We start from the raw sequence: 69,423 nt of genomic DNA on the forward strand, positions 1-69,423 counted from the left end.
AGCAGTCTAGAACAGCCCTATCAGAACAACACTGCTGGTTTTGTGGCTTATCTGAAGGATAGTCACAACACACGGTGGTTCTGAATGTATATGGAGGCTAGAGACACAGGCCAAATATTCCACCAAAACTCTGTAGATGACAAGTAACAAGGGGTTTGTCTCCTCCCTCTGTAGCAGCTTGGTGGGACAAGTCATGTGGGCAGAATGGACACCATCAGAGTTGACAAGCTGGAAGGAGGTGGCCTAAAATTTGTTAAACCCAGCTTCTCCAGGAATGAAATAGATAACTCAGAATCTGAGCAAAAGGCAGGTTGGATCTGAGGGTTGGAATAAAGAAAAGGATCTGCTCTGTTTTTCTGGGATTGAGTGGTCCCTGCAGCCTGATCACCCCTTGCAGAACAAGTTATTCCTGGAAACCACCAAGGGAAGGATCTGGACCTAGCAAAGAGTGACTGGGGAGGGGGGTCCTTCCTGGGCTTCTGTTAATTTTCTTCCCTTCTTCAGCTGTTGGCAAAGACAAAACCAAGACAGACAATACGTGGTTTATTTTCTTTTCAAGGCACAAAAACACTTGAAAAACTCGCTAAAATAAACAAAACACACCAGCTTTCTCAGATGCAAGGGCTGGAGGGAGCTCCCTCCCCGCCTGGAGGGATTTTAGACATCTCTAACTTGTAAGACTACAGGTGAGATTTGACATCTGTGGATGTGGCAATATTTGTGATTTCATGAAAGATTCTGAATATGTACTTATGCAATCTATAAAACTTTTTAAATGCAAATGCTTTTACAAATGTCTTCAGGAAGCAAAGATATAGCAACTCTGCCTCTTTCCTGAGCTATGGGCAAAACTGACAGTAGAGATGACACTTTGGAAAGGCAACTCTAAGTGGTCTTTCCAGAGCTCAAGAGAACATGTTAACAGACTCAAATTTCCATAATGAAAAATGTTATTACATTCCTCATGAAAATAAAAGTTTTTTAGCAAAGAAAAATTCATTAGAACTGACAGAGGCAAGGGCAGTTTCAGGGAACTTCAAAAATTCAAATGGACACATGAAGGCTCTGTGGAAGGAACAATATGATTCTCAATCCCTGTAATGCCTGTCAGGCCCACCATCATTGCTAGATCCTTCCTACTTTCTGTAAATTTGTACATTGCCATGCACATACCAAAACTTACAGATTAATGCAAATACATGTTTTAACTATATCTGGAGTTTAACTTGTAACTACCATTACATTAAGACTGTTTTTTATTACACTTAAATGTTATTTGAAATCTCTAGTGTTTTTAAAATGTCTTTGATCAATGCTTTGGCATTCATACCTGTTTCAAAGTGAGCTGCATTATTCAGGATGAGTTTTGATGAGACAGAAGCACGGTCTTGAGGAACAGACTAGTTCTGAAGAGTCAGAAGACTCATGGCTGCACATGAGAGGGTGCTGCACAGATACTCTCTGTCAAAGCCAGTGCACAGGTCAGCTTTCTGGGTTTTTAACAACAAACAGGTTGCAAGGAATTAATGTGGTGGGGAAAGGTAGATGCTGAATGAGCAGTTACTATTCGGTTAAAAAAAAAAGTGCAGGAATGACCCTGCAGCAGCACCAAGCCAGGACATGTGCTGAGAAGAGATATTTTTTGTGGCACGGGCAGTAGGACAGTTGTAGGGCTGCAAGACAATCAGTGGCCATCATAACTGAGTTATGAGTACTCCCCACAAATGATGGCCTTGACTGGTGGACACATAAGAGTGCTGCTGTGTTTTGTTTGGTTTTGGGGCACTTTCTGCAACCATTTTAGTACTCATAAAAAAGTTATTTATCAGTATGCCAGCAAAATCCACCAGGAGATCAAGTCTGGAGACTGGCACGTGACGGTGCCATCTATGTGATCATGGGAGCACTTTCCAGTTCATGCTCAGATAAGATGGTCTGAGGAACTGGGAGCTGTTGCCACTTGCTCGTAACCATAACTTGCTCAACACGCTGAAGGAAAACACAAATGTTAGAGCACTGCAAGGCAAAGGAAACTCTGTATGTCCTGAGAGGAGTAATAATATGCAAGACAGATCTCAATTCTGTGGTTATTTTAATATTTCAATGTTTGCAGACGAGGATTAAAAACCTTAGTAAAAAGAAATTTTCTCTAAAAAGACAAATTACTGTTTTTTTGCAAGAGAAGGCCTATCCCATGCATGATCTGCACTGGTGTTCATGGAAAAGCAGGCAGAGTGTTTGTTGTGTTTGTGAGGGTGTTTCCATCCACTCGTGCCCGTGCACAGTGCAGGTGCAGCCCATGGTGGGATGGGCACATGTCGGTTCTGCATCCCGAAGGGCAGCTCCTGCAGAGGGGGCCAAGTGCAGAGCACGACCCATGTGGGAGCAAGAGCCCGCAGGAGCCTCGAGCTGCAGTAGTTGTCTGAGGAAGCAGAGGCCATGCAACCAGGAAGGACTGATAAGCCCAGAAACTCAGCAGCTCTGGGGGCAACCGAGGGGTTGCTCTATGCCCTTTGGGCAATGCCAAACCCCAGCAGTGTGTGCTGGGCTTGCTTGGCCACCCAAGGCACGGCTGCTGGAGACTCCAGAGTTCCCCTGCAAGGTCACACGCCCAGGCCACAGGATCAGTTGCTGATGTTGCCTTCCAGCTTTCCTCCTACTTAAGCAGCCACGGGGCCACAACATGGTCTGTGTGTCCTGGCCGGGGCTGTGCCCAAGCACAGCTTGGGTGATGGCTCTCTGCCCCATGGGGGCTTGGAGGAAAAGGACTGTGACAGAGGCCATCCCTAGGATGCTGAAGTGTACTCCAAACAAATACTGCTCAACTGCTTGCATTTTGGCAGTAAATAGATCTCATGGACTCAAAATCATTGCCAGGTCTGTATACTCATGATCATCATTACTGATGAAAGCAATTTCCTTCTCGCTCACTTCACCCTCCACTGCTTCTCACCCTGCTGCACTGTGTCTGTCTGCACAGGACCCTGCAAACTGAAGGAAATCTGAGTAAAAACTCAAACTGTGATTTGGGCTGGTGTCAGATTAAATATCTGCTGACTCTGTTCATACTGAGATAGTTTTATGGTATATTAAGTGATAGAAAATAAACTTCTACCTTGTTTCAGTTTATAAATTAGGAAAAAACAGCTGTGAAAGGGCAACAATTTTCTCTTGAAAGTCACTGTCCTCATTTAGAATTTTATTTGTACTGAATAAAGCTAATAATTTGATTTAGTCACACTGTACAGAGAAACTAAAATGAGTTATAAAACATATTTTCAACAGGTCAAAAGTTTTAGGAGAAAATTTAACCTTGAAATAGTGAGTGAGACAGTGAAACAGGAAACCTTAAAGAAGACAGAAACAAGAATCGTGCTGAATGTTTCATCTGTTTTGTAGTAAACTGCTGCAGTGAAGAAGTAAAACATCATAGATTCTTCCTTCCACTATTGTTTCTAGCAGGAACCCAGATGGAAATAAAGTGATAAAATACCCATCACTCCCTCATCACCCCATCCCCCCCCCGAATTAAAATCAGATATTTATACAGTTTGTATCACAGACTTGTGATATATTTTACCACATGGCAAATCCACTCCTGCTAAGCTGGGTGAAATCCTCACCTTCCCTGCTCTTAATTTGAGGTTTTTCCTCCAGTACCCTCTGGAACTGCAGTCTTGCAGAAATCCTGCTAACAGGCAAGCCACAGTAGTCCTTTTTGCAGGAATGGAACCAAGATTTGTCCAAAGCCCACAGTTTGGTTTCTGAAATCAGTTAAGCACTCTCACCGCCTATAATTTGGGCAAGCATTCAGGACCATCTATCCCCCCTTCAGCTCTGTCTCCTCTGAGAATCTTTTTCAGATTTCCAACTTGTTTGAAATTTTGAACCCATTCCTTCCTATTATCTCCTCCTAAATTTATAGCTTTATAGCTTAATAGATGAAATTTTCAATTGTCACAAGACAGGTTCACATAATCTCCTTGCACTTCAAACAGTGACAGACAGATAAAAATGCAACTATGAAGAGAGGTTATTTGTAAAGAAGAAGTTGCTAAGAATTACAGAAATCAGATAAGACTTGGGAAGAACAAGAAAACCAGAGTAACAAGCCATTGTTATGTTATGGCTGGGACTTACTCTTTCCAGCCCTTGTGTTTTTAGAAAAGTTGTCTCTTCTAAAACTTGCACTTCTGTTTTATGCAGATCTCTAGCCTGGGTTAACAGAGAAGCACAACTGCTTGACTTCATCAGGTTATAAAAATCTACAATGAATGCTCCTCACCCACCCCACCAGCAAGTAGGGCACAAGGAGCTGGGGGGACACAGCTGGGACAGCTGATCCTGACTGCCCCAAGGGATGTCCCAGCCCCTGGGACATTGTGCTCAGCATATAAAGCTGGGGAAGAAGTGGAAGAGACATTTGAAGTGATGGTGTTTGTCTTCCCAAGTCAGTGTCATGTGTGGTGGAAGCTGGCTGTCTCAGGGATGGCTGAGCACCTGCCTGGTATGGGAAGTGGGGAATTAATTCCTTGGTTTGCTCTGCTGGGAAGTGATTTTTTTGCTTGACATCTTAAACAGTCTTTATTTCAACCCTTGGGTTTTCTCCCAGTTCTCATGCTGAAGGCTCACCTGCCATTTTGCTAAGCTCCCCTATTGGCTGGGGAAAGCAGAATTGTAAAGCAAGTACCATGGCCTATATACTCATTCTTATGCAGGCACAAGGTTTTTCTTTCTAACTTCATCAGAAGAGAAGAATTAGCAGAAAAAAAAGTCTCTTACTGGCTCATTAAAATGCAATTTATTTTGATGCCAATTAAGTTTTGAATTCACTTTTACTTATGTAATCTGTAGATGAATTAGTATCTATTAACAACAAAATGGCACAAATATCTGAACATCAGATTAAAGTTCAAGGCAGCTACCAGACTAGTGTGAAGGTGACTGACGTTTTTGCCCGTACAAAAAAGACTTTACAGCCAGTTTTTCAGAGCATAGAGTCTGGAGCTTATTTTTATGACACACATTGCTTCTCTCGAGGTTTTAAACTACTGACTTCAGACAACATGTAGTAGCACATTTCCTCTTCTCCAGATGCTGATCATTGCTTTGAGGGAGCTTATGGCAAGGCAGTGAAGTTTTCTGTTTCTCTTTAGTCACTTAGGTGATGCCCTGTGTGTCTGAACATCCTCAGACAGTTGAAGTCAGGGCCCAGTTTCATGAGAAAACACGGAAAAGGAAACGATTCCCTACTCTGCCCTTCCTGGTAACGATAATGAAAGTGGTTTTGGTTCTGGTCCCACCTCGTGGAGCCAGAATGGTGCCTGCTTCCCCAGTACCACATGTCTCACCATGGTTGCTCCTGGGGACTTCTTCAGAGGAGGTGTCAGCCTTTATGCACTGCCTGGTCTGATGGTCACAGGGGTGCATTCTGGTCTTGGCCCCTGTGCTGTGTCTGAGCCCCTTTTTCAACAGCGCCTGGGTCTTTTGGAGCACAGAAGCACTTAATGGGCATGAGCATAAGAGTTTCAGCTCTACACTGAGGCAATAGCTGTTTTATGGCAAATTTGTCACTTCAGCTGGACAACTGCAATGCTGAGGTGCCCATGTTTCTTTGATGTACAGTTAACCAAGTAATTAAGGTAGGAAGAGAGAAGAAAGACCTAATTCCTTCTGCAGCCCTGGGATTTTCAGTACTTGGCTGCAGGGGGTGTTAATGATGAGGTGTTAATGACATGAGTATTTGTCCTGCATGGTGTGAAGATCCCTCTTTTTCTTTCTCTGTGCTGTGCACCTGGAGCTGTTAAGGAAGGGAGCCCCTGCAAAAACTCATCCCTAACCCTAGTCTGTTTGACAGGCATCTTTGGGATTATCATTTGCTCATTTATACAGTTCAGCAGCAAGGGATACTCAAGCCTTCACTTCATTTACTCCACAGCGTTTCAGGAGGCTTTAGACATGGCTGCAATTGAAACCTTCCCTGATTTCAGTGGCTTTCCCATCTAGTGTCCTGAAGTCTGAAATGCTTCATCCCAGTAAAGATTTCTGAGATACTAGGCATTAACTTTAGAATTTCATGTGCCATGATTTATGATGACAATATAATTCAATTTTGTCATCTGCCCTTCATTTATGAACTCTGTTAAACACTTTAACTCCTCTTAATCTCCCATAAAGGTTATGTCTGGCATTAAAAAAAATATATATACCTTCCAACATTTTTACAAATTTTGATCATATTTTTAAGTATTCTTTATAGTAGTCAATTATCGGTGATGGAGAGAGGGAGACATCTGAGTTTGGATCAGAAGCCGATTTTATTGAGTATACAAGGCATTTATATAGGATTTTACTTGCATGGCACTTATATAGGGTTCTACCTTTGGTAACGATTTCCCATTGGTTACATTCTTCATGACATCTCGTCACCTGGTAACCTTATCACAAAGTTTCACCACATGTTTCCTGGTCACTTCTTGCCCAGGCAGCATTTTTCTGTACCTGTGTCTCCCATGGTTTCTGCTCCATAAGGCCTAAGATATCAGGCCCCTTTATCAGTTTCATTGTACTCTCTGTTTTATTCCCTATAGTCAATCACATTTTGGATGCTGTTAGTTGCTTGACCTCTAGAACTTCCTACAGCAGCAATTTCCTCAGTCAATCATATGTTGTATAATGAAGTCTCTCACGCTTATTTCAAACTCTTGCCTTTATTCACTAAGTGTCCTTCATCTTTCTGATAGGAGATGCAGAGAATATATATTTCCTCATTATTATCCCCAAGTGACTGCTCTAACTGCTACTTCTTCTTAATTCTCTTCTTCTAGTGACTGTCCTGTAATCAAAGTCGGCATAGGCTATGTGGCCCAACAGATTTATGGCACAGACAGATGGCACCAGTGTGAGTTTGCCCTACTTTTACTGTATTTTCTTCCTGTATACAGAGATCATATGTTCTTCCTTTCTCTTGCAACAGAGACAGGTCTGAAATCCAAGACAGCTGAAGATGTTAGAATTAGAGAATGTGTTAAGGAATTAAAACCATCGGTTTTATCTGTGTACTAAAGTGAAAAGCACTATTCCTAGGGTAGCAGTTTCAGTCTCCCTGAGCTTTAGTCATCTCAACTTTCACAGCTAGTTTCAAGTGAACTGTTGGCTAAAATGCTGTGAGCGTACTACTTCTTCAGGAAGTATAATTTCTTTGAAAGAAGAGGTTCTGGTCAGAGAAATGCTTCCCTTGCCATCAGTTCTCCTATTAGGATAAAAACCCCTAAAGATCCATATTTATTTTGGGGCCCAAAGTACTCCAAGGGACTCATTGCTATGGGTTTTTTTGATGTGTATTTCTCATTATTCTTTAAATGCCTTTCAGTAGTGCCCAGTATAATTTTCTCCATGATTTTTCTGGAACTGAGGTTAGATTACCATGTCTGCAGTTTCCTGGGACCTCCTTCAAGCCCTTCTTGTAAACTGAACTGGCTAGCTTTCAGCAGGAATCTCCCTATGCTCCCAAGACCCGTGGTAGATGAATTTATCAATTTTTATTTGTAAATTGTTCATTTTTATTTATTTTTTCTTAATCCAGGAGATATTTCAGAGAAAAAAAGAGTTCTTTTGATGTGATTTATTTCAGAATCCTTGTACATTCAAGATGCTTCTGCTTTTATTCACCCTCGTGGTTGCTTTTGGAAGTAGTATTTTCAATTGACTCATGTCACCACATACAAATGCACTTGAAATGTTAGGACCATGTTTGAAGATTCTTTCTGAAACTTGGAATTAGATATTGGTCAGAAAAATGTGGGGTTTTTTTGTTTGTTTTAATTAATTTGAAGGAAAGAAACTAATGCTTTCTTTCATTTTGTAATATCATATTTTATCAGAAGATTAATGTATTTGCCAGTACATGGAGTCAGGGCTCAAGCTCTTTGTGGCTGCTTGTTCTCTAGTACTGAGATGGCAGAGGAACACACAATATTACTTCACTATTTTCTCCTCCTCATAAGTGTAAGCAAAGGGCTTATTGTAGAGTGGTTTAATCTCTTTTGTCAGATAGACACATTAGAGGGCTTAGCCCCCATCCTGACATTCTTGTAACAATTCTTCCCCTAACCTCTTGGTGACTCAAGCCTCGAAATTGTTGAAAATCCTATTTCCAGTCAGATTTCATTTATGGTCTAAACAGGGTCTCTTCCCAAGACCAGGTGTATTCAGGGGGTGAAGGAAAGAATCATCTAGGATGCATTTATCTTTGAATGCTTAATCTGAAAACTTCTTCTCAAGGCTGAATAGAGCACTTGTGCAAATCTGGTCCAGAAGATAATTTGCTGTCTCTGTAAACTGGTATGAAAGAAAGAAATCATTGTGTCAATTGACATGGAAAAAGAAATCACTGCACAAGTTCGCATTAGCCAGGACGTGGCTTACACATCACAGCTCATTCTTGCATATTTTTCCCTCTCAGATAGCTGCAGTTAATGAGCTGTATACAAGAGACAGCAGTTCATAGCTTGTCTCTAGGTAACATGAAAATTCCCATCTTTTCTATTCTTTTTCCCATCTTTGTAGTTATTTATACATAGTCACCTATACTGCGTGCAGAACAGTCTATTATTGTTGCTGTCAGCTCTAATTGTGTGATATCCAGGACATTCAGGCATGAACTACAGCCCTGCTCTTGTACTTGCTGCACAAATACAAGATCAGAAAGGATTCTGCTCGGGAACATCAGCACAGATCTTCACCATGAGAATAAGACAAATGGAGGAGACAGAAAAACAAGGGGAAGCAAGGAAACAATGGGTCAAGAAAAGGGGGAGTTTCTGTCTTTTCTATATTGTGCTGACTGGCTATCTAGGTCACAGAATCTTACCTCACTTTCAGATTCAGGTTCAGATTGTCCATTAGCAGCCTTGTCACCCAAGTAATCACACCCAGCTCTCTCCACTGCTCTTCACACTCCATATGTTCAGCCCCACCTTGGAACCCGTACATTACACTCTCCCCAGTTCCTTGATAAGCTTTTCATACTGGGAGCCACACATCTGTGGATGAACATGAGATGCAGTGCTGGATAGAAGGTAGTGCTACCTGCCTTGGATCTGCTGACAGTACCCTTCTAAAGCAGCCTGGGAGAGGGAGGCTCTCCATCCAGAGTTCCAGGTTTATGAAAAATGATGGTTGTACGGACACATGGTGACTTAGGAAGATTGCTGTCACAGCTCAACTGGATAAGAAGGAGCTGCAAGCACGTCACACCAAGTTTGGGCAGAGCAGGTGTGACGAGGCCTGGCAAACAGTACAGAGCTCAGGGCATGTTATTAGCAAAAGCAATACCACATTATAGGGCTACATGGTTATAATATGACACACATATTGGTATGAAATTTCCTTCCTTCCCACCCATCTCCACCTTTCTCTGTCCCATGACTCTCCCCGAGTAGGATATTTTTTGAGGGAAAGATGCTAGAAAATGTTTAGACAAGTATTTCAGAGAGAGAGCTGTGTGTCTTTTCGTGACTGATTTTCTTGCTCTTTGCTACGTGAACCAAAGGGAAAGCATGGGTGTAATGGTCACCAGGCAAAGCCTTTAGTCAGCAGGTGAAAGGTGACCTGGTCACTGCTGAGATGTGTGCTTTGTCATGTATTCAACACACCTTTGAAATTAATAACCCTGCAACACAGTAAATCTGCACATTTGTTTTACAAAAGTAAATAACACCTATGAATCTTCTCTGGAGCATGTTTTACTGAAGCCATAAAATGCTGCGGCACAGTCTGCCTCAGAGCAAAGGCAAGGTAACACCTTATACCCCTTTACATTGTGGAGCCCGAGCCCTGAGCAGCACTATGCCAGGCAGCCACAGCGCAGGATTGCCATCTGCAGGGCAGCCCTGGACACTGGCAGGCTCCTGACCCCCATGGATATCTTTCAGAAATATTTCTTTTGCTCTTGCAGTGTCTAGGTGTTCAGACGCCTGGAGCCATTCCCAGGTTTTGTGCCTGTACTGTCCCTGTGAAAATGCTTGTTGTCTTTTACTGTCCTGGAACTTCAAGTGACATAAAATCACAGAACTGTTTGTGTGGGAAGGGACACTCAGACCACCTAGTTCCAATTCCTCTGCCATGGGCAGGAAGACTTCCCACTATCCCAGGTTGCTCCAAGCCCCATCCAACCTGGACTTGAACACTTCCAGGGATGGGGTAGTCACAGCTTCTCCGGACAGCCTGTGCCAGAGCCTCACCACCTTCACAGGGAAGAATTTCTCCCCAGTATCTCATAGGTCACATGCAGAAACACACCTAGAGTTTGCAGACATAGATTTGCATGACACTATTAGCATATCTTGCATGAAAACCAGACTTCTTATTTTTTAAGTTTTCAGTGTCTCTTATTTGAGTGCACAGCCTTGTTTCAGCTGAAAAGGCATGCAAGAGAAGCATTAGTAAAAAGCAATCTGCGAAATCATGAATGATTTGAAGAGCTGAGGTTCTTATTGTTAAAAAATAGATTGATATAATGAGGAATTATTATGCAATTATTACGGGCCATTTTCCCCACTTTCCATTAAATGCACTTACATGAGCACACTCAGCATCACAGATCCACACTGGTGAGAGACTAGCTGTTAGGCAACACAAAACCTCACAGGAGTGTTCCAGTTCCTCTCTGATGAAGTCAACAAGAAAAAGAACATGACGTCAGTGGGTTATGAAGTTTCTTTTCCATTTACTTTTTATTAGCACCTGCAAGATGAAAAAAATGGGGACATAATTTTTCACTGCTAGAAGGAGAAGATGGAAGTAAAAATCATTCCATGAAGAAATAAAGAGAAGAGCAGAAAGTGCTGGATTGGAAGACAAAAACTAAACAAGCAATAGTTGCACTTGAGAGGTGGCAAGAAATGACCACGCATATGGTATGCTGTCTTCACATGGAGGTCAGCATTCCACAAAAAAAAAAAAAAAAAAAAAAACACAAAAAAACCCCCACAAAAAACAAACAAACAAACAAACAAAGTATATTAATTCAGAAACCAAATTCAGGAGCATGGTACTAAGGAGCAATTGCGTATCCTGACAGAAAACCACACCTATGAAAACTGGTGAGTAACACTAGCAGGGACTGGCAGTGATTTTACTTCGCACCTCTCAATCCATGAACTTCCCTGTTTTGTTCTAGATTTTTCAATGTGAAGGCGCTTGTCATGTTGCTCTATACAGCACATACACCTATCACATGCAGACAGCCCAGGTTTTACACAGCATGATGGTGAAAAGTCACTGTGATTGTCCAGCACCAACTACCACAGGCTGTTCCTTTTGCCATGATGAGTAAATTACTCTTCTCTTAGATTGACCTCACTCCCTGCTGCAGCCTGATAATTTTCACTCAACGTTGTTCCTCCATTTTTTTCCATGTGAAGAAGCCAGTTGTGACCCGTTCCCCGGGGCAGATCCCTGTGTGGTTAGAGTCAGAGCTGGCAGGTTGATGTCTGAGGAATCCGGTGACAGGGACAGTGGGAACTGCCTTCTGTCAGTATGGGTGCCCAGCAGCCCTGCATAATTTTGCTCATGTACTGAGAACCCAGGGCATACCACAAAACAGGAGATATTCCTCAAGAGACAATTGAAGTAAGCTAAGAGCAGAGCAAGGAACCTGAGTGTAGTTCATCGAGTCAGTGATAAACACACCAAAGATCAGGCGAACTGGATAGGCAGAGTCCCCCAAACTGGAAAGCCCAAGGTGCTGTAGTGCATTGTCTTGCCAGACACATTCATTTGCTGTCAGATCATGTCAGAGCAGAGGCAAACCCCCCCTAACGACTATGAAGATGCTTCACTTCTGTTCCCATTCTGTTCCCACGTATTTCTTGAAAGGATAAATCTGCATAATCTGAGCCTGCTTAATCTTGCAGCACACCATTGTACTGCATGCCTGAGGCACCTGTCTCAGCAAAACTCTGACAGTTCTTTGCATCCTCGGGAAGTTGGACCATGCTGAAGACAGGTTACAGGTGGCACCAGGCTATGTTGTGTCACCTCACACTCTCTTCCCCACTTGGACTGCTTTCCTAATGTTTTGCCTTTCAGAGTTGCACAGATTTATTAAATCATACAGAACTGAAAATATTTATAAACTGACCTTCTGAATGGCGAATACTGGCCATACATTATTCTGCACCCCCTCAGCTAAACTTCATGCAAAACCTCACAAAGATTTTTAAAAAGTTGGCAGTGTTGGAAAATATCCACGTCTTTCTTGTGCAGGAGTCCCAAAGCTGGATGCAGGACTTCAGGTGGGACCTCACCTGAACAGAGGACAGGGGCAGAATCTCCCCTCATCTGTCCACACGGGGGGGATGCAGCCCAGGTCACAGCTGGTTTCTGGGCTGCCAACACTCGCAGCTGAGACATGTCCAGCCTCAAATCCACTATCACCTTCAAGTTCTTCTCCTCCTTTGCAAACTTCTGTGGCAGCAATCTGCACTACTCAGGACCCTGCTCCCTCCAGCACTACACAAGCTGGCTGAGCACCAAGCCGCATCCTGAGGGCAAAGCAGCACATCCTGCTGCAGCTGAGCCTCTTGCTATTCCCCACAGGCTCCCAGAGGCTGCGGCAGGGTCTCTCCGTGGACACACGTGGGATTTGGGGGACCTGCAGGAAAGACAGTGGGGCTACGTAATGTCCATGAGGCAGTGGGAAACCCGGCTCTGGTCATCTCCTGCTGACCGTGTCAGTCCTTGCCTTCGAGTTGCAGGGAGGAGTTGAAACATCAAGGGCTGGGATTCTGTGAACTGCTCTGGGTTCTTTATTGCCTTCATCTTAATGAATACTGTTTCTTTTTTTCCTGTTTTGGACAGAGGGTAAAAAAACTTAATACTAGTAATGATATATATACCATTATATTTATATATATATGAATTATGAAAAATAACTCATTTTTTCAGCCAATGTTAATTGAACAAGTATCATAAATATAGATAATATATGTAGCTGAATAATTTAGAAATTAAAAACTAGATTAGAAATTTATAAATTAGAAATTTAGAAAGGCTTACCATTGTCGTTGGTGGCAATCAAGGTGTATGCCTATGAATATTCATACAGTATCGAGATAAAATGATGAATAATGATGAATAAATGTTACACTTCAAATGTTAATGACAGGGTTTAATTCTTAGTTTCTAAGGCCTTTACAAATGTGTTGTTAGCCTGGAAATGTCATCATATCCGTAGTGCTTAATCTAATTTTTATTTTTACCATGTAATATTGGTCATAAGGTAGAACTTTCCAGTGTATTTTATAGTCTTTACTAAAGAATTAAAGTACAGAAATTATTGTTTAAATGCTGATTTTAGAATGTATAAATTATGAACAATATGTCTGTAAGATAAAGTTACTGTAGCACGTTAAAAAATAAATATTTTGTAATTTATTTTGAATTCTATTCAATCTAGATAAATTTAATATGCCTTTCTTTCATCTCTGTGTCGCAATGGATAATGAAGTATTAAATTCGTACATATTTTGCTCCTTTTAATGAGCTAAGGTGCTTGCCTACTCTGGTAAAAAGGAGGCTGAGAGGCAACCTCATGGCTCCCTCCAGCTTCCTGAAAGGAACACATGGAGAGGGAGGGGCTGAGCTCTGCTCTCTGCAATCCAGGGACAGAATGCCTGGGAATGGCTGGAAGCTGCACCAAGGGAGGTCAAGAACAGGCATTAGAAAGCATTTCTTTACTGGGAGGGAGGGTCAAACACTGGACAGGCTTCCTAGAGAGGCAGTTGATGTCCCAAGCCTGGCCCTGTTGAAGAAGCATTTGGACAATGCCCTTAATAGCATGCTTTAGCTTTTGGTCAGCCCTAAAGTGATCAGGCAGTTGGACCAGATGATCATGGTAGGTTCCTTTCAACAGACCTATCCTCTCCTATCCTATCCTATCCTATCCTATCCTATCCTATCCTATCCTATCCTATCCTATCCTATCCTCTCCTCTCCTCTCCTCTCCTCTCCTCTCCTCTCCTCTCCTCTCCTCTCCTCTCCTCTCCTCTCCTATCCTATCCTATCCTATCCTATCCTATCCTATCCTATCCTATCCTATCCTATCCTATCCTATCCTATCCTACCCTATCCTCTCCTCTCCTCTCCTCTCCTATCCTATCCTATCCTACCCTACCCTATCCTATCCTAGTCTGTTCCAACAAGGTACAGGGGAACTTTCTGCCTACACAGGGGAACAGTGGTGTTTGTTTACCAGGACTTCAGCAAAACATTCAGCACCATTTCCCACAGATATCTCCTGGACAAATGGGCAAGACATAGATTGCATGGTTGGTCTATGAGATGAGATTTCTCTAAGAAATTGTCGAATAACCTGCATCCAGAGCACTGACCAATGTATTTCACTCAGGCTTGCAGCTTCTCAGAGGTGAGATCCTCCAGGGGTTGATACTGGGTCCCACATAGCTCAACATCTTCATAAATTATTTGGGATGGAAAACACTCTCACCAAGTGTGCTGACACTAAACTGCTTGGTGAGAAGGACACATGAGAAGGCAGAGATATCTCACACAGAAACTTGGACAGGCTGGAGCACTGGGTTAGAAAGAACTATGTGAGGTCTAACAAATTCAGGTGCAAAATTCTGCACCTGGGATGGAATAACATTGGAGCACAGAACAGATGAAGGTGTGGGAGGACTCTTGCTGAAAGGGATGGTGAGAACAATCATTTACTGGAATAATTTCCCCAGGGACGGGCTGAGTCCCTATTTTTGGAAGGTTCAACATGCAGCTGGACAGGGTATGGGAAAATGTTTCCAGGCTCCCTTTCCCACAAAAGGCTGGAGCAGATTATCTTTCAAGGTCCTTTCCAACCCATGTTGCTCTGTGATTCTACAATGCTAAAGTCTTGAATCCTTTCCCTGTTTTTCCAGGAAAATGATGCTAAAGATTAAAGAGCTCTAAAGCTGAAAAGACGGCTACAGAGAGCTCAATGGCCATGGTTCTTTACATTGTGGTTCTTTTCCATAATCCAATATTTCCTAATCTTTTTAACAGCCCTTGCTAGTAGAAATTAAACCATTAAAGATATCTGGTCTTTCTTGCATGCCTTCTTTTATCAGTGATACGTTGTAATTAATGTATTTTTACTATAAGGTCATTTGGGGGTTGATTCTTCAATGTACTGAATGATGGTTTTCTGTCTAGAGTAAAGTGGATAGTAGTGGCACCACTTCCTTTTTAGTAAGACTTTTAGACTACAACTTTTGGAATATCTAGTGTTCTTGGACTTTGGCTTCTACTTACGATAAACATATATAACAAAGCACATGAATCACAGTAAATCTGCTCTTTGATTTTATGTATTTGAGAGCAGAAAAATGGTTTCACATGAGTAGGTTAAGCCAAAACACAAATCAGTGAGGGCAGCAAGCCAGAAGCTGATGAATCTGGCACAATAGTCCAGAGCTTAAGCACTCCTTCATTTAGAGGGAAAAACCCATTTGTCTCCCTGAAGCTCAGTGGTTTCAAACTGAGGATTGTCCTCTTAGTGAGTGAGAATATCAAATTATTTGCTTCAGTAATGGAAGGTTGCCCAGAAATTCAGAGATCTTTTCAGCAGAAGATCCTGAATTAATTCAAAAGAAAACATCTCATCTTGTCCTCCTGCTGCATTTTTCAATCCCTATTTGAATTTGAAGGACTTTGCAGCTGATCCTGAAACCACTAGAGTTTATTTTCAAACAGTTTTCACATGTCGGGAAGCAGTTTTTGCACTTTTTGCAGCTTCGTATTAAGTTCACCCAAATTAAGCAAGATTTAATCCAAAAATGCTCTGAAATTTGTGATAGTTTATTAGTTCAGAGTGTTCTGTGTTTGCCTTTAATAAATAGTTTTATGCATTTAAGAGTTTTTAAAATAAGACAGTTTTTTAATGACATGAGAGCTGCCCTACAGTGAGTCCAGTGAAATACCACTTCACAGGACCTCTTTAATACGGTTTTCAGGTGGTCTGTGCATGCATATGCGTACACCTGAGAATTTCCTAGACAATTTTTCTAGTGCACTCTGTACTTACCTGTTTCCATATTACCAACACAAAATCTAACAGTGCAGTAGAGTATCAAAAATTCAAGAAAACAAGGGTCAGCTGTAGAAAATTCCACATTTTCACAACTGCTTGTATACAGTGCAGCCCCCAGCCCTGGGCAACTCTGAGACATGCTCTGTTGGTCCTCCTCAAGAGCAGGCTGCAAGTTTTTCTGCGGAGACCAAACACCCTTTTCCCTGCAGCCACAGCAGTTAGTGGAGGTTTGGTCCTTCATTTTCTTTGTCAATCTTGTCCAACTTGGCAAGAAAAGGAGGTTCTTTGTAAGCAGATGTTATTGTTTGCCACTTTAAAATAAGTAATCATATCTAATTTGTATTTTCTGTTCGAGGGAGAGAGTGTAGACATGTTCTTGCCCTGAAGGATGCTCAAGAACACAAAGACATGAAGTATTTCCAGTGTGGTTACAAGACCAATATTTTGTATCAACTTGAGCAATGTAATTTCCAAATAAGATAGTATTTATGCCTTGAAATTTTTAAATCCTGGTGTAACTGACCATAAAAACCACTGTTTTTTAAAATAAAAACAGCAATATATTATGAGAGAGCAAGTCCTGGTGGAAGAACGCCAACCAACCCCAGTTGTAATTCATGCCCTGGGGTTGTTGGACAAAGCACTTCTCACAAAACCAGGCAGTCACTGAGGAAGGTGAGGCTGCATTCTGCTGTTACTGGCGTCACAGTGGGAGGGAAAACTCACACGGAGGAAGGTCCCACGTTTGGTAAATTTAAGAATATAGTGGAGTGGGAAGAACATTCTTTTGGTGGTGCAGGGTTAAGGTTAATGCAATGTTGGTAATCATGAAAATCTACCATCCTTCCCTGAGCAATGACTGACACATACTAGGTCGAGGTCTTCATATACTCAGACGTGATATGCCCTTAATAGTTGTTTCTGTGAACAAAGTACATAAAAAAGGAAACTATGTTCTTTAAGTACTTTTACTGGTGTTTAATACTATTACACAAAGCCACATTTATTTAAAGGTTTTATATATGTGTGTTTACTCTTTATTTAAGTATTTACTAAGTATTTAATATTTGGCGTTCTTAATCAGTTTTGATGTTGATTTGTAAAGAATCAACAACTGCTAGAAAAATAAAGAAAATAATGGAAGTATTGTAAAAGGGCAAATCTCCACTCATTGCACATTCTCAAAGGGTGTAGCACACAAGACAGTCTCCAGGAGCTCCCATCACAATTACTGTGTTCAGCAATTAGGACAAATGAGAACTAGAATCATTTCCAGCAGCCTTTCAGATTGTTAAAACTGAATAAAGGATGATGAACAAGTATATACACAAGATACAATTTAAACAGTCACATTCAATCTGTCAAGGACACAGTGAAAAAGAATTGCGTAACAGTATAGAACAATCAAAATATGTATGGAAGCAAATCAAAATATTTAGGACTCATATGGCAAAAGAAAACAGCTGCTTCTTTATTGAAGAGAATTAGAATTAGAATATTAAGGCTTGAGTTTATTTTAAGGAAAAGTTACTTGACTGAAGCACAAATTCCCTGCAATGTACGGAGTGGGAATGTACGTATAACCAGGGAAGCAGGCAGTGATCTTCACTTAGGAAGACCAGAGAAGGCACCACTAAGAGCCCAAAATCAGATCTGCAGCAGTCTATCTCCAGAGAAACTTCAAAATTAAAGGGTCAGGATGAAGATAAACTGTCCTCGTGTCAAGTTCTGACCTGCTGCAGCTTAGATGGGATTTCCAGTTAGAGATCTTGCAACTTCTAAAGTGGGCATGGCACAAAACATTGCAGATGTGTGGAGCTGAGTTCTGCACAAATCACACAGCAAGGAGCTGGCTGCCAACCCAAACTTTCTCCCAACGTCTTCCTGCCCAAGAAGACAGGAATTGAAAGGAGGCACTGGCACTGGGCATCACAGTCTTTGTGCAGGCATGGCAGCAGAAACTCTTGCAGAGACTGCATGGCTTGAGGGCAGCAAAACCCAGCCAGATGGCTGCAGCTTCCTCATCATGCAGGGAGAATCTACCTGGTTGGGAAAGATTAAAGGCCAGAATATGGAATATCTTGGCATGGGTTCTCATATAAAAAAATGTGCCTGCGCGGTTATTTCAAATGAAATACTTGAAAGAGTATTTCAATGAGTGAATGACTCATGAAAACATGAACAACACCATCACAGAACCTGAGAAAGCAATTAAGTACAAATTCTGAAGCAGCCACTACAGTATTTCTTGCTTAGACTTTAGCATTATGTAGGGTCTTTAAAATCTAATAATCATGGAAAAGAAAATGTTTTCCCTCAACTTAAAATTATTTTCTCCTAATAATGCAGGAAATCTCCCAGACCCAACCTGCCACCACTTAGAAACCCAGGTGCTGTTTGAGTGTCAGCTGCCTGCTCCAAACTGCCATCAGGAAACTGGGAGGGTGGTTTTTCTTTCGCAGGGAAATAGGTCACTGTGTCACGGTCCATGTTCCAGGGACTGTGCCTCTGCCTGCTAAAATTCCGAACGGATCAAGATTTCTGTCAGACCCAAGCTGCCACCACTTAGAACCCTGGCTGCCTTTGGAGTGACAAACGCCTCCTCCAAACTGGTATCAGCAAAGTGGGACGGTGAGTTTTGCTTCACAGGGAAAAGGGTCACCCTTCATGTCAGGGTTAGGGGTGGTGCCGGGATATTGGGTTAGGGTTAGGGGTGGTTCCCGGGGAGTGTGAGGGTTAGGGGTGGTGCCGGGGGCTGGCTTTTGTCAGTATTAAGTACAATGCTGTGTAGATGTGTCTTGTAGCCCTTTGCCTTTCATCTGGCAGGCAAGTCACCATGCAAGCTCACTTTCAGTCATAGAGTGTAAGTGGAAATCATCGTGGTGCGGCGTCCGGACTTGAGAGCGGTATTCCGCAGCAAATCTGACCTATCCGCTTGGCCGTCTTGGAACTGACTAGTTTCTGCTACTCGCAGGCATATCGAATAGGTGTACTTTCCATGGGAAACTCTCAGCAGATGTCTGAAACGACGTTTTACCTTGACGTTTACAAAGCCGGCATTCGGGAGGGGCGATGCTGGGAAAGGTCCCGCCCCTCACAGGGGCGAAGGACCCGTTCGCTCTCCTCGCGGGACTGCAGCTCCCCGTGGCTCGCAGCCCGGGACTACAACTCCCGGCGGGCCGGGGCGGACGCGCGGGGCTGTGCGCCGGGGTAGCGGGATGTGCGCGGGCAGCTGCCGGCGCCTCTCCCGCTCGGGACGGAGCCCCGGGAGCGACGCTGGAGGGGAGAAGCCTCCGTCCGGCCGCCTTCATGGAGCTGAGCAGCGCGGAAGGGGCGTCCACCCGGTTCCTCGGCCTCACTCAGCGGTACCGGAGGCGGGGGCTAATCTCGGGTGGGGCGGGGCACGGCGCGCTGCCGACCGGCGATGGCGGAGAGGGATCAGGGCCCTGATCTGGGGCACCCGGCCAGCGCTGGCACGGACACGGCTCAAGGGCTGCTCGCAGCTCCTGGGTCAGGAGCTGCTCTGAACAGGCACCCGGAGATGCTTCAGCCCGGACAGAGGCCACCGACAGCCCAAGAGTCCCCCAGTGAACAGCTGGCATTTCCTGGTGGTGGCAGCACGGGCCGCCTGCAGAGGAGCTCAGCCAGCGATTCCCGGTTCTCACCTCCCAGGGCTCCCACGCAGCTGCCAGGTATGTCCCGGCCTCCCCGAATCCCGTCCCTTCCAGCCTGAGGCCATCATCCAGCAGCAGCCTTAAAGCCAAGGAACTCTTTCTCACAGACATTAAATCCCAACCAACAGCCCGCAGAGATGCCTTAAAATCAAAGGTTTGGGTGGGATGAAGTTCTGTTTAGATGAAGGTGGGAGTTTTTCAGGGAGCCAGCTGGAAGTGCAGAAGGGATGGAAAGGTTTTGTAGGTGGGTCCCACTGGAGATGCGCTGAAGGCAGGGATGTGCATCCCCTTCCTGAGGGAAAAGAACTTGCATAAGTCACTGCTGAGGCTCTGGAAAGAACTGAAATTCTGCAGGGAGAGATGTCCTCTCGTGGCCCCAGGGACTGCCTCGGCACGGGCCAGGAGCGCCTCTGGCCCCTGCCTTCTCCTGCTTGAAAAGATCACCTGGAGCCCGAGCTCGGGGGGGTGAAATCAGCTGAAATCCAGGTAACTCTGTCAAGTGCCCCCCAGGGACATCGGCGGGGCTGGGGGATGAGGGTTTGAAACAGCAAATTCTTTGGAATATACACCTGTCCCTGTGCCGATGCTGCTGAGCTTCCTGCCACAGTATATCCCCACTCCATGAGGCGCTGTGAGGTTATGGCAGTGGGAATTGAGCAGGGAATTCGGGGCTATGGGCATAATTCACGGGAGCTAGCAAAGCTGACAGCCAACCCCAAATCGGGGCACAGCACAGAGAACAATCTGTGTGCTGCCCTGTCAGCTCAAGCTCCTGGGCTGGGAAGTATTGGGAGTTAAATGTATGGAATTACACAAATCACAGCAACTGGCATCACCCAGAGGGACAATCCAAGTCCCAAACAATTCCTCCACAGTCCACTCTGGGAAAAACACCCTGTGCCTGCCAGGAGCTCTGACCCTGCTTTTCCTACCAGCTCCTGAGCAGTGTCAGGGCCACCACGACGCCTTTAAAATCCAGATAAACCCCAAATCCTACACAGTGATTAATCCAAAGAAAGTACTGAATTGTTGTCATTAAAAGCTCAAAACTCATTAAGAATTCTATGACAACAGTGTAATGGACTCCCAGGAACCTCATGAATGCTCTCGGTTTCATTTTTGTGTATTTTTACTCCCTCATTTGGCAGCTTGTAAAACTTATCCTGGAATTCAGAGGTCAAGCAGGATCGACTTTGGATTGACCTTCACCTCTGTTCCCACTTTGTGCAAACACAACTCGTGCCCAGGTGGGTGAACTCATCACCTCAGCTTTTCACTCCAGAGTATCCCCTCCTTATTTCCCTGTAGATGAACTCAGATCCACTCCTCACCTCCACTGGTCATCCAAGCGTCCATTCTGTTCCCCACAGGCCCTGGTGGCCCCAGGGAGCTCCCTTGGCCTTTCTCCTGCCCCTCTGCAGCCCGAGGTCGCTACACAAACAGTTCTTGTGTCCCCTCTAAATGACCCCGGGTTTTCTGCTCAATGAATGGCATGACCCGTGCCCACTGCTCATGATTCACCCAACCAAAATCGAGAGCAACTGTTGCTTGGGCTTTAAGAACTTGAAATAACTCTGAAGCAAAAGAAATCACCTTTTTCTTCTAGTTTTTATTTTTATTTTTTTCATTTAAGATGCTGGACTTGCCTCTGTGGATGTGTGCTGAGCTCTCACTGCAGGGGACTGTCAGGCCTGAATGGCTGTGAGTTCGTGTTCTTCTCAGTAGGGAATCAGAAATTATTCTTAGACCATAGAATTGTTTTCTGAAACCTTTCCCCTTTCCTCTTTGTGCCTTTGAATTTTTCAGCTGTTCCCTGTTGTCACTTCCCCTGCCTGACTTCTGTGCAGCTCCTAGCTGGGAAAAACTGGGAAAACTTAGGGGGTACAGAGGTGGAATTTTTGGCTGGATTTTTCTAACATTTCTAATTTAGCTGAACTTATTTCCCCAGTGAGAAGAGCACGAACTCACAGCCATGCAGGCCTGACAGTCACTGCGGGAAATCTGACACAGTATTAATAAGTAACCTTTCCTGAGAGCAGTCACCACCCCAGTCCTCCAGCCTTGTCAAATGTTTGCAATGAATGGACCCAAGTTCTAATCCTTAATCTAAATTTATGTCAGCTTTTGTTAGAAAGATACCGGACAGTAAATCATACAAGAGAATTTAAAAATTGCACAAAGAATAACCGGCCCAGACCAAACCCAACCACCCCCATCACCGCTCCACCCCAATTTTGGGAGAAACAGTGATACAGTTTATAAATACTCTCCTTCCACACTATTCAGTCCTTCACCGCACATCCCCAGAGAGGAGTCCCTCAGACCTTGCTCCCCTGAACACCAGGAGAGCTGGAGTTTCACCCAGATCCCACATTCCCATGGCAGTTAATCCCAGCAGGGAGGCAAAGAGGAACCCTGCATCCTCTGACATAGCCCACAGCACGGGCAGCACCAGGAGCCCTCCAGGCTCAGACCTCTGGTGCTGAAGCCTCTGGGCTTTGGCTGATCAAACACCACAGCTCTTGGCAAAGATGCCAGGAGAGTCGTGATTCTTCCTGTCCTGAAAGAGAGGAGGAAAAGAAAATTAAGTCGACTGCAGAAGGATTCCAGCTCTCAACTTCTGCTCTGATTCCTCACTCTGGGGTTTTATCCATGACAAGTGACACCAATTCAGAGTGCCCTTTTCCAGCATTTTTATTCCTAACTATTTCAGACATTAAAAGGATGCTCATTTCTCTTATTGTATTCTTTGCTTAATTTTATTAGAGGCATTTTCATCCCAGACCCCACTTGTCAGTTCTTCAATCCTTTAGCACTGGACTTGGCACAAAGGGATACCCGTGGTGCTGCATCACAAGAAATCCCAAAGAGAAACCCCTTCCAAACCTGACGGAGAAAGCTTTCAAGGCACTCCAGAACACAGACAGCTTTTCCTGCCTTGTCAGGCCACGCCAATTCTGTCCCATCCACCTGAACTGTGCAGGTGAGGAAAAGGCTTTCCTTGCTCCTCGGGAATCACTGTCTGAGACCACAGATGTCCATCCTGGGCAGCACCTGGAAACAACGTGGGAAAGGCAAAATGAGAGTGTTTTCTATCAGAAAATTACTACTACTAATAAAAATAATAATCAGAACTTCTGGACAAATTTAGTAACATCACTTTGATATGAGAAATACAGGCCATGCCCATCCTTCTAGCCCAGGTGAAAACAGGAAGGAGAACTAGAGGAAAAGCAGAGTCCCTTATTTGATCTCTGGACACAAACTGAGGCCTTTTCCCTGTGAAACCAAACTCACCCTTCCAGGGTTCCTGAGATCAGCTACGAGGAGGCTTTTGGCACTCCAAGAGCAGCTGGGTCACAGCTGGATGCGGCTTGGGTCTGGGAGACACCGTGCTCCTTCTGGAATTATAGCACGCAAATGCATGCTCCTGGCCCCAGGCCCGGAGATAAAATCTGTGGGGTTTTTCCCTGTGCAACGTCGTTCACCCCTCCCAGGTTCCTGAGATCTGCACAGAGGAGGCTTTGGGCACCCCAAAGGCAGCCAGGGTTACAGGTGGGGGCAGCTTGGGGCTGGGAGAAATCCTCATCCATTTGGAATTTTATCAGGCAGAAACCTGGCTGGGTGCACAGGTCTCTGGACACGACCAGTGGCCCTTTCCCCTGTGAAACAAAACTCACCCTGCCAGGCTCCTGAGACCACTTAGGAGGAGGGGTTTGACTCTCCAAGAGCAGTCGCAACGAGAGATGCTCACACAGAAGGCCATGCAGAAGAGGAAACGAGCGCACCCGCAGCCCCCCAAGGCGCGCCCCAACGCCCCAGACCCGGCACTGCCAGCTCGGGCAGTCCCATAAAGCATCCCCCGCCTCCGCAGCGGCGGGACAGGCGGGGCCCGGGGTCCCGAGGAAACCGAGCGTGCCCGGAGGCGCGGCAGGACGGCAGCGCAGCGCCGCCTGGCGGCGGAGCAGGAGAGCAGCGCCGGGCCCCATGGCAGTATCGGTACCCGTGCGCCCCCTGCTGTCCGCGGCGATGCAGCGCCCGATGCCGAGTTCCACGCCCGTGTCGCCGAGGGAGAGGGGCACCGCTGGCTGGGGCCTCCCCGCCGACACGGACAGAAGCCGAAGCAGAAGCCCCGGTGCCATTGGCGGCCCCTACCCAGCGGGCCGGGCTCCGCCGGGCCCGCGGCCCCGCGCGGTATCGGGTCGTCCCGCTCCCGTCTTCGTCGCACCCGGGCCCTGCTCCTGGCATGAAGCGCGTCACCGCCCCGCGCCGTCCCGCCCCCCGCGCGTCATCGCGTGCGTTCGGCGGCCCGCCCCGGGGGCGGTGGAGGGGCGGTGCCGGGGGCGGTACCCGGGGCGGTACCCGGGCCGGTGCCGGGGGCGGTGCAGGGGCGGTGCCGGGGGCGGTACCCGGGGCTGCTCCGGGAGCGGTTCCGGGGGCGGTGCCAGGGGCGGTACCCGGGGCGGTGCCGGGGCGGTGCCGGGGGCGTTCCCGGTCGCGGTGCCGGGGTCGCCCCGGGAGAGGTTCCGGGGGCGGTGACGGGGCGGTACGCGGGGCGGTGCCGGGGGCGGTACCCGTGGCGGTACCGGGGCGGTGCCGGGGGCGTTCCGCTCGCAGTGCCGGCGTAGCCCGGGGAGCGGTTCCGGGAGGGGTTCGGGGGGCGGTGACGATTGCAGTCCCGGTCACTGTCCCCAGTCCCCGTCCCCAGTCCTGGTCCCGGTCCCAGTCCCCGGTTCCGGTCCCCAATCCTGGTCCCAGTCCCAGTTCCCTGTCCCGGAACCCGATCACGGTCCCAGTCCCAGTTCCCTGTCCCGGAACCCGATCACGGTCCTGGTCCCAGTCCCCAATCCCGGTCCTGGTCCCTGTCTCCAGTCCCCGTCCGCGATCCCGGTTCCGGTCCCTGTCCCCCGGTCCCGGTCCGGGATCCCGGTCCCGGTCCCTTTCCCCGGTTCAAGTCCCCGATCCCGGTCCCTGTCCCATTTCCCCGTCCCGGTCCCCGATCCCAGTCCCGGTCCACGTCCCCGATCCCGATTTTTCCCCCCCTTTCACACTGATTTTTCCCCCGATTTATCAATGATTTTTTTCCCCATTTTTTCCCATTTCTCACTGATATTTTCCCCCATTTTTCAGGGATTTTTTTCCCCATTTCTCACTGATTTTTTCTCCCATTCTTCATGGAGTTTTCCCCCCGTTTTTCACTGATTTTTCCCCATTTCTCACTGACTTTTTCCCCATTTCTCACTGATATTTTCCCCCATTTTTCATGGATTTTTTCCAGATTTATCCCCATTTCCCACTGATTTTTCCCCATTTTTCATGGATTTCCCCCTCCCCGTTTCTTACTTATGTTTTTCCCCGATTTCTCATTGATTTCCCCCCCCCCCCATTTTGCACTGATTTTTTACCCATTTTTCCCCATTTCTCACTGATTTCTTTCGCCATTTTTCATGGAATTTCCCCACCCATTTCTCACTGATTTTTCCCCCATTTCTCACGGATTTTTTTCCCACTTTTCCCCATTTCTCACTGATTTTTTCCCCCATTCTTCAGGGATTTTTTTCCCCATTTCTCACTGATTTTTTCCCCATTTCTCAATTAATTTTTCCCCACTTTTCCCCGTTGCTCACTGATTTGTTCCCCCATTTTTCATGGATTTTTTTCCCCATTTCTCACTGATTTTTCCCCCCCATTCTTCATGATTTACAGGATACTCTATCGTGAATGGAAAGCAATTAAAGGAAGGGGGGAGGTTACCAGCCACCTGGTCAGCTCAGACAGCAGAGCTGCACACGCTTGTGAGAGCCTGTGAATTATAGCAGGACAAGACATTAAATATATTTACTGATTCTAAATATGCATATGCGGTAATACATGCATTTGGAAAACTATGGGGAAAAAAAGAGGTTTATTAAGCTGCAGAAGAAAGAAGAAAATAATTGGTTTACAAGGGATGGCAAGCAGTGGATACCAAAAGCTCTAGCCTTACAATTGTTAAAACAACTTCATTAAAGGAGTCGTTCTGTGCCTTCTTTGGGGTGAGGAAAAAAGGCTGAGGGGGGCTCCGACGTGGTTTGGGGCACCCCAAGGTCCCTGGGAGAGGGAGCCGGGCTGCGCTGGAGGAGCAGGTGAGTCGGGCATGGGGGGGGGTCATGGTGGGTGCCAGAACATTGAGAGGGAGGGGTGGGTGTAGAATGCATGAAAAACAGAACCTTAAAAAATAGCTAAATATAGTCTAAAAGGAATGTTTTATTGGCTTGTGTTTGGATAGAGGTAGGGTGTTTTTATAGATACTGTAAATAGAAAAGATAAAGAATAAAAATATAGAAGCAAATATAAGAAACCAATATATAAATATATTACATTACATTATATTCTGTTATGAAAATAGAAATATATAAATATTTAGACTTTAAAAGGAATGTTTTATTGTTTTTTATTTGGTTAGAGGAGGGTTTTTAATAAATAATATAAATAATATAGGCAAAAATATACAAATATGCAAAAATAGATACTGACATAAAATTATTATAACTATATATGCATATATATATGTAAGTATAAATATATAGAAATAAACATAAATATAAAATACATGTATGTAGTATGTAATATAAATAATTTATCGATTTTAATATGTTATATTAAATAGTATGTTATAATAGAATGTAAATAGCATATAGTATATTAATATACTAGTAAAAAATACGTTAAATAGTATATAAATATAGAATACACAATATAGACATATAAATCTACAGATATAAATATGAAAACTAAATAAAAAAATATATTCAAATATAATTTAAAATAATCGAGTTTTTTGTTTCTATTTGGTTAGAGGCAGAGCTTTTAAAGAAATAATATTAAAAACTATGAACCTACAAATATAGATGGATATACATAAAATAGAAATACCATTAGTAATATAAATCTATGTATATAATGAATAATAAAATAATATTGTATATATGATAAATAGAATAGCAATTAAATTGAATATATGAAATATGTCTAGATTATGACTAGAAATTAAATATTAAAAAATAGATGATTTCTATATATAAAAGGGTTTTTTTTTTTCATTTGGTCAGAGGCAGGGCATTTTTAGTTTGGGTCGGGGTTTTTTTGGGGCGTTCATTGAGAGGATTTTATGACGGGTGGGGACTCTGGTGCTTGGAACTCTCTCCCTTCTCTGGCTGTCCCTGACAGGGCGGCAGTGCCGGGCTGAGTTGGGCGGCAGTGCTGCCGCCGTGTGGACACGGGCGGGTACTGCACCGTGCCCCTCTCAGGATGGCGGAAGGGCCCGCGGGCCGGGACCCAGCCCTGCGGCAGCGCTCAAGATGGCGGCCTCTCTAGGACCCCGGCGGATAGGCGTCTACGAAAAACGCCTGCCCGCGCCCGCCGGCGCCCTCACGCCCGCGGCACCGAGGACCGCGCGGCCGTTGTCGGCACGCTCTGAAACATCCGGGAAAATTGTCGGCGAGCGGATCGGCGTCGGCGATGTAATCAGGCATCTTATGCCTACACACCGGGGTCCTGATTTTTTCCCGCCCTTTCTGCCGCCATTTTTGGCAGGTCAGCCGGGGTGCCGCCCGAGCCGCCATTTTGAGAGTCCAGACACGCTCAAGATGGCGGCCTCGCTAGGACCCCGGCGGATAGGCGTTTACATAAAACGCCTGCCCGCGTTCGCCGGCATAAAAATAAATATGCATAAATATAAACATAGACATAAACATGCACAAACGTTAACCTGCATAGATATAAACATAAACATAAACATAAACATAAACATGCAAAACAATAATATAAATATAAATATAAACATAATTAGAAATAGAAATACAAACATTAATAAAATCAGTGAGAAATGGGGTAAAATCAGTGAGAAATGGGGGGGAAAAGCCATGAAAAATGATGGAAAAATCAGAGAGAAATGGGGGAAAAATCGGTGAGGAATGGGGAAAAAGATCAACGAAAAATTGGGAAAAATCAGTCAGAAGTGGGGGATAAAAATCAGTGAGAAATGGGGGGAAAAGTCGGTGAGAAATGGGGAAAAAATCAGTGATTAATGGGCGGGAAAATGCATGAAAAATGGGGGGAATAATTCAGAGAGAAATGGGGGCAAATATCAGTGAGAAATGGGGGGGAAAATCAGGAAATATCCATGAAAATTGGGGGAAACATCCATGAAAAATGGCGGAAAAAATCAGTGAGAAATGGGGAAAAATGGGGAAAAAGGAGTGAGAAATGGGGGAAAAAATCAGTGAGAAATGGGGAAAAATGGGGAAAAAATCAGAGAGAAATGGGGAAAAATCATTGAAAAATGGGGGATAAAAATCAGTGAGAAATGGGGGGAAAATGGGGAAAAACATCAGTGAGAAATGGGGAAAAGAATCTTTGATAAATTGGGGCAAAAATCATTGAGAAATGGGGAAAAAATCAGTGAGAAATGGGGAAAATTTGGGAAAAATCCACGAAAATTGCGGGAAAAAATGCTTGAAAAAATGGGGAAAAAAATCCGAGAGAAAATCCCCGGGAATCCCCGGGAAAATCCCCCCGGAATCCCCGAGAAAATCCCCCAGGAATCCCCCAGAAAATCTCCCCGAAATCCCCGGGATCATCTCCCCGGAATCCCCGAGAAAACCCGCCCCGAATCCCCTGGAAGATTCCCCCGGAATCCCCGAGAAAATCCCTCGGAATTCCCCGGGAAAATCAACCCGGAATCCCCGAGAAAATCCCCCGGAATCCCCGGGAAAATCCCCCAGGAAAATCCCCGGGATAATCACCCCGGAATCCCCTGGAAAATCCCCTAGGGATCCCCGAGAAAATCCCCCCGGAATTCGCCGGGAAAATCCCCCCGGAATCCACGAGAAAATCCCCCCAGATTCCCCGGAAAATCCCCCCGGAATACTCTGCAATATCCCCCCGGAATCCCCGAGAAAATCCCCCGGAATCCCCGGGAAAATCCCCCAGGAAAATCCCCGGGATAATCACCCCGGAATCCCCTGGAAAATCCCCTAGGAATCCACGCGAAAATCCCCCGGAATTCCCCTAGAAAATCCCCCCGGACTGCCCGAGAAATTTCCGCCGGAATCCCCGGGAAAATCCCCCCGGAATCCACGCGAAAATCCCCCAGAAATCCCCGTGAAAGCCCCCCCCGGAATCCCCAAGAAAATCTCCCCGGAATCCCCGAGAAAATTCGCCCGTAATACTCGGGAAAATATGCCCGGAATCCCCTGGAAAAACCCCCCGGAATCCCCTGGATAATCCCCCCGGAATCCCCTGGATAATCCCCCCGGAATAGCCGATAAAATCCCCCTGGAATCTCCAGGAAAATGCCCCGGGAATACGCGAGAAAATCTCCCCTGAATCCCCGAGAAAATCCCCCCGGAATCCCCTGAAAATCCCTCGGAATTCCCCGGGAAAATCCTCCCGGAATCCACGAGAATATCCGCCCGGAATCCCCGGGAAAATCCTCCAGAAATCCCCGAGAAAATCCCCCGGAGTCCCCGGGAAAATCAACCCGGAGTCCGATGGAAAATCCCCCCGGAATCCCCGAGAAAATCCCCCGGAGTTCCCCTGGAAAATCCCCCCGGAATCCCCTGGAAAATCCCCCCGGAATCCCCGGGAAAATCCCCCCGGAATCCGCGAGAAAATCCCCCCGGAATCCAGGCGAAAATCCCCCAGAAATCCCCGTGAAAGCCCCCCCGGAATCCCCAAGAAAATCTCCCCGGAATCCCCGAGAAAATTCGCCCGTAATACTCGGGAAAATATGCCCGGAATCCCCTGGAAAATCCCCCCGGAATCCCCTGGAAAATCCCCCCGGAATCCCCGACAAAATCCCCCCGGAATCCCCGGAAAATGCCCCCCGAATCCCCGGGATACTCACCCCGAGATCCCCGGGAAAATCCCCTGGAATTACCAGGGAAAATCCCCCCGCAATCCCAGGGAAAATCCCCCCAGAATCCCCGCGAAAATCGGCCCCGAATCCCCTGGAAAATTCCCCCGGAATCCCCGGAAAATCCCCCCGGAATCCCCGGGAAAATCCCCCCGGAATCCCCGAGAAAATCCCCCCGGAATTCCCCGGGAAAATCCCCCGGGAATCCCCGAGAAAATCCCCCCGGAATCCCCGAGAAAATCCCCCCGGAATTCCTCGGGAAAATCGTCCCGGAATCCACGAGAAAATATGCCCGGAATCCCCGACAAAATCCTCCCGGAATACTCGGGAAAATCCCCCCGGAATCCCCGGGGAAATCCCCACGGAATCCCCGAGAAAAACCCCCCGAAATACTCGGGAAAGTCCCCCCGGAATCCCCGAGAATATCCCCCCGGAATCCCCGGGAAAATCCCCATGAATTCCCCGGGAAAATAATCTCGGAATCCCCGAGAAAATCCCCCCGGAATCACCGAGATAATGGCCCCGGAATACCCGAGAACATCCCCCGGAATTGCCCGAGAAAATCATCCCGTAATCCCCGAGGAAATCCCCCCGGAACACTCGGGAAAATGCCCCCGGAATTCCTCGTCAAATCACCCCGGATACCCCGGGAAAATCCCTCCGGACTCCCCGAAAAATTCCCCCCGGAATACTCGGGAAAATCCCCCCGGAATCCCCGAGAAAATCCACCCGGAATCCCCTGGAAAATCCACCGGGAATTCCCCGGGAAATTCCTCGCTGAAACCCCTGGAAAATCCTCCCGGAATCCCGGAGAAAATCCCCCCGGACTCCCCGAAAAAATCCCCCCGGAATACTCGGGAAAATCCCCCCGGAATACTCCTGAAAATCCTCCCGGAATTCCCGAGAAAATCCCCCGGAATTCCCTGAGAAAATCGCCCCGGAATCCCAGTGAAAATCCCCCCGGAATCCCCGTGAAAATCCCCCCGGAATCCCCGGGAAAATCCCCCAGGAATCCCCTGGAAAATCCCCCAGGTATCCCCGATAAAATCCCCCTGGAATCCCCTGGATAATCCCCATGGAATCCCTTGGAAAATCCCCCAGGAATCCCCGAGAAAATATGCCCGGAATCCCCTGGAAAATCCCCCTGGAATCGCGGGGAAAATCCCCCCGGATTTCCCGGGAAAAATCCCCCCGGAATCCCCGATAAAATCTCCCCGGAATCCCTGAGAAAATCCCCCCGGAATCCGCGAGAAAATATGCCCAGAATCCCCGATAAAATCCCCCCGGGATCCCCGGGAATATCCCCCAGGAATCCCCGATAAAATCCCCCCGGAATCCCCCAGAAAATCCCCCCGGAATCCCCGACAAAATCCCCCCGGAATTCCCGAGAAAATCCCCCCGGAATCCCCGGAAAATCCCCGCGGAATTCCGGTCCATTTCTGTAGGAGAATAGTTTGTAAGGATAGCGCAGAAGGCACTAGTTGCCAACGAGTTACAGCTGTACTGATTAGCAAGGAGTGGAAACAGCCTTGCCTGCCCAGTGAGGCTGGTTGTTATAAAAGCGTGGGTCAGCTGGCTGCCAGTTTCACTAAGCACAGCTCCAGCTGGAGGTGCAGAGCCTGCTGCAGTGTGGGCTGGAGCCTGCTGGCTGTGCTGCGAGGAGGAAGGGACACGTGGCCGTGCAAGGGATGGACAAGGTGAGAGGATGCTGTGTGTGGGACAGACAGGCTCAGGTGGCTGGGGAAGGGACAGGCTGGGGTTTAGCCAGTCGTACAGAGGAGAGGAGGAGTCGGGGCTGTGTGGAGCTGCCTGTGAGAAAAGGAGTCAGAGTTGCCTCAAAGAAATCTGTGGAGAGAAGGCATGAAAAGTGTGTAATGAAAGACTAATGTTGGTGCCTGTCATGTCTGTCTTGATAGAATTGCTACACGTTTTCTCTGAATGCTTGAATTTAGACATAAAATGAAAACTTTATTGTAAGAAAGGAATGCATTTCTCACCAAAGTGGTGTAGGGTGGGGGATCACAACTCACAGATGGCCTGGAAGCGGAACGGCCACAGGGGTTACTGTAACTGGGCCTCCAGTACCAAAGCCCCAGTGGGTTTAAAGGCTAGAGCTGGGCTGGGATTAGCACGGGCTCTGCAGCTGGGCTCATGCACAGGTCTGTCAGCACTCCTACCCGAGGACAGTCCCTCACCTAGGGAGAGGTTCTAGGCCTGGAGATGAGGCTGAGTTTGGGAAGGGTGATGAGGACATGGTTAGGGAGGGATGTAAATGCATATCAAAAGACTTAATTTTGAGGGGTGGCAAGCATTAGCTATAAAACAGTAAGTATTTACAGCTAAAGGCTGGAGGTGGGGGCTGTCTGAGGAGGACAGGACTGTTTAAGGCTGAAGTTGGAAGAGAAACCTTGGTGAAGCTTTTGCGTTAGAAACGGCCTCACCTGCCAAATCAGATTTTTGTCTTCAGGATTGCATGAGTGAGGATGCCACAGCCAAGGAAAAGGTTCAGGTTTGGGAGGCAAAGGCGAGTTAGGCAGGGCTGCAGGGCTGGGGCTTGGCTGTTTCCATACTGCTCAGGGCAGCAAAGGGTAGCTGGCTCACTGGGCCTTGGATCTAGAACTCTTTCTGGAACAAGGTGGAGAGCTGAGGTTCATGCAAGGAAGGGGCCAGGAATTCTTTGTCTGACTGGAAAATGCCAGAGGGGCAGTGTGTGACTCGGATAGGATGATATGTTCGTCTGGCGAGAGTCACAAAAGAATATTTTGGTTTACTGATAACTGGGCAGCTCAGAAGTTACTACTTGACTTAGTTGCTGCTCCCATCTGTTGCACACGTAAACAGAGCAAAGCAGACGAATTCTCTCGGAGCCTGAGGTCTTTGACTGGCCCTCCAAAAATGCTGCCCGCTAAAAAACAGACGTGGGGGAGGAAAGTTGTCAGATACAATAGAGCAAGAAAAGGCCACGGGCTTCAAAGTGCCCTCCAGCAGACCATGGAAGTGACGTGTCTGGAAGTGAAACCAGCAGTCTGCTTCCCCAGCCTCCTGGAAGCCTCTAACAGCTACACAGGCAGTGAGGGGAGAGAACAATTCAACCTAAAAATAATTTTCAGTAGCGTTCTGCACTGCTGTTAAAAATACTGCAACCAGGGAATGTGGTGTGGTGATAACTATTAGGCCTGTAAGTCTGGTAACTGGGGCTTTTAGCTCAAACATCTCGGTATGGCTACTTTGAGCCTTGTAAAAGCTGCGTTAAGTCCAATTTCTTGGGTAGTTCTACTAGCTCTAGCCTTGCTTTTCATCCCCTCAGTAACAAAGCAACTCCCTCTCGAGAATGTTATTTACTTTCCATATGATGTGCCTACCAATTTCTGGAATTGCAAATGTCTTTGGATACATGCGTAAATTGAAGTTTCAAGAAAGCTGTCAAGCTAAAACAAAGGCTTGCCATAATGCAGAAGAAAATGTTTTATGGAAGAACTGAGAGGTCCCTACCTGGGCATAGAATTTGCTATCGTAAGGTGTGTTCCAAACGGATCTGCCATCTAAACAAGCAGAAAAATAGTTGGAATGTAGTGAGTTCAATTTAACTATTGCTAGAAATAGGAATTATTAGCAGAGCTTGGAGCATGATATCACTAGCAGCAGTAAGACGCTTTTAGCTTGCTTCTCATAAATTACTTGTAAAAAGCATTTGTACCTAGTGTGTAGCAATTAATATTTCCCCATTTTCTTCCCCCCCGCCCCCCAGTCTCAGGTACTCCTTTTATTTTACCCTTTTCTGTCTTGTAACATCACCTTCCTTTATTTTATTCTATCTTCTGTTCTCAGAACATCGCAGCATCCTCTGTCAATGTGAAAGCATTTGTTCATCCTGTCTTGGAATGGCTGTCAATGTTGCCCTCTTCTGGATCACTTTTTTTTTTTTTTTTTTTTTAACAATATGTTGCTAAATGTCAGGAAAATTAATCCACAAACACCAGCGGTTTATGTCCAAAAAGGAAACAGAGGAGTCCTTTTTGCTTTATTCGAATAAAGGGAGAGGCCATGGGACATTCCCCTGGGATCTCTCAAATTTTTGGAGGACGCAGCCTCCTTTTTATCCTATTTTCCCGGCCGCATTTCCCTCTCTCTTTTCCCATTGGCTGAGGTACTTGAGAGGCACAGACTTCCCGGAACGCCTGATACCTGAAATTCCCCTCTAATGTATAACCCTCCCTTTTAATTTTTAATTCTTATAGAATTCATAGTTTCCCCCCGTTGCTTCTTTCATCTTTCGATATCCAATTTCATTTATCAGCAGCCCCGCAGTTTGTTTGTCAAGGCAACTATCTCTTTCCATTCATCAATCAGTGGAATCCATCCCATTGTTTCTTTTATCTCTCAGTGCTAGCCTTATCTACAGGCTGATCCACAGCTCATTTGTAAAGACAAATTCAACATTCCTCTCAGCTAATAAATGAGAAGTTAGCTGAAAAAAGTAAAAACTGGATTTTTTTTCTGGTGTGTGTCGGACAATAGAGTGGAGAGAATTTGCGGGAGGATGATCGAGGATATCCTATTATAATATCGTTCTCGGACATTTTACTATTTTAGATCATCAGTTGTATTCTGAAAGAAATCTATTTTAATGATATGTGTACGTTTGCACGAAGTTATAGTTAAATATAGCTTGCGGCTGGGCTCTTTAATGAATAGGGGTATTTTTGGTTTTAATTCAATATTTTATGCTTGTGGTGTGTAGTGTGCTGATTTATTTTTTAATGTTATTTACTACGTGCGCTTTTGTTTTTGAGTGAAGGTAACTTTCTGGATGGTTTTGTATTTGAGGCAGAATGAATTGAAGTAGGTTTTTAAAACTGATTTTTCATATGTACGATGGGGAGTTTAGTAGGGGCAGCTCTGATGGTGGGGGCTTGGTTGTTAATTTTATCAGACGGCTTTTGTTAGATACAGCTTTTAATTCTGGAAAGTTTTTTTTTCTAATGTCGTGCTTTGAAGGTGGTTTTCGAGGATGTATGGTATAGCTTTATTTTGTTTGTAGATGGTGTATGATAAGGGCTATGGTCTATTTATCTAATGCCATGTTTTTTCATTCAGGTGTTGATAAGGGAGTTCTTGAATGGCGTTTTGTGTTGTTTTTGTTTTTGGTGGGGCGTTGTTTTTAAAGGATACCTTGATAAGGTTTGCCGATGGCGTTCTAGCCTGTAGCATAAGGCATAGGGTAGTTTTTGAATTATTTTGTGGTGGCTTTGATTCTTGCCAGTATGTAGTGTTTGTTTGAGGTAATGCTGTGTAGCTAATTTCTGTTTTCTTATTAATATTAGAATTGGAGTGTTGTAGTATATGGGCTGTTATTATATCCTAGGGGTTCTATTTCTTTGGTTGGATTGTTTTCTAGTTATGGATAATTTTTCTCAAAAAACCATTTTCAGAATTTCAGGCGTGACACAAAAGAACACTCAGATTGCTGGAAGGGAAACGTGTGCCCAGATTGTCTCGAAGCAGTGCTGCTGTCGGTTCTCGTTCAGTTGTGTCTTCTGAAAATGAGACTGTTGTATTCATTGCGCTGTGCTAAACACTTGTCATTCTCCCAATGCCAGGAAACAGATGAAGCTTGAAGAAAGAGGAAGGAATTTGGAAGCGTACAAACAAGCTGAGAAGAGGTTCAGAGATCAGGGTGCTCACTGGCAGCAGGGGCTGGGGGTTAGGGATGAGCAGGAGCAAAGCCGGAGCACATCAACCTCACCTCGTGTTTTCTCGGGGGCTTTATGGCCCTGGCAAGAGAGAGAGATGTTCACTGACGAGTCCCAGGCCGAGCCGTGAGCACAGCACGTTGTGTTGGAGCTGGGGGTTTTTTTTGAGACGTTCAGCAGCCACACTCTCTAGTCAAGAGTCCTGAGGTTTGTTGCTGCTCCACTTTCATCCTCATATCCAGCTTCCAGCCCTTTTCTTCTCTCTGTCCAGTGTGTCTTTTGTGTTCCTTTCTTGTCCTGTGTGCTCCCCATCCCATTCCCGTTCCCTACGGAGGGGGAGGGTGTGGAGACTGGGGGCTCCGACGTGGTTTGGGGCACCCCAAGGTCCCTGGGAAAGGGAGCCGGGCTGCGCTGGAGGAGCAGGTGAGTCGGGCATGGGGGGGGGGGGGGGGGGGGTCATGCTGGGTGCCAGAACATTGAGAGGGAGGGGTGGGTGTAGAATGCATGAAAAACAGAACCATAAAAAATAGCTAAATATAGTCTAAAAGGAATGTTTAAATGCTTTTTATTTGGGTAGAGGCACGGTTTTTATAGCTAATATAAAAATAAAATATAAAGACTAGAAATAGATTGGTATACATGTAAAATATAATGAAATATAAGTAGCAAATATCTATGAAAAATCTAGTGTATAACAGAAATAATGCAAATATAAGAATATGTATAAATATAAAATAGAGCTATGAGAATGGTAATAAGAATGGGGTAAAACATCAGTGAGAAATGGAAAAAAACCACATGAAAAATGGTGGGAAAAACAGTGAGAAATGGAGAAAAATCAGTGAAAAATGGGGGGGGGAATCTTTGAAAAATGGGGAAAAAAACCAGTGAGAAATGGGGGAAAAAAAATCCATGAAAAGTGGGGGAATAAATCAGTGAGAAACGGGGAAAAGTGGGGGAAAAAATAATTGAGAAATGGGGAAAAAAATCAGTGATATATGGGGAGAAAATCAGTGATTAATGGGCGGAAAAATGCATGAAAAATGGAAGGAAAAATTCAGAGAGAAATGGGGGCAAATATCAGTGATAAATGGGGGAAAAATGCATGGAAAATGGGGGGAAAATTCAGAGAGAAATGGGGGCAAAAATCAGTGAGCAATGGGGGGGAAAATCGGGAAATATCCATGGAAAAATGGGGGGAAAAAAATCAGTGAGAAATGGGGGAAAAAATCAGTGAGAAATGGGGGAAACATCATGGTGAAATGGGGAAAAAAAATCTTTGATAAATTGGGGAAACAAATCATTGAGAAATGTGGGAAAAAAATCAGTGAGAAATGGGGAAAATATGGGAAAAAATCCACGAAAATTGCGGGAAAAAATGCATGAAAAATTGGGGAAAAATCAGTAAGAAATGGGGGAAAAAATCCATGAAAAATGGCGGGAAAAATCAGATCGGCGATCGATAGCTAATGCGTGCCTATGGATTAGATCGGCGATCGATTGATCGCGCCTGCCGATCGATTATATCGGCGATCGATTGCTAATGCCTGCCGATCGATTAGATCGGCGATCGATTGATCGCGCCTGCCGATCGATTATATCGGCGATCGATTGCTAATGCCTGCCGATCGATTAGATCGGCGATCGATTGATCGCGCCTGCCGATCGATTAGATCGGCGATCGATTGCTAATGCCTGCCGATCGATTCGATCGGCGATCGATTGATCGCGCCTGCCGATCGATTAGATCGGCGATCGATTGCTAATGCCTGCCGATCGATTAGATCGGCGATCGATTGATCGCGCCTGCCGATCGATTCGATCGGCGATCGATTGCTAATGCCTGCCGAACGATTAGATCGGCGATCGATTGATCGCGCCTGCCGATCGATTCGATCGGCGATCGATTGCTAATGCCTGCCGATCGATTAGATCGGCGATCGATTGATCGCGCCTGCCGATCGATTCGATCGGCGATCGATTGCTAATGCCTGCCGATCGATTAGATCGGCGATCGATTGATCGCGCCTGCCGATCGATTAGATCGGCGATCGATTGCTAATGCCTGCCGATCGATTAGATCGGCGATCGATTGATCGCGCCTGCCGATCGATTAGATCGGCGATCGATTGCCAATGCCTGCCGATCGATTCGATCGGCGATCGATTGCTAATGCCTGCCGATCGATTATATCGGCGATCGATTGCCAATGCCTGCCGATCGATTCGATCGGCGATCGATTGCTAATGCCTGCGGATCGATTCGATCGGCGATCGATTGCTAATGCCTGCCGATCGATTTATATCGGCGATCGATTGATCGTGCCTGCCGATCGATTAGCTCGGCGATCGATTGCCAATGCCTGCCGATCGATTAGATCGGCGGTCGATTGCCAATGCCTGCCGATCGATTGCTAATGCACACTATTTGCACACTCCTTGCACACCCTTTGCACTCACACAGATGCAGGAGGTTTCTCAGTTCTGGTCGGGGTTTTTGGGGCGTTCATTCCGGGGGATTTCCTCAAGGATTGGGACACTCCTTGATTCCATCCCTTGCCTGTCTCCCGAGCGCCACCCTGTGGGCAGAGCGCGGTACTGCGCGCCTGCCTCTCCCAAGATGGCGGCTCGGGTGTCGCTCCCCGACCTTCTAACTCTGGCTGCAAAAGGAGGGTGGCACAGCAAGGAGCCCGCTCGCTCTAGTGGGATGCCTGCGCACGACGCCGACACCGATCCCACGGGTGCGATTTTCGGCGGCGTTTCCAATCGTGCGGACATCTCCTTCAGCCCGCTTCGGCCCGGGGAAGAGGGGCGGGGCCGCCAGCGATGGTGCCGGCGCAGCCCGGGCAGGCTCGGGGCGGAGCCGGGGCTTGGCGAGGCGGGGCACGGAGGTCCCGGGGACGGGACCGGGCGGGGCCGGGGCGGTGCTTTAGGGGCGGTCCCCAGTGGTCCCGGGCGGCACCGGGGGCGGGGCCGGGTGATCCCGGAGCGGTACCGAGCTGTGCTGGGGACGGTGCTGCAGGGGCGGTGCCGGGCCCGCCTCAGGGTGATTGAATGCCCAGAAATCGCCTCCTCTGCCCCGTGCTCACACTGAGCTGCGGGCTGCAGCGTGCTGTCGGAGCTCCGCACACAGCACGGATTTGGGCTTCCCCTCCTCTCAAACCCTCTCCCCCTTCTTCCTGCTCCTCATCTTCCTCTTTTTCCTCTCCCTCCGCCTCGCCCCCCTCCCCGGGCCCCTGACTCCCCCCGGGATCCCCTCCTCCGGAGGCGGCCCTTCCGAACCGACCCCCCCTCCAAGCCCCGGAGCCCGAGACCGTTAAGGTAAGCTTTTGAATTGAAATATCAGGATATTCACTCTATCCCACTGGCCTGAAATTTCAGGATTGTACGATTTTTTCTTGAAGCAGTTACCTTTGCTGCAGGATTGTGTGGTCACCAGTCTCCTTTCCTGTGACTCTTGTTGAAATTTGCTGTCAGATAACCGGCTAGTAACGAAATATTTGACAGAAATCAATGCTGTGAACGGACTTCACTGCAGCAGTTGATGAAAGAGCAAAGAAAATGTCTGTCGTGTTTACGCACCCCCCCGAGGCTGAATGAATTCTGATACTGTAATAAATCAGTGCAGTTGGTGCCTGCAAAGGTCTTGACATTGATCAAGAAGATATTGCTTTGGATTTTTACTTTTTATCAGCGTTTCTTTAATCTGTACTTCAGCACTCTAGCCTTTCATAAGTCTTCTCCGGTTTCCTCTGGCCCTGCAGAGTAGTCCTCTCTGTTATTGTCTGATCCCAGCTTTGATGCAAGGAGTACTTTTTGTCTTGAAAATTAGCATCCCCCTCTGCATATTTAAATTAGTTATTTGACTTTTGAGAAAAAGCTGGTCAGCTCGAAGTCCACCAGACACCAGAGGCTGCTGTTTTTAGCACCTTATTCAAAGAGGACATCCTTTAGTTACCTAAGTAGGGGTAGAGATTTACCCTTAGGAATAAGGAATAAATGCAACCAGACTGTCCTGCCAAGAAAAAAAATCCAGTTACAGTGACTGAATTAGGGTTTAGTGGCCCTTGATCCTTGCAAGGGATTAAAGGCAGGTTCACTTGGTCTCCCAGCAATGAATGTCTCAACCGAAAGCTGCTCAAAATGTGCCGTTTTTCTGATGGTTTTGGATTCTTTTGCCAGGTGGGAACATGGACTGCTTGACTTGTTCCTGTGTCCACTTTCCACTTCAGTCCTTTGCATTTTCTCTGAAGGGAAAGCAGGAACAGGGAAGTTGGGGCAGTTCCGTCAGCAGAAAGGCTGCTAAGAATAGATGGTAAGGACTTACTTTTCTGCACAGTGCCATGTAACTGAAGGCTCGTTTTTGGATTTCACATTCTGTTCCTGCCTGGTTTTGTGAGAGCTGCAGGTGCATTTCTGTTTCCAGACCCTGCCAAAAATAGTCGCTTATATTATAATGAATCCTTTTTCCTTCATGTTTTCTTGCTTTAAAAGAATTACCCTGTCAGATTGATGTGAGCAGCAGTTGTTTTTAGATCTGCTGGTGTTGTACACGGAGTAACTGTAGAACAAATGAGTTGTGATGGCTTCCTTGTATTTGATGTGTGGAGAGGAGCAAAGGCACAGATTCATCCTGTGTAATTGCAGTCGTCCAACGTAGGTGCCAGGGTCGGGAAGCTGGGCAAGGTTTCCTCTCTTGCTGGGCCTTAGGGGGAGGGAGTTGAACCCTGGTGTCACTCGGATTCCTTCCTCTTCTCCCTCCTCCTTTCTTGCTTGTAGAGCTGGAGCTCGGGGTCACCGAGTTTGGGTGCTCGCAGTCAGGGCCTGAATTTGGAGAGCAGGAAAGCGGGGGGAAGTTTCTAGGCACGTCAAAGCCTGTCTCTAGGGTGTGGGACTTGTTGGTCTTCCTCACCACCCCCAGCAACTTGCACTTCTCTCTGGACCTTGCTGTGGTCACAGCCCACTGCTCATTTATGTGACTGTTCATCCCTCTGCCTGATTGCTTTAAGTACAAGTAGCCTGATTCAGGTTTAATTTAGCAATGATTTTCCTCTGTTTCATCGGTAGTTTTCTAAAACTCCCCTACAGGCTATTTTGAAGGTGCTTTTTTCTTTTTTTTTTAACTGCCTGTGATGATAGAAAGCTGTACGGCCCTCTGAAAGCAGTATAACCTGCTTTCCAAAAATTACAGAAGTAGGATTTTTATTGTCCACTATGCAGCTGAAGTCCCCCTAGTGAGCCTCTTGAACTGAGGGTGAGGAGAGCGGCAGATACGACTCCTCATCAACCTGCTCTTCTTTTCGTTCCTAAAAGAAGGAAGCATGAAGGTAACTATAGAAAAAGATCTGCATCCCTCGGGGTTTTGTATTTTAGGTGTTTTGAGGTTTATTTACACACCTCCTCCTTTGTTTCCTGGACAGGTTTTACGTGACAGTGGAGCGTTTGAGTACACGTGGAAGGAGCTTTCAATTTGGCTGGAGCACTTGGATAATACAAAAGAAGACCAGAAGGAAGCAGTGATTCAGTTTTTGGAAAAGGTAACGGTGTTCAAATCAGCTGGATAAAAAAATGCAAAGAATAGTGTTAGTGGAAACTGGAGGTCTTGTTGCTATTGTTGAGAAACCTGTCAAAGACCAGCGAATGAATTCTGAGAAAAGCCTTGTTTGGGATTCTTTATACGGAGGTGGCATCCTTCTTGTGTTCAGTGGGAGGGCAGCCAAATGATTTGTAGGAAAATGAAATCCAAAAAGATCAGCTGTTATTACAGCATTGTTGGTGTAAGGGTAGAGTGGTGTAGGTGTGGGTAGCTTTGATCTCCTCTTTAGGTGCCGACATTATCAGAGCTCAGTAGATGGTGGTCCTTGACAAGGAAAGGTGACACTTGCTGTTTACTCTTCAGGATGTTGAATGCCCAGTGCTTTGCCTCCACTGTGGTCTGCCCAGGTACTCGGTGTGTGGTCGCAATCTAGGTGCCAAGTTGTGGTGGGTTTTTGTTTTTCCATCAGTGTGGCCTGTAGAGCAGGAACTGTAGACAGAATCCTGCAGAAGTGCTATGGAAGTTGTCCTCATAAAAGCTGCCCAGCTTTCAGCACGTGGTCGTTCTCAGTACCGTGTGGTTCCCCTGCACTTGCCAGCCAGCAGGTGCACTTACCTTTCTCCCCACCTTTGCTGACAGATCCTGCTGAAGCTGGTGGCCAACCCCTGTCCCTACACTGACAAGGCAGCAGACCTGGTTCAGGCAGCCAGCACGCTCCAGGTGGCTCTGTTTAAACAGGACTCTGATAACATCAGCATCCCCGTCTCTCACATTGATGGTATGTGGTAACCTGTCAACATCCCAACTCCATGACTTGGGGATACACTTTCTAGCCCTAATCAGCAAACTGGGGATGGATAACTCTGGCAGTCCTGTTAAGTAAGGGCCCTCCAGGATTCAGCTCTCCACGTGTTCTTGGTATCAGAAGTCGAAGTGGAATTGCCAAGTTGCCGCTTTACCTCTGAAAGTAATTTCTGCCGTGGTTGTGCCACTTGAACGGTATTTGAAATCTCTCTTCATGCTCTTGCAGCCGCGTTTTTGAACTCAAATGGAAATCTAGCCCTTCTGCCTGGGACTGTTGACAGAGTCATGGAATCCCAGAGTGGTTTGGCCGGCAAGGCTCCTTAAATCTCATCCAGTTCCAGCCCTGCCATGAACAGGGACACCTTTCAGTAGCCCGGGCTGCTCCAAGCCCCAGTGTCCAGCCTGGCTTTGGACACATCCAGGGATCCAGGAGCAGCCACAGCTGCTCCGTGCTGGACAGCAGCATTGAAAGGCAGAGTGAAGGTTCAGCTGTAATTTAGGGGTTGCACTTAACGTTGTATTGTGTGACAAATGTGGCTTTCATACTTTTTTTAATTTTTTTTTTTTTTTATTAAAAAGAATTAAAAAGATGCCTTGTATTCCTGGAGTGTTGCATTCTACGTCTGTTGTTTTTCCTGTTAGTCTGGATTCTTGCTTTGATGTTTTTCTTCACTTATTAGATGTCCTGGATATGGTGGATGTCCTGATCGAGGACAGTGATGGCTTTGATGAAGAAGTTGGGTTCTCTTTAAATGAAGACGTGATCATTTCCCTTCAGTGCTGTTGTCCCTGCTGCATTAGAAGCCAGGAATGAACAAGTCCACGTGGGCCTGGATGCTGATCCCTCTTGCTGGTCCATGACAGCATGTGACAGGTGAGATTTCCAGGTGTCTGATTTAGCAGGAAACTGGTTTGTTCCTTCTTGTGAGGAGGCTCATTGGCTTTGCATGGGCAAAGCCACTCCACGTTTTCCATCTAGGAACAGAGTTGGGGAGCTGTTTGAAAACAGAGTCCCAGAGGTAAACAGCTTGGCTCGGTATTTCTGTGTGGAAATAGAAGAATATCTGTGTCTTCTGATTTTTCTCTCGTCTTTCTTCCACAGGTGTTTTTGTATTCCTGACTTGGGTTTCCATCGGGGACACGTGGCTTGGAGCTCAGGAGCCGGATCGGTTCCTTGCCCACGGCAGATTGGTCTGCACTAGTGCAGGTGACGAATTACAGGATGGCTTGGGAACTCGGAAACAAGGAGAAGCAAGTCTTATGTGTCTTTGCAAAAGGTTTTGGCTACCACAGGGCATTAATTCAGGGAGTTAAGACTTCATCTTTAACGTTCTGTGCTCTGCCAGCATCACTGCGAGCCCTGAAAGCCTCCTGAGCTGTTCTCATACAGACCTATCTTGTTTGGTCAAAAAAAAATCTTAGTTTAGTTTCGTCCAAGAAATGTTACTACTCTGTGCGAGCTCATGGGGAAGCTTTTATTTGGCATCTCTCAGTGGGACATTGAAAGTCCAACTTCCCATTTCTTGAACAGTCTGAGAGGCAGTATTACTTTCTATCATTTTTATCACAGGCATTTTAAACTTTTTGAGGAACCGGCAGGACTGTTTGTGCGGAGGCGTGCGGTTCACAGCCATCCTCTGTCCAACGTAGGATGGGAAAAAAAGGCTGGAGAGCTTCCTACAAGGGGCTGTAAGTGCAAATGACCAGGAGCCCGGGGTTTAGTCATGATGATTTAGTATTTCTTTAAAGACTCTGATTGATTTCATGATGCCAAAACCAGTATGAATAGAAGACTGAAGTCAGGAATCACGATGGTCTCCTTGGGTTTAAAAAGCTTTAATGGTGTTTCAAGACATTTGTATGAGACCTGGTTTGTTTTTTCTTACCCTTTTATTCAATCAAAAAAAAAAAAAAAAAAAAAAAAAGCCTTGATCCATCACTGCTGCTGTGATGTGTGACAAATGCCTGTCCTCCCTCCACGTGGAACAGGTGAGAGGTGGAACTGAAGCCCAAAGAGTTTTCTGCCCACTGATAACATGTGAGTCATATTGGGAATTCTCTGCAGAATGGCAACAGTTGTTCTTGAATTTGGCCATGAGGGGAGTGGAACATGGCAGCCCGGGTCTGAGAAGGTGCAGTGCCAGAAGGAGAAGCTTTGAAATGTTAAATCAGGATTGATTCAGGTGACTCGCGACCGCGTGCTGTGCCCAGGTCCCTGGTAGAAATACTGTGCAGGGAAAAGCCAGAGCTGCCTGTGCTATGAGCTGAATTTTTTATTGGGGGGGGGGGGGGGACACGGTGTGTGAAATAAGAATGAGGTGCAAATGAGGGAATTGCTTGTGTGTGTGAATATTCTTGTCCTAAAGGAGCGCTGCCCGGTGCTCCTCCCTTGCTGTGCCCCTCTCCTGGTGAGCCTCTGTCCTGCTGGCCGTGCCTCTCTGTCTCCGTGCCTGTGCTGCTCCTTGCCCGTCTTTGCCCGCCCCGCACGGGCTGTGCTCGCTTCCTCTCTGGCTCCTGGGTTCCCTCTTTGTCATGGTACCCCTCAGTCCTTGCTGTGTGTTTGGCACTCTCTGTCTTTTCTCCGTCCTTCTCTGTGCCTCTGTGGTGCTCCCTGTGCCGTTGTTTCCCGTGGGATCCTTGTGTCCCGGTCACTGTCTGTCCTAGGGTGATGTTATGGTGTTTCTATCTCCAATCATGTGTCCTGATTATGTTTGGTATTATGTCCTGTGCTTCCAGGACTGACTCTGAGAGTGAAGCTTTGTTTTGTCTTGTTATCAGCCGGCTCACCTCCCCCATGGTCTATGTTTAGGAGAGGTTTTAGCTCGGTTTGCTTGCTTGCCTGCTTGCTTGCTTGCTTGCTTGCTTGCCTGCCTGCTTGCTTGCTTGCCTGCTTGCTCGCTTCTGCCTCTTTTTCTTTCCTTCGCTTTGCCCTTGCTTTTTTCTTATTAGTTAGTTCAGCTAGGCAGTCCAACTTTTTCCCTGGACTGTTTTCTCTTCCACCCCGTCCCCTCCCTCTCCTGGATACCATCTGAACCTGTTCCGGACGGGGACCTGGGAAACCCCAAGAAACACCGGGAGTCTACACTCTGTCACCTGCAGCAGCCATTCCCAAGCGCCAGAGACTGATAACTGGGCGACCACTCGCCAGAGAGATTGAACTCGTCATCCCTTCAGAACGGTGAAAGAGTTTTTTGTCAGCTGGTGTTGTCTTTTTTCCCTGTGCTGGGGAGTGTCTTGCTTGTTAAATAAAGAGGTTTTTTTCTCCCACTCTTCTCCGAGGAAATTCTTCCCGAACCCGGTGGGGTGGGGGGGAGGAGTCGTGGGGTTTGCTGTCTGGGGGCTCCTTCTGGAGGTTTTCCCCCAAATTTGCCCAAAACCAGGACACTGTCCCTGTTCATTTTTAATCCCTCCCTCTTGTGCTGCCCATCCAGCATGCCAGGGGTTTCTTTTCGTTTTTTGGTTATTTTTCGTTTTCATTTTTCTTCTTCTTTTTTTTTTTTTTTAGGGGGGGTTCCATTTCATCGTGCACCTTGATGTTGATTTTCTTCCCTTGTCCTCTCTGCTGCCCCTCCTCCTTTCTGCCCCTTGTCCCCTGTGTCTGCAGGGCTGGGGAGGAACTTCAGCCCTTGTGGGGGTTGCCCTCCCTTTTCTGGTGTCAGCAGAGTCACTTTCTGTGGGATGGACACATGGGAGGGGTTGCAGTCAAGTGCCCTGCTGCTGTCCAGGGCAGTTGGAGTCGTTCTGTGCCTTCTTTGGGGTGAGGAAAAAAGGCTGAGGGGGGCTCCGACGTGGTTTGGGGCACCCCAAGGTCCCTGGGAGAGGGAGCCGGGCTGCGCTGGAGGAGCAGGTGAGTCGGGCATGGGGGGGGGTCATGGTGGGTGCCAGAACATTGAGAGGGAGGGGTGGGTGTAGAATGCATGAAAAACAGAACCATAAAAAACAGCTAAATATAGTCTAAAAGGAATGTTTTATTGGCTTGTGTTTGGATAGAGGTAGGGTTTTTTTATAGATACTGTATATATAAAAGATAAAGAATAAAAATATAGAAGCAAATATAAGAAACCAATATATAAATATATTACATTACATTATATTTTGTTATGAAAATAGAAATATATAAATATTTAGACTTTAAAAGGAATTTTTTATTGTTTTTCATTTGGTTAGAGGAGGGTTTTTAATAAATAATATAAATAATATAGGCAAAAATATACAAATATGCAAAAATAGATACTGACATAAAATTATTATAACTATATATGCATATATATATGTAAGTATAAATATATAGAAATAAATATAAATATAAAATACATGTATGTAGTATGTAATATAAATAATTTATCGATTTTAATATGTTATATTAAATAGTATGTTATAATAGAATGTAAATAGCATATAGTATATTAATATACTAGTAAAAAATACGTTAAATAGTATATAAATATAGAATACACAATATAGACATATAAATCTACAGATATAAATATGAAAACTAAATAAAAAAATATATTCAAATATAATTTAAAATAATCGAGTTTTTTGTTTCTATTTGGTTAGAGGCAGAGCTTTTAAAGAAATAATATTAAAAACTATGAACCTACAAATATAGATGGATATACATAAAATAGAAATACCATTAGTAATATAAATCTATGTATATAATGAATAATAAAATAATATTGTATATATGATAAATAGAATAGCAATTAAATTGAATATATGAAATATGTCTAGATTATGACTAGAAATTAAATATTAAAAAATAGATTATTTCTATATATAAAAGGGTTTTTTTTTCATTTGGTCAGAGGCAGGGCATTTTTAGTTTGGGTCGGGGTTTTTTTGGGGCGTTCATTGAGAGGATTTTATGACGGGTGGGGACTCTGGTGCTTGGAACTCTCTCCCTTCTCTGGCTGTCCCTGACAGGGCGGCAGTGCCGGGCTGAGTTGGGCGGCAGTGCTGCCGCCGTGTGGACACAGGCGGGTACTGCACCGTGCCCCTCTCAGGATGGCGGAAGGGCCCGCGGGCCGGGACCCAGCCCTGCGGCAGCGCTCAAGATAGCGGCCTCTCTAGGACCCCGGCGGATAGGCGTCTACATAAAACGCCTGTCCGCGCTCGCCGGCGCCCTCACGCCCGCGGCAGCGCGGACCGCGCGGCCGTTGTCGGCACACTCTGACACGTCCGGGAAAATTGTCGGCGAGCGGATCGGCGTCGGCGATGTAATCAGGCATCTTATGCCTACACACCGGGGTCCTGATTTTTTCCCGCCCTTTCTGCCGCCATTTTTGGCAGGTCAGCCGGGGTGCCGCCCGAGCCGCCATTTTGAGAGTCCCGACACGCTCAAGATGGCGGCCTCTCTAGGACCCCGGCGGATAGGCGTCTACGTAAAACGCCTGCCCGCGCCCGCCGGCGCCCTCACGCCCGCGGCACCGCGGACCGCGCGGCCGTTGTCGGCACACTCTGACACGTCCGGGAAAATTGTCGGCGAGCGGATCGGCGTCGGCGATGTAATCAGGCATCTTATGCCTACACACCGGGGTCCTGATTTTTTCCCGCCCTTTCTGCCGCCATTTTTGGCAGGTCAGCCGGGGTGCCGCCCGAGCCGCCATTTTGAGAGTCCCGACACGCTCAAGATGGCGGCCTCTCTAGGACCCCGGCGGATAGGCGTCTACGTAAAACGCCTGCCCGCGCCCGCCGGCGCCCTCACGCCCGCGGCACCGCGGACCGCGCGGCCGTTGTCGGCACGCTCTGAAACATCCGGGAAAATTGGCGGCGAGCGGATCGGCGTCGGCGATGTAATCAGGCATCTTATGCCTACACACCGGGGTCCTGATTTTTTCCCGCCCTTTCTGCCGCCATTTTGGGAAGGTCAGCCGGGGTGCCGCCCGAGCCGCCATTTTGAGAGTCCCGACACGCTCAAGATGGCGGCCTCTCTAGGACCCCGGCGGATAGGCATCTACATAAAACGCCTGCCCGCGTTCGCCGGCATAAAAATAAATATGCATAAATATAAACATAGACATAAACATGCACAAACGTTAACCTGCATAGATATAAACATAAACATAAACATAAACATGCAAAACAATAATAATAAATATAAATATAAACATAATTAGAAATAGAAATACAAACATTAATAAAATCAGTGAGAAATGGGGTAAAATCAGTGAGAAATGGGGGGGAAAATCCATGAAAAATGATGGAAAAATCAGAGAGAAATGGGGGGAAAATCGGTGAGGAATGGGGAAAAAGATCAACGAAAAATTGGGAAAAATCAGTCAGAAGTGGGGGATAAAAATCAGTGAGAAATGGGGGGAAAAGTCGGTGAGAAATGGGGAAAAAATCAGTGATCAACGGGCGGGAAAATGCATGAAAAATGGGGGGAATAATTCAGAGAGAAATGGGGGCAAATATCAGTGAGAAATGGGGGGGGAAATCAGGAAATATCCATGAAAATTGGGGGAAACATCCATGAAAAATGGCGGAAAAAATCAGTGAGAAATGGGGAAAAATGGGGAAAAAGGAGTGATAAATGGGGGAAAAAAATCAATGAGAAATGGGGAAAAATGGGGGAAAAATCCACGAAAAATGGGTGGAAAAATCCATGAAAAATCAACGGAAAAATCAGTGAGAAATGGGGGAAACATCATGGTGAAATGGGGAAAAAATCAGAGAGAAATGGGGAAAAATCATTGAAAAATGGGGGATAAAAATCAGTGAGAAATGGGGGGAAAATGGGGAAAAACATCAGTGAGAAATGGGGAAAAAAATCTTTGATAAATTGGGGCAAAAATCATTGAGAAATGGGGAAAAAAATCAGTGAGAAATGGGGAAAATTTGGGAAAAATCCACGAAAATTGCGGGAAAAAATGCTTGAAAAATTGGGGAAAAAAATCCGAGAGAAAATCCCCGGGAATCCCCGGGAAAATCCCCCCGGAATCCCCGAGAAAATCCCCCAGGAATCCCCCAGAAAATCTCCCCGAAATCCCCGGGATCATCTCCCCGGAATCCCCGAGAAAATCCCTCGGAATTCCCCGGGAAAATCAACCCGGAATCCCCGGGAAAATCCCCCAGGAAAATCCCCGGGATAATCACCCCGGAATCCCCTGGAAAATCCCCTAGGAATCCCCGAGAAAATCCCCCCGGAATTCGCCGGGAAAATCCCCCCGGAATCCCCGAGAAAATCCCCCCAGATTCCCCGGAAAATCCCCCCGGAATACTCTGCAATATCCCCCCGGAATCCCCGAGAAAATCCCCCGGAATCCCCGGGAAAATCCCCCAGGAAAATCCCCGGGATAATCACCCCGGAATCCCCTGGAAAATCCCCTAGGAATCCCCGAGAAAATCCCCCGGAGTCCCCGGGAAAATCAACCCGGAGTCCGATGGAAAATCCCCCCAGAATCCACGCGAAAATCCCCCGGAATTCCCCTAGAAAATCCCCCCGGACTGCCCGAGAAATTTCCGCCGGAATCCCCGGGAAAATCCCCCCGGAATCCACGCGAAAATCCCCCAGAAATCCCTGTGAAAGCCCCCCCGGAATCCCCAAGAAAATCTCCCCGGAATCCCCGAGAAAATTCGCCCGTAATACTCGGGAAAATATGCCCGGAATCCCCTGGAAAAACCCCCCGGAATCCCCTGGATAATCCCCCCGGAATCCCCTGGATAATCCCCCCGGAATAGCCGATAAAATCCCCCTGGAATCTCCAGGAAAATGCCCCGGGAATACGCGAGAAAATCTCCCCGGAATCCCCGAGAAAATCCCCCCGGAATCCCCTGGAAAATCCCCCCTGAATCCCCTGAAAATCCCTCGGAATTCCCCGGGAAAATCCTCCCGGAATCCACGAGAATATCCGCCCGGAATCCCCGGGAAAATCCTCCAGAAATCCCCGAGAAAATCCCCCGGAGTCCCCGGGAAAATCAACCCGGAGTCCGATGGAAAATCCCCCCGGAATCCCCGAGAAAATCCCCCGGAGTTCCCCTGGAAAATCCCCCCGGACTCCCCGAGAAATTCCTCCCGGAATCCCCGGGAAAATCCCCCCGGAATCCGCGAGAAAATCCCCCCGGAATCCAGGCGAAAATCCCCCAGAAATCCCCGTGAAAGCCCCCCCGGAATCCCCAAGAAAATCTCCCCGGAATCCCCGAGAAAATTCGCCCGTAATACTCGGGAAAATATGCCCGGAATCCCCTGGAAAATCCCCCCGGAATCCCCTGGAAAATCCCCCCGGAATCCCCGACAAAATCCCCCCGGAATCCCCGGAAAATGCCCCCCGAATCCCCGGGATACTCACCCCGAGATCCCCGGGAAAATCCCCTGGAATTACCAGGGAAAATCCCCCCGCAATCCCAGGGAAAATCCCCCCAGAATCCCCGCGAAAATCGGCCCCGAATCCCCTGGAAAATTCCCCCGGAATCCCCGGAAAATCCCCCCGGAATCCCCGGGAAAATCCCCCCGGAATCCCCGAGAAAATCCCCCCGGAATTCCCCGGGAAAATCCCCCGGGAATCCCCGAGAAAATCCCCCCGGAATCCCCGAGAAAATCCCCCCGGAATTCCTCGGGAAAATCGTCCCGGAATCCACGAGAAAATCCCCCGGAATCCCCGACAAAATCCTCCCGGAATACTCGGGAAAATCCCCCCGGAATCCCCGGGGAAATCCCCACGGAATCCCCGAGAAAACCCCCCCGAAATACTCGGGAAAATCCCCCCGGAATCCCCGAGAATATCCCCCCGGAATCCCCGGGAAAATCCCCATGAATTCCCCGGGAAAATAATCTCGGAATCCCCGAGAAAATCTCCCCGGAATCACCGAGATAATGGCCCCGGAATACCCGAGAACATCCCCCGGAATTGCCCGAGAAAATCATCCCGTAATCCCCGAGGAAATCCCCACGGAACACTCGGGAAAATCCCCCCGGAATTCCTCGTAAAATCACCCCGGATACCCCGGGAAAATCCCTCCGGACTCCCCGAAAAATTCCCCCCGGAATACTCGGGAAAATCCCCCCGGAATCCCCGGGAAAATCCACCGGGAATTCCCCGGGAAATTCCTCGCTGAAACCCCTGGAAAATCCCCCCGGAATTCCCCGGGAATATCCCCTCGGAATCCCCGGGAAAATCCCCCCGGAATTCCCCGGGAATATCCCCTCGGAATCCCCGGGAAAATCCCCCCGGACTCCCCGAAAAAATCCCCCCGGAATACTCGGGAAAATCCCCCCGGAATACTCCTGAAAATCCTCCCGGAATTCCCGAGAAAATCCCCCGGAATTCCCTGAGAAAATCGCCCCGGAATCCCAGTGAAAATCCCCCCGGAATCCCCGTGAAAATCCCCCCGGAATCCCCGGGAAAATCCCCCAGGAATCCCCTGGAAAATCCCCCAGGTATCCCCGATAAAATCCCCCTGGAATCCCCTGGATAATCCCCATGGAATCCCTTGGAAAATCCCCCAGGAATCCCCGAGAAAATATGCCCGGAATCCCCTGGAAAATCCCCCTGGAATCGCGGGGAAAATCCCCCCGGATTTCCCGGGAAAAATCCCCCCGGAATCCCCGATAAAATCTCCCCGGAATCCCTGAGAAAATCCCCCCGGAATCCGCGAGAAAATATGCCCAGAATCCCCGATAAAATCCCCCCGGGATCCCCGGGAATATCCCCCAGGAATCCCCGATAAAATCCCCCCGGAATCCCCCAGAAAATCCCCCCGGAATCCCCGACAAAATCCCCCCGGAATTCCCGAGAAAATCCCCCCGGAATCCCCGGAAAATCCCCGCGGAATTCCGGTCCATTTCTGTAGGAGAATAGTTTGTAAGGATAGCGCAGAAGGCACTAGTTGCCAACGAGTTACAGCTGTACTGATTAGCAAGGAGTGGAAACAGCCTTGCCTGCCCAGTGAGGCTGGTTGTTATAAAAGCGTGGGTCAGCTGGCTGCCAGTTTCACTAAGCACAGCTCCAGCTGGAGGTGCAGAGCCTGCTGCAGTGTGGGCTGGAGCCTGCTGGCTGTGCTGTGAGGAGGAAGGGACACGTGGCCGTGCAAGGGATGGACAAGGTGAGAGGATGCTGTGTGTGGGACAGACAGGCTCAGGTGGCTGGGGAAGGGACAGGCTGGGGTTTAGCCAGTCGTACAGAGGAGAGGAGGAGTCGGGGCTGTGTGGAGCTGCCTGTGAGAAAAGGAGTCAGAGTTGCCTCAAAGAAATCTGTGGAGAGAAGGCATGAAAAGTGTGTAATGAAAGACTAATGTTGGTGCCTGTCATGTCTGTCTTGATAGAATTGCTACACGTTTTCTCTGAATGCTTGAATTTAGACATAAAATGAAAACTTTATTGTAAGAAAGGAATGCATTTCTCACCAAAGTGGTGTAGGGTGGGGGATCACAACTCACAGATGGCCTGGAAGCGGAACGGCCACAGGGGTTACTGTAACTGGGCCTCCAGTACCAAAGCCCCAGTGGGTTTAAAGGCTAGAGCTGGGCTGGGATTAGCACGGGCTCTGCAGCTGGGCTCATGCACAGGTCTGTCAGCACTCCTACCCGAGGACAGTCCCTCACCTAGGGAGAGGTTCTAGGCCTGGAGATGAAGCTGAGTTTGGGAAGGGTGATGAGGACATGGTTAGGGAGGGATGTAAATGCATATCAAAAGACTTAATTTTGAGGGGTGGCAAGCATTAGCTATAAAACAGTAAGTATTTACAGCTAAAGGCTGGAGGTGGGGGCTGTCTGAGGAGGACAGGACTGTTTAAGGCTGAAGTTGGAAGAGAAACCTTGGTGAAGCTTTTGTGTTAGAAACGGCCTCACCTGCCAAATCAGATTTTTGTCTTCAGGATTGCATGAGTGAGGATGCCACAGCCAAGGAAAAGGTTCAGGTTTGGGAGGCAAAGGCGAGTTAGGCAGGGCTGCAGGGCTGGGGCTTGGCTGTTTCCATACTGCTCAGGGCAGCAAAGGGTAGCTGGCTCACTGGGCCTTGGATCTAGAACTCTTTCTGGAACAAGGTGGAGAGCTGAGGTTCATGCAAGGAAGGGGCCAGGAATTCTTTGTCTGACTGGAAAATGCCAGAGGGGCAGTGTGTGACTCGGATAGGATGATATGTTCGTCTGGCGAGAGTCACAAAAGAATATTTTGGTTTACTGATAACTGGGCAGCTCAGAAGTTACTACTTGACTTAGTTGCTGCTCCCATCTGTTGCACACGTAAACAGAGCAAAGCAGACGAATTCTCTCGGAGCCTGAGGTCTTTGACTGGCCCTCCAAAAATGCTGCCCGCTAAAAAACAGACGTGGGGGAGGAAAGTTGTCAGATACAATAGAGCAAGAAAAGGCCACGGGCTTCAAAGTGCCCTCCAGCAGACCATGGAAGTGACGTGTCTGGAAGTGAAACCAGCAGTCTGCTTCCCCAGCCTCCTGGAAGCCTCTAACAGCTACACAGGCAGTGAGGGGAGAGAACAATTCAACCTAAAAATAATTTTCAGTAGCGTTCTGCACTGCTGTTAAAAATACTGCAACCAGGGAATGTGGTGTGGTGATAACTATTAGGCCTGTAAGTCTGGTAACTGGGGCTTTTAGCTCAAACATCTCGGTATGGCTACTTTGAGCCTTGTAAAAGCTGCGTTAAGTCCAATTTCTTGGGTAGTTCTACTAGCTCTAGCCTTGCTTTTCATCCCCTCAGTAACAAAGCAACTCCCTCTCGAGAATGTTATTTACTTTCCATATGATGTGCCTACCAATTTCTGGAATTGCAAATGTCTTTGGATACATGCGTAAATTGAAGTTTCAAGAAAGCTGTCAAGCTAAAACAAAGGCTTGCCATAATGCAGAAGAAAATGTTTTATGGAAGAACTGAGAGGTCCCTACCTGGGCATAGAATTTGCTATCGTAAGGTGTGTTCCAAACGGATCTGCCATCTAAACAAGCAGAAAAATAGTTGGAATGTAGTGAGTTCAATTTAACTATTGCTAGAAATAGGAATTATTAGCAGAGCTTGGAGCATGATATCACTAGCAGCAGTAAGACGCTTTTAGCTTGCTTCTCATAAATTACTTGTAAAAAGCATTTGTACCTAGTGTGTAGCAATTAATATTTCCCCATTTTCTTCCCCCCCGCCCCCCAGTCTCAGGTACTCCTTTTATTTTACCCTTTTCTGTCTTGTAACATCACCTTCCTTTATTTTATTCTATCTTCTGTTCTCAGAACATCGCAGCATCCTCTGTCAATGTGAAAGCATTTGTTCATCCTGTCTTGGAATGGCTGTCAATGTTGCCCTCTTCTGGATCACTTTTTTTTTTTTTTTTTTTTTTTAACAATATGTTGCTAAATGTCAGGAAAATTAATCCACAAACACCAGCGGTTTATGTCCAAAAAGGAAACAGAGGAGTCCTTTTTGCTTTATTCGAATAAAGGGAGAGGCCATGGGACATTCCCCTGGGATCTCTCAAATTTTTGGAGGACGCAGCCTCCTTTTTATCCTATTTTCCCGGCCGCATTTCCCTCTCTCTTTTCCCATTGGCTGAGGTACTTGAGAGGCACAGACTTCCCGGAACGCCTGATACCTGAAATTCCCCTCTAATGTATAACCCTCCCTTTTAATTTTTAATTCTTATAGAATTCATAGTTTCCCCCCGTTGCTTCTTTCATCTTTCGATATCCAATTTCATTTATCAGCAGCCCCGCAGTTTGTTTGTCAAGGCAACTATCTCTTTCCATTCATCAATCAGTGGAATCCATCCCATTGTTTCTTTTATCTCTCAGTGCTAGCCTTATCTACAGGCTGATCCACAGCTCATTTGTAAAGACAAATTCAACATTCCTCTCAGCTAATAAATGAGAAGTTAGCTGAAAAAAGTAAAAACTGGATTTTTTTTCTGGTGTGTGTCGGACAATAGAGTGGAGAGAATTTGCGGGAGGATGATCGAGGATATCCTATTATAATATCGTTCTCGGACATTTTACTATTTTAGATCATCAGTTGTATTCTGAAAGAAATCTATTTTAATGATATGTGTACGTTTGCACGAAGTTATAGTTAAATATAGCTTGCGGCTGGGCTCTTTAATGAATAGGGGTATTTTTGGTTTTAATTCAATATTTTATGCTTGTGGTGTGTAGTGTGCTGATTTATTTTTTAATGTTATTTACTACGTGCGCTTTTGTTTTTGAGTGAAGGTAACTTTCTGGATGGTTTTGTATTTGAGGCAGAATGAATTGAAGTAGGTTTTTAAAACTGATTTTTCATATGTACGATGGGGAGTTTAGTAGGGGCAGCTCTGATGGTGGGGGCTTGGTTGTTAATTTTATCAGACGGCTTTTGTTAGATACAGCTTTTAATTCTGGAAAGTTTTTTTTTCTAATGTCGTGCTTTGAAGGTGGTTTTCGAGGATGTATGGTATAGCTTTATTTTGTTTGTAGATGGTGTATGATAAGGGCTATGGTCTATTTATCTAATGCCATGTTTTTTCATTCAGGTGTTGATAAGGGAGTTCTTGAATGGCGTTTTGTGTTGTTTTTGTTTTTGGTGGGGCGTTGTTTTTAAAGGATACCTTGATAAGGTTTGCCGATGGCGTTCTAGCCTGTAGCATAAGGCATAGGGTAGTTTTTGAATTATTTTGTGGTGGCTTTGATTCTTGCCAGTATGTAGTGTTTGTTTGAGGTAATGCTGTGTAGCTAATTTCTGTTTTCTTATTAATATTAGAATTGGAGTGTTGTAGTATATGGGCTGTTATTATATCCTAGGGGTTCTATTTCTTTGGTTGGATTGTTTTCTAGTTATGGATAATTTTTCTCAAAAAACCATTTTCAGAATTTCAGGCGTGACACAAAAGAACACTCAGATTGCTGGAAGGGAAACGTGTGCCCAGATTGTCTCGAAGCAGTGCTGCTGTCGGTTCTCGTTCAGTTGTGTCTTCTGAAAATGAGACTGTTGTATTCATTGCGCTGTGCTAAACACTTGTCATTCTCCCAATGCCAGGAAACAGATGAAGCTTGAAGAAAGAGGAAGGAATTTGGAAGCGTACAAACAAGCTGAGAAGAGGTTCAGAGATCAGGGTGCTCACTGGCAGCAGGGGCTGGGGGTTAGGGATGAGCAGGAGCAAAGCCGGAGCACATCAACCTCACCTCGTGTTTTCTCGGGGGCTTTATGGCCCTGGCAAGAGAGAGAGATGTTCACTGACGAGTCCCAGGCCGAGCCGTGAGCACAGCACGTTGTGTTGGAGCTGGGGGTTTTTTTTGAGACGTTCAGCAGCCACACTCTCTAGTCAAGAGTCCTGAGGTTTGTTGCTGCTCCACTTTCATCCTCATATCCAGCTTCCAGCCCTTTTCTTCTCTCTGTCCAGTGTGTCTTTTGTGTTCCTTTCTTGTCCTGTGTGCTCCCCATCCCATTCCCGTTCCCTACGGAGGGGGAGGGTGTGGAGACTGGGGGCTCCGATGTGGTTTGGGGCACCCCAAGGTCCCTGGGAAAGGGAGCCGGGCTGCGCTGGAGGAGCAGGTGAGTCGGGCATGGGGGGGGGGGGGGGGGGGTCATGCTGGGTGCCAGAACATTGAGAGGGAGGGGTGGGTGTAGAATGCATGAAAAACAGAACCATAAAAAATAGCTAAATATAGTCTAAAAGGAATGTTTAAATGCTTTTTATTTGGGTAGAGGCACGGTTTTTATAGCTAATATAAAAATAAAATATAAAGACTAGAAATAGATTGGTATACATGTAAAATATAATGAAATATAAGTAGCAAATATCTATGAAAAATCTAGTGTATAACAGAAATAATGCAAATATAAGAATATGTATAAATATAAAATAGAGCTATGAGAATGGTAATAAGAATGGGGTAAAACATCAGTGAGAAATGGAAAAAAACCACATGAAAAATGGTGGGAAAAACAGTGAGAAATGGAGAAAAATCAGTGAAAAATGGGGGGGGGAATCTTTGAAAAATGGGGAAAAAAACCAGTGAGAAATGGGGGAAAAAAAATCCATGAAAAGTGGGGGAATAAATCAGTGAGAAACGGGGAAAAGTGGGGGAAAAAATAATTGAGAAATGGGGAAAAAAATCAGTGATATATGGGGAGAAAATCAGTGATTAATGGGCGGAAAAATGCATGAAAAATGGAAGGAAAAATTCAGAGAGAAATGGGGGCAAATATCAGTGATAAATGGGGGAAAAATGCATGGAAAATGGGGGGAAAATTCAGAGAGAAATGGGGGCAAAAATCAGTGAGCAATGGGGGGGAAAATCGGGAAATATCCATGGAAAAATGGGGGGAAAAAAATCAGTGAGAAATGGGGGAAAAAATCAGTGAGAAATGGGGGAAACATCATGGTGAAATGGGGAAAAAAAATCTTTGATAAATTGGGGAAACAAATCATTGAGAAATGTGGGAAAAAAATCAGTGAGAAATGGGGAAAATATGGGAAAAAATCCACGAAAATTGCGGGAAAAAATGCATGAAAAATTGGGGAAAAATCAGTAAGAAATGGGGGAAAAAATCCATGAAAAATGGCGGGAAAAATCAGATCGGCGATCGATAGCTAATGCGTGCCTATGGATTAGATCGGCGATCGATTGATCGCGCCTGCCGATCGATTATATCGGCGATCGATTGCTAATGCCTGCCGATCGATTAGATCGGCGATCGATTGATCGCGCCTGCCGATCGATTAGATCGGCGATCGATTGCTAATGCCTGCCGATCGATTAGATCGGCGATCGATTGATCGCGCCTGCCGATCGATTAGATCGGCGATCGATTGCTAATGCCTGCCGATCGATTAGATCGGCGATCGATTGCTAATGCCTGCCGATCGATTATATCGGCGATCGATTGCCAATGCCTGCCGATCGATTATATCGGCGATCGATTGCTAATGCCTGCCGATCGATTATATCGGCGATCGATTGCCAATGCCTGCCGATCGATTATATCGGCGATCGACTGCTAATGCCTGCGGATCGATTATATCGGCGATCGATTGCTAATGCCTGCGGATCGATTATATCGGCGATCGATTGCCAATGCCTGCCGATCGATTATATCGGCGATCGATTGATCGTGCCTGCCGATCGATTAGCTCGGCGATCGATTGCCAATGCCTGCCGATCGATTATATCGGCGATCGATTGCCAATGCCTGCCGATCGATTGCTAATGCACACTATTTGCACACTCCTTGCACACCCTTTGCACTCATACAGATGCAGGAGGTTTCTCAGTTCTGGTCGGGGTTTTTGGGGCGTTCATTCAGGGGGATTTCCTCAAGGATTGGGACACTCCTTGATTCCATCCCTTGCCTGTCTCCCGAGCGCCACCCTGTGGGCAGAGCGCGGTACTGCGCGCCTGCCTCTCCCAAGATGGCGGCTCGGGTGTCGCTCCCCGACCTTCTAACTCTGGCTGCAAAAGGAGGGTGGCACAGCAAGGAGCCCGCTCGCTCTAGTGGGATGCCTGCGCACGACGCCGACACCGATCCCACGGGTGCGATTTTCGGCGGCGTTTCCAATCGTGCGGACATCTCCTTCAGCCCGCTTCGGCCCGGGGAAGAGGGGCGGGGCCGCCAGCGATGGTGCCGGCGCAGCCCGGGCAGGCTCGGGGCGGAGCCGGGGCTTGGCGAGGCGGGGCACGGAGGTCCCGGGGACGGGACCGGGCGGGGCCGGGGCGGTGCTTTAGGGGCGGTCCCCAGTGGTCCCGGGCGGCACCGGGGGCGGGGCCGGGTGATCCCGGAGCGGTACCGAGCTGTGCTGGGGACGGTGCTGCAGGGGCGGTGCCGGGCCCGCCTCAGGGTGATTGAATGCCCAGAAATCGCCTCCTCTGCCCCGTGCTCACACTGAGCTGCGGGCTGCAGCGTGCTGTCGGAGCTCCGCACACAGCACGGATTTGGGCTTCCCCTCCTCTCAAACCCTCTCCCCCTTCTTCCTGCTCCTCATCTTCCTCTTTTTCCTCTCCCTCCGCCTCGCCCCCCTCCCCGGGCCCCTGACTCCCCCCGGGATCCCCTCCTCCGGAGGCGGCCCTTCCGAACCGACCCCCCCTCCAAGCCCCGGAGCCCGAGACCGTTAAGGTAAGCTTTTGAATTGAAATATCAGGATATTCACTCTATCCCACTGGCCTGAAATTTCAGGATTGTACGATTTTTTCTTGAAGCAGTTACCTTTGCTGCAGGATTGTGTGGTCACCAGTCTCCTTTCCTGTGACTCTTGTTGAAATTTGCTGTCAGATAACCGGCTAGTAACGAAATATTTGACAGAAATCAATGCTGTGAACGGACTTCACTGCAGCAGTTGATGAAAGAGCAAAGAAAATGTCTGTCGTGTTTACGCACCCCCCCGAGGCTGAATGAATTCTGATACTGTAATAAATCAGTGCAGTTGGTGCCTGCAAAGGTCTTGACATTGATCAAGAAGATATTGCTTTGGATTTTTACTTTTTATCAGCGTTTCTTTAATCTGTACTTCAGCACTCTAGCCTTTCATAAGTCTTCTCCGGTTTCCTCTGGCCCTGCAGAGTAGTCCTCTCTGTTATTGTCTGATCCCAGCTTTGATGCAAGGAGTACTTTTTGTCTTGAAAATTAGCATCCCCCTCTGCATATTTAAATTAGTTATTTGACTTTTGAGAAAAAGCTGGTCAGCTCGAAGTCCACCAGACACCAGAGGCTGCTGTTTTTAGCACCTTATTCAAAGAGGACATCCTTTAGTTACCTAAGTAGGGGTAGAGATTTACCCTTAGGAATAAGGAATAAATGCAACCAGACTGTCCTGCCAAGAAAAAAAATCCAGTTACAGTGACTGAATTAGGGTTTAGTGGCCCTTGATCCTTGCAAGGGATTAAAGGCAGGTTCACTTGGTCTCCCAGCAATGAATGTCTCAACCGAAAGCTGCTCAAAATGTGCCGTTTTTCTGATGGTTTTGGATTCTTTTGCCAGGTGGGAACATGGACTGCTTGACTTGTTCCTGTGTCCACTTTCCACTTCAGTCCTTTGCATTTTCTCTGAAGGGAAAGCAGGAACAGGGAAGTTGGGGCAGTTCCGTCAGCAGAAAGGCTGCTAAGAATAGATGGTAAGGACTTACTTTTCTGCACAGTGCCATGTAACTGAAGGCTCGTTTTTGGATTTCACATTCTGTTCCTGCCTGGTTTTGTGAGAGCTGCAGGTGCATTTCTGTTTCCAGACCCTGCCAAAAATAGTCGCTTATATTATAATGAATCCTTTTTCCTTCATGTTTTCTTGCTTTAAAAGAATTACCCTGTCAGATTGATGTGAGCAGCAGTTGTTTTTAGATCTGCTGGTGTTGTACACGGAGTAACTGTAGAACAAATGAGTTGTGATGGCTTCCTTGTATTTGATGTGTGGAGAGGAGCAAAGGCACAGATTCATCCTGTGTAATTGCAGTCGTCCAACGTAGGTGCCAGGGTCGGGAAGCTGGGCAAGGTTTCCTCTCTTGCTGGGCCTTAGGGGGAGGGAGTTGAACCCTGGTGTCACTCGGATTCCTTCCTCTTCTCCCTCCTCCTTTCTTGCTTGTAGAGCTGGAGCTCGGGGTCACCGAGTTTGGGTGCTCGCAGTCAGGGCCTGAATTTGGAGAGCAGGAAAGCGGGGGGAAGTTTCTAGGCACGTCAAAGCCTGTCTCTAGGGTGTGGGACTTGTTGGTCTTCCTCACCACCCCCAGCAACTTGCACTTCTCTCTGGACCTTGCTGTGGTCACAGCCCACTGCTCATTTATGTGACTGTTCATCCCTCTGCCTGATTGCTTTAAGTACAAGTAGCCTGATTCAGGTTTAATTTAGCAATGATTTTCCTCTGTTTCATCGGTAGTTTTCTAAAACTCCCCTACAGGCTATTTTGAAGGTGCTTTTTTCTTTTTTTTTTAACTGCCTGTGATGATAGAAAGCTGTACGGCCCTCTGAAAGCAGTATAACCTGCTTTCCAAAAATTACAGAAGTAGGATTTTTATTGTCCACTATGCAGCTGAAGTCCCCCTAGTGAGCCTCTTGAACTGAGGGTGAGGAGAGCGGCAGATACGACTCCTCATCAACCTGCTCTTCTTTTCGTTCCTAAAAGAAGGAAGCATGAAGGTAACTATAGAAAAAGATCTGCATCCCTCGGGGTTTTGTATTTTAGGTGTTTTGAGGTTTATTTACACACCTCCTCCTTTGTTTCCTGGACAGGTTTTACGTGACAGTGGAGCGTTTGAGTACACGTGGAAGGAGCTTTCAATTTGGCTGGAGCACTTGGATAATACAAAAGAAGACCAGAAGGAAGCAGTGATTCAGTTTTTGGAAAAGGTAACGGTGTTCAAATCAGCTGGATAAAAAAATGCAAAGAATAGTGTTAGTGGAAACTGGAGGTCTTGTTGCTATTGTTGAGAAACCTGTCAAAGACCAGCGAATGAATTCTGAGAAAAGCCTTGTTTGGGATTCTTTATACGGAGGTGGCATCCTTCTTGTGTTCAGTGGGAGGGCAGCCAAATGATTTGTAGGAAAATGAAATCCAAAAAGATCAGCTGTTATTACAGCATTGTTGGTGTAAGGGTAGAGTGGTGTAGGTGTGGGTAGCTTTGATCTCCTCTTTAGGTGCCGACATTATCAGAGCTCAGTAGATGGTGGTCCTTGACAAGGAAAGGTGACACTTGCTGTTTACTCTTCAGGATGTTGAATGCCCAGTGCTTTGCCTCCACTGTGGTCTGCCCAGGTACTCGGTGTGTGGTCGCAATCTAGGTGCCAAGTTGTGGTGGGTTTTTGTTTTTCCATCAGTGTGGCCTGTAGAGCAGGAACTGTAGACAGAATCCTGCAGAAGTGCTATGGAAGTTGTCCTCATAAAAGCTGCCCAGCTTTCAGCACGTGGTCGTTCTCAGTACCGTGTGGTTCCCCTGCACTTGCCAGCCAGCAGGTGCACTTACCTTTCTCCCCACCTTTGCTGACAGATCCTGCTGAAGCTGGTGGCCAACCCCTGTCCCTACACTGACAAGGCAGCAGACCTGGTTCAGGCAGCCAGCACGCTCCAGGTGGCTCTGTTTAAACAGGACTCTGATAACATCAGCATCCCCGTCTCTCACATTGATGGTATGTGGTAACCTGTCAACATCCCAACTCCATGACTTGGGGATACACTTTCTAGCCCTAATCAGCAAACTGGGGATGGATAACTCTGGCAGTCCTGTTAAGTAAGGGCCCTCCAGGATTCAGCTCTCCACGTGTTCTTGGTATCAGAAGTCGAAGTGGAATTGCCAAGTTGCCGCTTTACCTCTGAAAGTAATTTCTGCCGTGGTTGTGCCACTTGAACGGTATTTGAAATCTCTCTTCATGCTCTTGCAGCCGCGTTTTTGAACTCAAATGGAAATCTAGCCCTTCTGCCTGGGACTGTTGACAGAGTCATGGAATCCCAGAGTGGTTTGGCCGGCAAGGCTCCTTAAATCTCATCCAGTTCCAGCCCTGCCATGAACAGGGACACCTTTCAGTAGCCCGGGCTGCTCCAAGCCCCAGTGTCCAGCCTGGCTTTGGACACATCCAGGGATCCAGGAGCAGCCACAGCTGCTCCGTGCTGGACAGCAGCATTGAAAGGCAGAGTGAAGGTTCAGCTGTAATTTAGGGGTTGCACTTAACGTTGTATTGTGTGACAAATGTGGCTTTCATACTTTTTTTAATTTTTTTTTTTTTTTTATTAAAAAGAATTAAAAAGATGCCTTGTATTCCTGGAGTGTTGCATTCTACGTCTGTTGTTTTTCCTGTTAGTCTGGATTCTTGCTTTGATGTTTTTCTTCACTTATTAGATGTCCTGGATATGGTGGATGTCCTGATCGAGGACAGTGATGGCTTTGATGAAGAAGTTGGGTTCTCTTTAAATGAAGACGTGATCATTTCCCTTCAGTGCTGTTGTCCCTGCTGCATTAGAAGCCAGGAATGAACAAGTCCACGTGGGCCTGGATGCTGATCCCTCTTGCTGGTCCATGACAGCATGTGACAGGTGAGATTTCCAGGTGTCTGATTTAGCAGGAAACTGGTTTGTTCCTTCTTGTGAGGAGGCTCATTGGCTTTGCATGGGCAAAGCCACTCCACGTTTTCCATCTAGGAACAGAGTTGGGGAGCTGTTTGAAAACAGAGTCCCAGAGGTAAACAGCTTGGCTCGGTATTTCTGTGTGGAAATAGAAGAATATCTGTGTCTTCTGATTTTTCTCTCGTCTTTCTTCCACAGGTGTTTTTGTATTCCTGACTTGGGTTTCCATCGGGGACACGTGGCTTGGAGCTCAGGAGCCGGATCGGTTCCTTGCCCACGGCAGATTGGTCTGCACTAGTGCAGGTGACGAATTACAGGATGGCTTGGGAACTCGGAAACAAGGAGAAGCAAGTCTTATGTGTCTTTGCAAAAGGTTTTGGCTACCACAGGGCATTAATTCAGGGAGTTAAGACTTCATCTTTAACGTTCTGTGCTCTGCCAGCATCACTGCGAGCCCTGAAAGCCTCCTGAGCTGTTCTCATACAGACCTATCTTGTTTGGTCAAAAAAAAATCTTAGTTTAGTTTCGTCCAAGAAATGTTACTACTCTGTGCGAGCTCATGGGGAAGCTTTTATTTGGCATCTCTCAGTGGGACATTGAAAGTCCAACTTCCCATTTCTTGAACAGTCTGAGAGGCAGTATTACTTTCTATCATTTTTATCACAGGCATTTTAAACTTTTTGAGGAACCGGCAGGACTGTTTGTGCGGAGGCGTGCGGTTCACAGCCATCCTCTGTCCAACGTAGGATGGGAAAAAAAGGCTGGAGAGCTTCCTACAAGGGGCTGTAAGTGCAAATGACCAGGAGCCCGGGGTTTAGTCATGATGATTTAGTATTTCTTTAAAGACTCTGATTGATTTCATGATGCCAAAACCAGTATGAATAGAAGACTGAAGTCAGGAATCACGATGGTCTCCTTGGGTTTAAAAAGCTTTAATGGTGTTTCAAGACATTTGTATGAGACCTGGTTTGTTTTTTCTTACCCTTTTATTCAATCAAAAAAAAAAAAAAAAAAAAAAAAAAGCCTTGATCCATCACTGCTGCTGTGATGTGTGACAAATGCCTGTCCTCCCTCCACGTGGAACAGGTGAGAGGTGGAACTGAAGCCCAAAGAGTTTTCTGCCCACTGATAACATGTGAGTCATATTGGGAATTCTCTGCAGAATGGCAACAGTTGTTCTTGAATTTGGCCATGAGGGGAGTGGAACATGGCAGCCCGGGTCTGAGAAGGTGCAGTGCCAGAAGGAGAAGCTTTGAAATGTTAAATCAGGATTGATTCAGGTGACTCGCGACCGCGTGCTGTGCCCAGGTCCCTGGTAGAAATACTGTGCAGGGAAAAGCCAGAGCTGCCTGTGCTATGAGCTGAATTTTTTATTGGGGGGGGGGGGGGGGACACGGTGTGTGAAATAAGAATGAGGTGCAAATGAGGGAATTGCTTGTGTGTGTGAATATTCTTGTCCTAAAGGAGCGCTGCCCGGTGCTCCTCCCTTGCTGTGCCCCTCTCCTGGTGAGCCTCTGTCCTGCTGGCCGTGCCTCTCTGTCTCCGTGCCTGTGCTGCTCCTTGCCCGTCTTTGCCCGCCCCGCACGGGCTGTGCTCGCTTCCTCTCTGGCTCCTGGGTTCCCTCTTTGTCATGGTACCCCTCAGTCCTTGCTGTGTGTTTGGCACTCTCTGTCTTTTCTCCGTCCTTCTCTGTGCCTCTGTGGTGCTCCCTGTGCCGTTGTTTCCCGTGGGATCCTTGTGTCCCGGTCACTGTCTGTCCTAGGGTGATGTTATGGTGTTTCTATCTCCAATCATGTGTCCTGATTATGTTTGGTATTATGTCCTGTGCTTCCAGGACTGACTCTGAGAGTGAAGCTTTGTTTTGTCTTGTTATCAGCCGGCTCACCTCCCCCATGGTCTATGTTTAGGAGAGGTTTTAGCTCGGTTTGCTTGCTTGCCTGCTTGCTTGCTTGCTTGCTTGCTTGCCTGCCTGCTTGCTTGCTTGCCTGCTTGCTCGCTTCTGCCTCTTTTTCTTTCCTTCGCTTTGCCCTTGCTTTTTTCTTATTAGTTAGTTCAGCTAGGCAGTCCAACTTTTTCCCTGGACTGTTTTCTCTTCCACCCCGTCCCCTCCCTCTCCTGGATACCATCTGAACCTGTTCCGGACGGGGACCTGGGAAACCCCAAGAAACACCGGGAGTCTACACTCTGTCACCTGCAGCAGCCATTCCCAAGCGCCAGAGACTGATAACTGGGCGACCACTCGCCAGAGAGATTGAACTCGTCATCCCTTCAGAACGGTGAAAGAGTTTTTTGTCAGCTGGTGTTGTCTTTTTTCCCTGTGCTGGGGAGTGTCTTGCTTGTTAAATAAAGAGGTTTTTTTCTCCCACTCTTCTCCGAGGAAATTCTTCCCGAACCCGGTGGGGTGGGGGGGAGGAGTCGTGGGGTTTGCTGTCTGGGGGCTCCTTCTGGAGGTTTTCCCCCAAATTTGCCCAAAACCAGGACACTGTCCCTGTTCATTTTTAATCCCTCCCTCTTGTGCTGCCCATCCAGCATGCCAGGGGTTTCTTTTCGTTTTTTGGTTATTTTTCGTTTTCATTTTTCTTCTTCTTTTTTTTTTTTTTTAGGGGGGGTTCCATTTCATCGTGCACCTTGATGTTGATTTTCTTCCCTTGTCCTCTCTGCTGCCCCTCCTCCTTTCTGCCCCTTGTCCCCTGTGTCTGCAGGGCTGGGGAGGAACTTCAGCCCTTGTGGGGGTTGCCCTCCCTTTTCTGGTGTCAGCAGAGTCACTTTCTGTGGGATGGACACATGGGAGGGGTTGCAGTCAAGTGCCCTGCTGCTGTCCAGGGCAGTTGGAGTCGTTCTGTGCCTTCTTTGGGGTGAGGAAAAAAGGCTGAGGGGGGCTCCGACGTGGTTTGGGGCACCCCAAGGTCCCTGGGAGAGGGAGCCGGGCTGCGCTGGAGGAGCAGGTGAGTCGGGCATGGGGGGGGGTCATGGTGGGTGCCAGAACATTGAGAGGGAGGGGTGGGTGTAGAATGCATGAAAAACAGAACCTTAAAAAATAGCTAAATATAGTCTAAAAGGAATGTTTTATTGGCTTGTGTTTGGATAGAGGTAGGGTGTTTTTATAGATACTGTAAATAGAAAAGATAAAGAATAAAAATATAGAAGCAAATATAAGAAACCAATATATAAATATATTACATTACATTATATTCTGTTATGAAAATAGAAATATATAAATATTTAGACTTTAAAAGGAATGTTTTATTGTTTTTTATTTGGTTAGAGGAGGGTTTTTAATAAATAATATAAATAATATAGGCAAAAATATACAAATATGCAAAAATAGATACTGACATAAAATTATTATAACTATATATGCATATATATATGTAAGTATAAATATATAGAAATAAACATAAATATAAAATACATGTATGTAGTATGTAATATAAATAATTTATCGATTTTAATATGTTATATTAAATAGTATGTTATAATAGAATGTAAATAGCATATAGTATATTAATATACTAGTAAAAAATACGTTAAATAGTATATAAATATAGAATACACAATATAGACATATAAATCTACAGATATAAATATGAAAACTAAATAAAAAAATATATTCAAATATAATTTAAAATAATCGAGTTTTTTGTTTCTATTTGGTTAGAGGCAGAGCTTTTAAAGAAATAATATTAAAAACTATGAACCTACAAATATAGATGGATATACATAAAATAGAAATACCATTAGTAATATAAATCTATGTATATAATGAATAATAAAATAATATTGTATATATGATAAATAGAATAGCAATTAAATTGAATATATGAAATATGTCTAGATTATGACTAGAAATTAAATATTAAAAAATAGATGATTTCTATATATAAAAGGGTTTTTTTTTTTCATTTGGTCAGAGGCAGGGCATTTTTAGTTTGGGTCGGGGTTTTTTTGGGGCGTTCATTGAGAGGATTTTATGACGGGTGGGGACTCTGGTGCTTGGAACTCTCTCCCTTCTCTGGCTGTCCCTGACAGGGCGGCAGTGCCGGGCTGAGTTGGGCGGCAGTGCTGCCGCCGTGTGGACACGGGCGGGTACTGCACCGTGCCCCTCTCAGGATGGCGGAAGGGCCCGCGGGCCGGGACCCAGCCCTGCGGCAGCGCTCAAGATAGCGGCCTCTCTAGGACCCCGGCGGATAGGCGTCTACGAAAAACGCCTGCCCGCGCCCGCCGGCGCCCTCACGCCCGCGGCACCGAGGACCGCGCGGCCGTTGTCGGCACGCTCTGAAACATCCGGGAAAATTGTCGGCGAGCGGATCGGCGTCGGCGATGTAATCAGGCATCTTATGCCTACACACCGGGGTCCTGATTTTTTCCCGCCCTTTCTGCCGCCATTTTTGGCAGGTCAGCCGGGGTGCCGCCCGAGCCGCCATTTTGAGAGTCCAGACACGCTCAAGATGGCGGCCTCGCTAGGACCCCGGCGGATAGGCGTTTACATAAAACGCCTGCCCGCGTTCGCCGGCATAAAAATAAATATGCATAAATATAAACATAGACATAAACATGCACAAACGTTAACCTGCATAGATATAAACATAAACATAAACATAAACATAAACATGCAAAACAATAATATAAATATAAATATAAACATAATTAGAAATAGAAATACAAACATTAATAAAATCAGTGAGAAATGGGGTAAAATCAGTGAGAAATGGGGGGGAAAAGCCATGAAAAATGATGGAAAAATCAGAGAGAAATGGGGGAAAAATCGGTGAGGAATGGGGAAAAAGATCAACGAAAAATTGGGAAAAATCAGTCAGAAGTGGGGGATAAAAATCAGTGAGAAATGGGGGGAAAAGTCGGTGAGAAATGGGGAAAAAATCAGTGATTAATGGGCGGGAAAATGCATGAAAAATGGGGGGAATAATTCAGAGAGAAATGGGGGCAAATATCAGTGAGAAATGGGGGGGAAAATCAGGAAATATCCATGAAAATTGGGGGAAACATCCATGAAAAATGGCGGAAAAAATCAGTGAGAAATGGGGAAAAATGGGGAAAAAGGAGTGAGAAATGGGGGAAAAAATCAGTGAGAAATGGGGAAAAATGGGGAAAAAATCAGAGAGAAATGGGGAAAAATCATTGAAAAATGGGGGATAAAAATCAGTGAGAAATGGGGGGAAAATGGGGAAAAACATCAGTGAGAAATGGGGAAAAGAATCTTTGATAAATTGGGGCAAAAATCATTGAGAAATGGGGAAAAAATCAGTGAGAAATGGGGAAAATTTGGGAAAAATCCACGAAAATTGCGGGAAAAAATGCTTGAAAAAATGGGGAAAAAAATCCGAGAGAAAATCCCCGGGAATCCCCGGGAAAATCCCCCCGGAATCCCCGAGAAAATCCCCCAGGAATCCCCCAGAAAATCTCCCCGAAATCCCCGGGATCATCTCCCCGGAATCCCCGAGAAAACCCGCCCCGAATCCCCTGGAAGATTCCCCCGGAATCCCCGAGAAAATCCCTCGGAATTCCCCGGGAAAATCAACCCGGAATCCCCGAGAAAATCCCCCGGAATCCCCGGGAAAATCCCCCAGGAAAATCCCCGGGATAATCACCCCGGAATCCCCTGGAAAATCCCCTAGGGATCCCCGAGAAAATCCCCCCGGAATTCGCCGGGAAAATCCCCCCGGAATCCACGAGAAAATCCCCCCAGATTCCCCGGAAAATCCCCCCGGAATACTCTGCAATATCCCCCCGGAATCCCCGAGAAAATCCCCCGGAATCCCCGGGAAAATCCCCCAGGAAAATCCCCGGGATAATCACCCCGGAATCCCCTGGAAAATCCCCTAGGAATCCACGCGAAAATCCCCCGGAATTCCCCTAGAAAATCCCCCCGGACTGCCCGAGAAATTTCCGCCGGAATCCCCGGGAAAATCCCCCCGGAATCCACGCGAAAATCCCCCAGAAATCCCCGTGAAAGCCCCCCCCGGAATCCCCAAGAAAATCTCCCCGGAATCCCCGAGAAAATTCGCCCGTAATACTCGGGAAAATATGCCCGGAATCCCCTGGAAAAACCCCCCGGAATCCCCTGGATAATCCCCCCGGAATCCCCTGGATAATCCCCCCGGAATAGCCGATAAAATCCCCCTGGAATCTCCAGGAAAATGCCCCGGGAATACGCGAGAAAATCTCCCCTGAATCCCCGAGAAAATCCCCCCGGAATCCCCTGAAAATCCCTCGGAATTCCCCGGGAAAATCCTCCCGGAATCCACGAGAATATCCGCCCGGAATCCCCGGGAAAATCCTCCAGAAATCCCCGAGAAAATCCCCCGGAGTCCCCGGGAAAATCAACCCGGAGTCCGATGGAAAATCCCCCCGGAATCCCCGAGAAAATCCCCCGGAGTTCCCCTGGAAAATCCCCCCGGAATCCCCTGGAAAATCCCCCCGGAATCCCCGGGAAAATCCCCCCGGAATCCGCGAGAAAATCCCCCCGGAATCCAGGCGAAAATCCCCCAGAAATCCCCGTGAAAGCCCCCCCGGAATCCCCAAGAAAATCTCCCCGGAATCCCCGAGAAAATTCGCCCGTAATACTCGGGAAAATATGCCCGGAATCCCCTGGAAAATCCCCCCGGAATCCCCTGGAAAATCCCCCCGGAATCCCCGACAAAATCCCCCCGGAATCCCCGGAAAATGCCCCCCGAATCCCCGGGATACTCACCCCGAGATCCCCGGGAAAATCCCCTGGAATTACCAGGGAAAATCCCCCCGCAATCCCAGGGAAAAT

General features: G+C 46.8%; 3 protein-coding genes and 1 long non-coding RNA gene across 28 annotated transcripts; 3 read left to right on the plus strand and 1 right to left on the minus strand.

The window, feature by feature from the left end:
• Positions 1-19,286: 19,286 nt before the first annotated feature.
• LOC106852446 (uncharacterized) lies at positions 19,287-22,898 on the plus strand. 2 transcript variants are annotated; one of them, XR_015804308.1, is made up of 5 exons: positions 19,287-19,455; positions 19,594-19,782; positions 20,119-20,250; positions 20,913-21,011; positions 22,531-22,898. XR_015804308.1 is itself a non-coding variant. In XM_088166477.1 (3 exons), the coding sequence occupies exons 1-3, from the start codon at positions 19,515-19,517 to the stop codon at positions 22,575-22,577; spliced, it is 414 nt and encodes a 137-aa protein (XP_088022603.1). In that variant the 5' UTR covers positions 19,498-19,514; the 3' UTR covers positions 22,578-22,898. The 2 variants fall into 2 exon arrangements, 1 of the variants encoding a protein (XP_088022603.1); XM_088166477.1 differs by lacking the exons at positions 19,287-19,455; positions 20,119-20,250 and having other exon boundaries at positions 19,498-19,782.
• On the minus strand, positions 21,354-24,089 carry LOC148223485 (uncharacterized). 2 transcript variants are annotated; one of them, XR_015804309.1, is made up of 3 exons: positions 23,920-24,089; positions 22,651-22,818; positions 21,354-22,324 (listed from the first exon to the last, which is right to left on the minus strand). It is a non-coding gene; the product is annotated as an uncharacterized LOC148223485 (long non-coding RNA). The 2 variants fall into 2 exon arrangements; XR_015804310.1 differs by having other exon boundaries at positions 23,768-24,025.
• A 688-nt stretch (positions 24,090-24,777) lies between these two features.
• LOC148223486 (nucleolar pre-ribosomal-associated protein 1-like) lies at positions 24,778-44,961 on the plus strand. Of its 14 annotated transcripts, none has more exons than XM_088166491.1 (7): positions 35,465-35,562; positions 40,575-40,681; positions 40,775-40,891; positions 41,530-41,668; positions 41,921-42,004; positions 42,375-42,568; positions 42,797-44,961. In XM_088166491.1, the coding sequence occupies exons 2-6, from the start codon at positions 40,676-40,678 to the stop codon at positions 42,506-42,508; spliced, it is 480 nt and encodes a 159-aa protein (XP_088022617.1). In that variant the 5' UTR covers positions 35,465-35,562; positions 40,575-40,675; the 3' UTR covers positions 42,509-42,568; positions 42,797-44,961. The 14 variants fall into 14 exon arrangements, 13 of the variants coding, with proteins under 13 accessions (XP_088022617.1, XP_088022611.1, XP_088022616.1 ...); XM_088166490.1 differs by lacking the exon at positions 35,465-35,562 and adding an exon at positions 38,375-38,675; XM_088166486.1 differs by lacking the exon at positions 35,465-35,562 and having other exon boundaries at positions 38,682-40,891; positions 42,797-42,901; positions 43,265-43,383; positions 43,621-44,961.
• A 10,908-nt stretch (positions 44,962-55,869) lies between these two features.
• Positions 55,870-63,843, plus strand: LOC148223487 (nucleolar pre-ribosomal-associated protein 1-like). Of its 10 annotated transcripts, XM_088166501.1 has the most exons (7): positions 58,731-60,940; positions 61,579-61,717; positions 61,970-62,053; positions 62,425-62,618; positions 62,847-62,951; positions 63,315-63,433; positions 63,672-63,843. In XM_088166501.1, the coding sequence occupies exons 1-4, from the start codon at positions 60,725-60,727 to the stop codon at positions 62,556-62,558; spliced, it is 573 nt and encodes a 190-aa protein (XP_088022627.1). In that variant the 5' UTR covers positions 58,731-60,724; the 3' UTR covers positions 62,559-62,618; positions 62,847-62,951; positions 63,315-63,433; positions 63,672-63,843. The 10 variants fall into 10 exon arrangements, with proteins under 10 accessions (XP_088022625.1, XP_088022622.1, XP_088022620.1 ...); XM_088166499.1 differs by adding an exon at positions 55,870-55,946 and having other exon boundaries at positions 60,624-60,940; positions 62,847-63,675; XM_088166496.1 differs by adding an exon at positions 58,443-58,724 and having other exon boundaries at positions 60,624-60,940; positions 62,847-63,675.
• The last annotated feature ends 5,580 nt before the right edge of the window (positions 63,844-69,423 follow it).

Source organism: Sturnus vulgaris, chromosome 6 (assembly GCF_052056855.1).
Source record: "Sturnus vulgaris isolate bStuVul1 chromosome 6, bStuVul1.hap1, whole genome shotgun sequence".
Classification (NCBI taxonomy): domain Eukaryota; kingdom Metazoa; phylum Chordata; class Aves; order Passeriformes; family Sturnidae; genus Sturnus; species Sturnus vulgaris.

Coding starts and splice junctions, on each gene's coding strand:
- LOC148223487 (XM_088166499.1), top strand. CDS start 60,725: ATGAAGGTAACTATAGAAAAAGATCTGCATCCCTCGGGGTTTTGTATT. Junction 60,941..61,578: donor TGATTCAGTTTTTGGAAAAG/GTAACGGTGTTC, acceptor CTTTGCTGACAG/ATCCTGCTGAAGCTGGTGGC. Junction 62,054..62,424: donor ATCCCAGAGTGGTTTGGCCG/GCAAGGCTCCTT, acceptor TTCACTTATTAG/ATGTCCTGGATATGGTGGAT.
- LOC148223486 (XM_088166485.1), top strand. CDS start 40,676: ATGAAGGTAACTATAGAAAAAGATCTGCATCCCTCGGGGTTTTGTATT. Junction 40,892..41,529: donor TGATTCAGTTTTTGGAAAAG/GTAACGGTGTTC, acceptor CTTTGCTGACAG/ATCCTGCTGAAGCTGGTGGC. Junction 41,669..41,920: donor CCCCGTCTCTCACATTGATG/GTATGTGGTAAC, acceptor ATGCTCTTGCAG/CCGCGTTTTTGAACTCAAAT.
- LOC106852446 (XM_088166477.1), top strand. CDS start 19,515: ATGGCGGAGAGGGATCAGGGCCCTGATCTGGGGCACCCGGCCAGCGCT. Junction 19,783..20,912: donor GGCTCCCACGCAGCTGCCAG/GTATGTCCCGGC, acceptor CTCATTTGGCAG/CTTGTAAAACTTATCCTGGA. Junction 21,012..22,530: donor CAAACACAACTCGTGCCCAG/GTGGGTGAACTC, acceptor TAATTTTATTAG/AGGCATTTTCATCCCAGACC.